The sequence below is a fragment of the Symphalangus syndactylus genome, chromosome 1, assembly GCF_028878055.3.
Source record: "Symphalangus syndactylus isolate Jambi chromosome 1, NHGRI_mSymSyn1-v2.1_pri, whole genome shotgun sequence".
In the NCBI taxonomy this organism is placed as follows: domain Eukaryota; kingdom Metazoa; phylum Chordata; class Mammalia; order Primates; family Hylobatidae; genus Symphalangus; species Symphalangus syndactylus.
In genome coordinates, this window is record NC_072423.2 from 100,398,282 (window position 1) to 100,453,216 (window position 54,935).

General features: G+C 59.9%; 4 protein-coding genes across 9 annotated transcripts; 3 read left to right on the forward strand and 1 right to left on the reverse strand.

Moving 5' to 3' along the window:
• Window positions 1–3,970: 3,970 nt before the first annotated feature.
• Window positions 3,971–4,987, forward strand: PHLDA2 (pleckstrin homology like domain family A member 2). The gene is made up of 2 exons (XM_055294523.2): window positions 3,971–4,509; window positions 4,737–4,987. Exon 1 carries the CDS (start codon window positions 4,041–4,043, stop codon window positions 4,497–4,499), a length of 459 nt encoding a protein of 152 aa, XP_055150498.1. The 5' UTR covers window positions 3,971–4,040; the 3' UTR covers window positions 4,500–4,509; window positions 4,737–4,987.
• A 3,024-nt stretch (window positions 4,988–8,011) lies between these two features.
• SLC22A18 (solute carrier family 22 member 18) lies at window positions 8,012–30,458 on the reverse strand. Of its 3 annotated transcripts, none has more exons than XM_063635918.1 (11): window positions 30,370–30,458; window positions 29,225–29,500; window positions 24,446–24,543; window positions 23,420–23,580; window positions 23,042–23,174; window positions 16,031–16,149; window positions 14,709–14,816; window positions 13,401–13,501; window positions 10,872–10,973; window positions 10,519–10,639; window positions 8,012–8,244 (listed from the first exon to the last, which is right to left on the reverse strand). In XM_063635918.1, the coding sequence occupies exons 2-11, from the start codon at window positions 29,366–29,368 to the stop codon at window positions 8,057–8,059; spliced, it is 1,275 nt and encodes a 424-aa protein (XP_063491988.1). In that variant the 5' UTR covers window positions 29,369–29,500; window positions 30,370–30,458; the 3' UTR covers window positions 8,012–8,056. The 3 variants fall into 3 exon arrangements, with proteins under 3 accessions (XP_063491988.1, XP_055150502.1, XP_063491992.1); XM_055294527.2 differs by having other exon boundaries at window positions 29,225–29,415; window positions 30,370–30,450; XM_063635922.1 differs by lacking the exon at window positions 10,872–10,973.
• A 2,638-nt stretch (window positions 30,459–33,096) lies between these two features.
• LOC129490717 (beckwith-Wiedemann syndrome chromosomal region 1 candidate gene B protein-like) lies at window positions 33,097–44,439 on the forward strand. Its single transcript, XM_055294531.1, is given in 3 exon segments — window positions 33,097–33,402; window positions 43,979–44,341; window positions 44,344–44,439. Coding segments are annotated over 3 exon segments (765 nt in total).
• A 2,355-nt stretch (window positions 44,440–46,794) lies between these two features.
• On the forward strand, window positions 46,795–49,406 carry CDKN1C (cyclin dependent kinase inhibitor 1C). Of its 4 annotated transcripts, none has more exons than XM_055271727.2 (4): window positions 46,795–46,985; window positions 47,153–47,943; window positions 48,486–48,621; window positions 48,704–48,713. In XM_055271727.2, the coding sequence occupies exons 2-3, from the start codon at window positions 47,163–47,165 to the stop codon at window positions 48,614–48,616; spliced, it is 912 nt and encodes a 303-aa protein (XP_055127702.1). In that variant the 5' UTR covers window positions 46,795–46,985; window positions 47,153–47,162; the 3' UTR covers window positions 48,617–48,621; window positions 48,704–48,713. The 4 variants fall into 4 exon arrangements, with proteins under 4 accessions (XP_055127702.1, XP_055127711.1, XP_055127721.1 ...); XM_055271736.2 differs by having other exon boundaries at window positions 46,812–46,985; window positions 47,153–47,417; window positions 48,709–49,406; XM_055271746.2 differs by lacking the exon at window positions 46,795–46,985 and having other exon boundaries at window positions 46,996–47,943.
• The last annotated feature ends 5,529 nt before the right edge of the window (window positions 49,407–54,935 follow it).

Genomic DNA, 54,935 nt, shown 5'->3' on the forward strand with positions numbered 1-54,935 from the left:
CCGGTGTCCTAGGCCAGATGTTTGGGCATTCAGACTGTACAATGCCTGCCCGGGGGTGGGGGCCCTTGGCTCAGGCTCCGCATGAATTGTGGATGTGGCCCCTCAGATAAATATTTGTAAACCCGGTTTGGACTGATGCTGCCTGACACCACCAACTCCAGGCAGAGCCCCCTCCCCATCCTGAGAAGCAGTCACAGAACATCAGGGCTGTTTCCTGCCCCGAGCCACAGGGTGCTGCAGAATTGGGGAAGCTGTGGATGTGGCCCCACTGGCCGCTGTGAAACCTGGGTGAGTCACCACCTCTCTGAAACCCCCATCCCGTGTTCCCTGCAAACTCAAGAAAGCAGTCTCAACAGGGAGAAATGACTGCACAGAACGAGCGCGGGGCAGTGCCACGCAGACTGTCCTGCCGGTGCCTGGCCCTGGCATCTCTCCGGCTGGTGGTTCCTCCGCCTCCAGCACGTGAGTGGTCCAGAACCCTTGTAGAAGCAGGTCCCATGGGGTGCGGCCGAATCCACGCCAGGTTCCAATCTCTGTACTGTGCTGGAGAAGCTCCCAGGCTCTTGGCTATCAAATGGCTTTAGGAGGGGCATTCCTCAAAAGACTCTCATGTGGAGTCCCTGTGTCGGCACTCTGCTGCCTCAACATCCCTCCCCCATATCCCAGGAAGTGAGTGTCACAGTCCTCATCCTCCAGAGGGGACCCTCAGGCAGGCCTGCTCTGGCGGATAAGGATAGGGTCCCTCCTTGGAAAGGTGACCTTGACAAGTCGCTGCACCTCTCTGAGCCACCCTTTCTGCATCTGCAGCATAGGGCCAGTGCTTCTCCTGGGGGCAACGCTCAGCCCCAGGTGGGACCAGGTGAGGCGGTGAGGCTCAGGCCTCAGGCAAGGGAGGCTGAGGGGGTGCTGGCAGACGGTGGGTGGCTCAGAGGGGCAGAGGGCAGTGTGAGTTAGTGGTGGTGGTAAAGCCCCTCGGGTGGATGGTGGACGCAGAAAGGGTGGGGCAGCCCCTGTGTGCAAGTACCTGCCAAGTGGGCATGGTGTCCTCCAAGCCCCTCTCACCTCCTAAGGCCGTGGTTTATTTTTGCCCATGTCCATAAAGACACCCTGGGGGCTCCTGAAGTCACCTGCTGGTCCAGGGCTGGTCAGGCTTGGGAGTCGGCTCCCTCCAGCCCCCACATTGGCAACCAGGTTCAGGCTGGTTTGGCCAAGCAGGGGCCCAGGGTGTCTAGCAGCTGCTGGGGAGGCCAGGGCCACTACGACTGAGCCCCTGGGGCAGGGACTGTGGGCAGAGAAGCTGCCTGGGGAGGCCTGGCCTCCAGGGCTCAGACCTGATTTCCAGCAATCCCCAAAGGGCCATCCACCCCCATACCCCCCAGGTCTTCACAGTGTCCATGAGGGGAATAGCAGAGAGGGGCTGAGTGGGCAGGAAATCCCCTAGGGAGGCCAGGAGGGCTTCTAAATCTCGGCTGCACACCCTGCCCCCTGGCCTCCCAGCTCCTGCCCCACCTGCCAGAGCATCACCCCTGGGTTGCAAGTCCTGCCTCCAGGGGAGTGAGTTTCCCAGCCTCCCTTGAGAGGGCCACTGGGGTACAGGCAAAGAGAGGAGCTGGGCGGGGCCGAGGGAGCACACCTCACCTGGCCTCACCTGGTTTCTAAACCCTCTTCCTCCCCCTCATTTCTCTCAGCCTCTTATCTGCTCCTGCCTGTCCTCTGTCCCTTCCCCAAGGCCCTCTCCATCCTGAACCAGTTTCCTCTTCTGTGGAACAGGGGCTGGAATGCCCACTTTGGGGAGTTCTCTGGGTTAGGTGGAGGCTGGGCACAGTGGTGGCACACAGGCACCACTGGCCCTTCAAGGTCTCCTTGGAATCTTCGAGGGAACGCCCTCCCCACAGAGTCCACCAAGCTGTGCTCCTGGCCTCCAGTACCCCCGACCCCTATCCCCTTCCTCATGTACCTGCTGTGTCCCTGGGGGTTAGAGGGATTCCTCTCCCCTCCTCTGGGGTCCCAGCACCAGCCAGACCTGCAGGCACACAGTAGGTGCTTAAGCAACGCCAAGTGTTGGGGGATTTGCCTGGAGCCGAAGTTCCATTGGCTGGCCCCTCAATGGGGTAGGCAGGCTGGTGGGCCCGGGAGTGTTCCAGGCACCTGTGGGCTCGTGCAGTGACAGAGCGCTCTGCCCCTGGCCACTTCTCCTGGTCTCCCACTGCCCAGAGGTGCCTCTTGCCCAGGTCCCACTGCCCGGCAGCCCAGGGCCCTCTGGAAGCAAAAGAAGGGACACTGGAGTCCGCATCCTTTCTGCAGCCTCTCCGGGCCAATGCTCGAATCCCCTCTCCCCACCAAAGGCTGATATCCCCTCACCCACCCACCCTACCTGCTGCTCCCTCACCCCACAGGATCCCAGCCCTGCTGCAAGGACAGGTGTCAGGTAGGGGGCAGTGTTGACCTTCCGGCCCCAGGCAGGTGTCTCACTCCCAGGCCAGAACCCTGGCACAGCCCAACCCTGCCCTCTGCCGGCACTGCCCCTCCACACCACGCCTCTGCCCACTGCCAGGTCCTCTGGCCACACCGGTGAGACCACCGGGCAGCTGCTACCTGCATGCCATTCACAGAACCTGGTCTGGGGCGCTCCTCTTAGCCAGACGTCTCTTTATCCTTTGCAGTGACCCTGAAGGGCAGGTGGAGGCAGGGCTGGTCCCAGGTCTGGGTTTTACGCTCTGCTGCCACTGTCTTGACATTTTAAATACATTTTGAATCAGGGGACTCTCGTTTTCATTTTGCGTGGGCCCCGTCATTGAGGCCAATTCCCACCCCAGAGTTGGGACTTCCTGCTGTGACCACCCCAGGGCGCAGCTGGGGGGGCAGGGGCGCGGGAAGGTGGGAGACGTGGAGTAGCCGGGGTCCCTGGGGTCCTCTCGGCCGGCTCCACCCCCACCCCTGGGAACCCGGGAAGAGCCCGCTTTCGCTTCCTGTCTATTAAACCCTTTAAAGGAAGAGGGTAAATAAAACCGCCCGTCTGCCCAGCTGGAAAGCGATGACTCAGCCGCCCCCGCCGACCCTCGCCCCCAGGCTGATCCCAGAGAGCCGGCGTCGCCGCCCAGCCCGGACCCCTCAGCTCCTGGGACCTCTCTCTGGTCCGGGTCGTGGGGGCGCGGTCGGAGCAGTCAGTTCCCCGGTTCGGGACACTACGAGGGCACAGGGAGGAGAACGGGCTTCCTCTTCCCCTCCCATTTACTGAGCTCTAGGGGTTGTTGGTCTAGCCCTTTCCACGTGTTCCCTAATCCAGCAAAGGTTACTGTTCCCATTTCACAGAAGCGAAAATCGAGGCTAAGAGAGGAGGTCGTTCCGGGCGCAGCCCGTGGGTGGCAAGATGGGAGCTCGGTCCGCTAGGGCAGGGCCACTTTCGGAGAGGGTCTCTGGGCGGCCCTGGGAAGGGCCCCCGAACAGGACGGAACGGCCAGGGCTCGGGAGCAAGGAAGGAGGCCTCGACCCTCCTTCTGCCCCGGGAGCCCGAGAGCGGCAGGGCTGGACTTGGGGCGCCCGGAGGGTGAAGGTCTGGTCCCGGCTGTCTCCCCACGGTGGGCCGGCCGCGGGCCCGCGGGTGCTTCCCGGGGCTCCCCGGCGTGAGTCACCGCGGGCAGGGCTGGCTGCAGCGCATTCTTCCGCGGGGCCGGCCTGCGAGACGGTGCGGGCGAGCGCCCGGGCGGGGCGGGACCTCGAGTCACCCCACGGGGCTGGACAGCTGGGGCATGGGGGGCAAGAGGAGCGCGGGCTTCTGAGATGGGAGAGGACGGCCGGGGACCCACCAGAGCGCGGACGCGACATGCGGACCCGGACGTCTGGGCTTCGGGAGGGTATGGCCCGGGGCGCGCGGGGCTCAGACGGGCGGGGTGGCCCGAGGGCCGGGGCGGGACGGGGAGGGGCGGGGCGGGGAGGGGCAGCTATAAAGGCCGCGCCGGGGCCACGAGGAGCAGAGCCGGCGTCGTCACCGCCCGCGTTGTCTTCCGCATTGCCGCTCCCAGTCCCGCGCCCGGCACGACATGAAGTCCCCCGACGAGGTGCTACGCGAGGGCGAGCTGGAGAAGCGCAGCGACAGCCTCTTCCAGCTATGGAAGAAGAAGCGCGGCGTGCTCACCTCCGACCGCCTGAGCCTGTTCCCTGCCAGCCCCCGCGCCCGCCCCAAGGAGCTGCGCTTCCACTCCATCCTCAAGGTGGACTGCGTGGAGCGCACGGGCAAGTACGTGTACTTCACCATCGTCACCACCGACCACAAGGAGATCGACTTCCGCTGCGCGGGCGAGAGCTGCTGGAACGCGGCCATCGCGCTGGCGCTCATCGATTTCCAGAACCGCCGCGCCCTGCAGGACTTTCGCAGCCGCCAGGAACGCAACGCACCCGCCGCGCTCGCCGCACCCGCCGAGGCCGCCGTGGCCGCCGCACCCGCCGAGCTCTCGGAGCCCACCAGGCCATCCCCGCAGCCCAAACCCCGCACGCCATGAGCCCGCCGCGGTGAGTGCCTGTCCGCGCCCCGGCGAGCCCTGCGCCCTAACAGCCCGGACGGGGCCTCTGGGAAAAACCACTTCAACCTCAGACGGCTGGGCGGGGGCGCTGCACCTCCTTGGGGGACCCGGCGCCCCGCAATCGCGCTGGCCCCCTCGCGTCAGGGTCTCGGGGCCCCTCAGGCTGGACCCCGACCGGCCCTGGCACAGCTCTCTGACCCAGTCCTTTCCCCACAGGGCCATACGCTGGACGAGTCGGACAGAGGCTAGGACGTGGCCGGCGCTCTCCAGCCCTGCAGCAGAAGAACTTCCCGTGCGCGCGGATCCTCGCTCCGTTGCACGGGCGCCTTAAGTTATTGGACTATCTAATATCTATGTATTTATTTCGCTGGTTCTTTGTAGTCACATATTTTATAGTCTTAATATCTTGTTTTTGCATCACTGTGCCCATTGCAAATAAATCACTTGGCCAGTTTGCTTTTCTACCATCCGGCTGTGGCTCAGTGAGACTCCTGCTGGGAGGGTGGAGGCCCAGGAATGGGCGGGCAGGACACCATCATCCAGTCCTGCTGGGCTGGTGTGAAAGGCGCTGGAAACCGGCTTTGAATGAATAAATGAATCGTGTCATCTGCTGGGCCTGGTCCACACCCTCTTTTCCAAGCAGCCTCCCCAGAGGCCAGGAAGTGCCCTGGGGCTTGACCCTGGCTACCTTCTGCTCCTTGGTGTGTCCTCAGGAATTGAGCCTGGGGAGGACAAGGGCCCTAGGTCCGAGCTGCTGCTGCCTGTGGTGGGGGGACCTTCCCCAGCAGCACTTCCTGCCCACAAACCACCGGCGCAGCCAGACCAGAGGGAATCCCTCAGGCCCTCTGGCTGCCCGCCGCCAGCCGCTCCTGGCCAGTGCCGGCAGTGTGGGGCGGGCAGGGTTGCCTTTGCTTCTGGGGGAACAGGAGAGAGTTCTGGGCTGTCTCCGATGGTGGGGGCAGGAGGCAGAGGTCTCTGCATGTCCAGGTGCTGGCCCAGGACATTGGGGTGGAGAGGCCTGAGTGCAGCAAATCCCTGCCCCTCTTTCTGAGATAGCTGACCAGGGCTTTCTGCCCTTGGGTCTGGCTGTGCTCTCCGAAAGACAGGGGTGGTCTGAGACAGTTAGGGTTCAAGAAGTGTGTCCCCCCACCCAGAAGGGCTCCTGGTGATGAACAAGCTGAGGAGGTGATAAGGGATACAGGCATGACTCCTCACCCCACAATGGGGCCTTCATTTCTGGAACCTTCGTGGTTGAAGGGATGCCAGTAGGGGAGGCAGAGAAATACCAGAATTGGACCCTAATCTCTGTTGCTAGGGGGCGGATGAAGCCTCGTAGCTGGTCTGGGGGCAGGGCGGGGAGGGTGCTATCCCTTCGCTGCATGACCTGCAGGAGTCTTGATGCTAGGTCCAGAAGAAACTATTTCCTGCAAGGAAGTTTCTCCCGATCGCAATTTGTGAAGCCCCTGTGCAAATGGGGAAAGGGCACCTGCAAAAAGCAGAAAAGAACAGCCAAGGACGCTGCCTGGATGGGCTCCTGGGCCTCCTGGCTGGCCCACCAGAGCCTCACCTGGATGGATATCCAAGGTCAAGAGGAGAGCTCTTGCCCCTGGGAGCTTCAAGCATAGGCATGATCTGGCCTGAGCTTTAGGCGAAAAGGGTGGATGGCCCTTGGCTCACAGGCCACTTCTTGTTTGAGGAATTTTGGAATTCCTCAAATTCTGAGGACAGTGGAATTCTAAGGTTTGGGAAGTCCATGTTTCAACAGCTTCTTTTAAAAGCAGCCCGAGGAGAGGAGGGGCGGCCTTCACGGTCTCGGGGGCAGCTACAGACCCTCGCTGAGGCTGTGGAAAGCCTGTTGTCTCCAGATGGGTCAATCGGTCTCAGCGGCTGGGCTGGCTTCCCAGTTCTCCTCCCCAGAGCCCAGGGCCAGGGGGTGGGGGTGAGGGGTTGGGAAGTGCTGTGGTCAGGAGGCTGGGAAGGCAACAGTACATGGCCTGGCCAGCAAATCAGCTACAGAAGGGACCCCCAGTTCCCAGGCCACGGATGGGTACTGGTCCATAGCCTGTTAGTAGCTGGGCCCGCACAGCAGGAGGTGAGCAGCGAGGCAAGCATGACCGCCTGAATTCCACCTCCCGCCAGATCAGCGGCAGCATTAGATTCTCACAGGAACGAGAACCCTATTGTGAACTGTGCACAACAGGGATCTAGGTTGAGCACTCCCCATGATAATCTAATACCAGATGATCTGGGGTGAAACAATTTCATCTTGCCCACCCACATCCGTGGAAAAAGTGTCTACCGTAAAACTGGTCCCTGGTGCAGAAAATGTTGGGGGCCACTGAGCTATAGGACAAAGAGGCTGAGAGAAGGGGACACCAGAGGAGTTCTGGGGTTTGGGTGGCTGGCAGTGTCTGGTGCAGTTCTGGGGTTCATGTGGCTGGCAGTGTCTGGTGCAGTTCTGGGGTTTGGGTGGCTGGCAGTGTCTGGTACGGTTCTGGGGTTCGGGTGGCTGGCAGTGCGTGGTGCAGTTCTGGGGATCGGGTGGCTGGCAGTGTCTGGTGCAGTTCTGGGGTTCGGGTGGCTGGCAGTGTCTGGTACGGTTCTGGGGTTCGGATGGCTGGCAGTGCGTGGTGCAGTTCTGGGGTTCGGGTGTCTGGCAGTGTTTGGTATAGTTCTGGGTTTCATGTGGCTGGCAGTGTGTGGTGCAGTTCTGGGGTTCATGTGGCTGGCAGTGTCTGGTGCAGTTCTGGGGTTCGGGTGGCTGGCAGCCTCCCTGGTACAGTTCTGGGACCAGGATTTGGGTTTGTGTGCTGGGCTGTTCAGTAGAGTGAGGGCATTTTTCCTTCCATCTAGGAAGGCCTAGGTTCCCTGATCTTTTTTGTTTTTTGAGATGGAGTCTCACTCTGTTGCCAGGCTGGAATGCAATGGTGGGATCTTGGCTCACTGCAACCTCTGCCTCCCAGGTTCAAGCGATTCTCCTGCCTCAGCCTCCCCAGTAGCTGGGACTATAGGCATACACCACCTCACCCAGCTAATTTAAAAAAAAATATTTTTAGTAGAGCCAGGATTTCACCATGTTGGCCAGGATGGTCTCGATCTCTTGACCTCATGATCCTCCCGCCTCAGCCTCCCAAAGTACTGGGATTACAAGCGTGAGCCACTGCGCCCAGCCAGGTTCCCTGATCTTTTAAAGCAACCTGTTTCTGCTCTTGGGCAGGCACACGGTGGGTAGGAGTTGGGCAGTGAGCTCCCCATTGCTTGGGATGTGAGCAAGAGCTGTTTTTGTGGCAGCAGGGGGAACTCCTCCATGGGTGGACTCAGGGCTGTACTAATAACAGTGAACCAATTTGGGTGGTTCTGTCCTCTCCAGAGCTTTGCCCAGCTGTAGGCGCCCTCCTCTAGGAAGCCCTCCAGCCCGAGGCCCCATCCCTCACTGAAGGATGCAGGCAGACCATGCGTGAGCCTGCAGAAACCAGGCCGGAAGAGGTCGGAGGGATTTAGTAGGAGTTTATTGCCAGTCTGTGTCTGGGCAGCGGTCACCGGACTTTGTCCTTCCTCTGGGGCATAGGTGTCCTCCAGAGGACCAGGAGGACAAGGGCATTGATAGCAACCTGCACGTGGCCGAAGACGGGGACGCCAAAGCTGCGGTAGAGGAGGCCACCGACCGTGGGTCCCAGAGTTCGGAGCAGTGGTTGTACAGAGGCGCAGAGGCCCAGCATGGTCCCTGGGGGGTGCGTGGGGGTAGTCAGGCCCTGAGCAGCTCCCTGGGCCGACTGCCCACTTCCTGGACACAGCCATGGCCTCCCACCTCTCCTGACCCACCCTGACTTCACGGCACAGTCTGCACCTTGCATAGTCTGCTGAAATACTCCCCGAAAACCCATCCTTTCCACCTGCCAGCTTCTAACCTCCAGTCCCCCACCCCCTGCCACCCACCCGGCCTTTGGAGCAAACACAGCTCTCTCCACCCACTGGCCTTTTCCCTGAGGACCTCTCAGCCATGCAGGGTGTTTCCCAGGGCATTGGGCTGAGTCTCTTCCCTGCTCCAGAAAGTTTCCAAGCACAGGAGGAGCCTGGGAATGGGGCCACAGGTCACCGCAGAAGGCCCCGCCCTGCCAGGCCTGCCAAGGGAGATGGCATCTGTGCCTGGGGCCCGGAACCTCCTGCCCAGGGTGTCAGGGAGCTGGCTTTCACGGCTCTTTCCCAGGGTGCCTGCCACTACCGAGGGCTGGTGATGCAGTGGGGAGGCTAAGCCTGGCCTGTGAGATACTGTTGGGGTTTGAGTTCAGAGTGGGCATGACACCCCCATCCCACAGCCCCTCCTCCAGCCGCCCCACCCTGCGGAGCTCCTACTACTCCATGGAACTCCCCCCACAGGGCTGGGGAGGGGCTTCGGGAGCCCATGCAGGGCCCCTCCACCTGCCCCTCCGGCCCCCCGAGCAAGACCGAGCAGCTTCCAAGGCTCCCCGGACATCCCCCACCTGCGCAGCAGCCTGCTCTGTCCCTGACACCGCATCTCCACACCCCTCTGGCCAGCTACCCCCAGCATGGACGGACACGTGGGCACTATCTGTGGCTGTTGTCAACACTCGGGCAACACGGGGGGCAGCACTCGCTAAGCGGGAGGACCCCCCAGGACTCCAGGTGGGAGGACACTCTCTGCCTCTGGTCCCGTGCCCAGAGGGTCTCTGGCTCCAGGGACTTCAGAGCCCAGGTCTCCTGGAGTTGGAAATCCCGGGGCTGGTCAGCTGTGATGAGGAGCTGGCCAGGCCCCACCTGGGCTCAGGGCTCAGCATGGAGGACTATTAAGAGCAGCCTCGACTGCTGCACCAGAGCAGCCTCTTCTGCAGACACAGGGTGCAGTTCCTGCCCCTTCTGTCTCTGGGTTTCCAAGCTGCTGCTGGGAACCAAGTGCTGGCTCCTTCCAGGCCAGGGGTGGTGTCTGCGCATGACATGGCCCAGTGGCCTGGGCCTGGTCTCCCTCAGCCTCCAGGGGCCTCTTCCCGGCCAGGCCCGGTCCTCATCTCCCCAGACCTTCTTCTCCTGTGCCCTCCTCCTGGCCTCTCCAAAGTGCTGCCCAACCTCCTCCAGGAAGCCCTCCTGGCTCAGCCTGCATCAACCCATGCACCATGGAGTCACAGTCCCGGAAGGCCTTGGAGGTTCCCAGGCAGCCCTGAGAAGAGGCCTGCCCTTTGCAGCCCAGCCACATCCGGGCCTCTAGACCTTGGTCCGCTGCCTCCCAGACAGGCAGGTGGATGGAGTGTCAGATGTGTGCCCTGAGCTTTCTGGCTCTGCTGCTCAGGTGGCCTGGAAGAATCTCCAGTACTCCAAAGGACTCAACCAGCCCACAGGAGCCCCCTGCACTGGCCAGTGTACCCACACTGTGCCTGGGGTGGGGCAGGAGCCTGGGTACTGTCGGGCCCAGGGCACCCCCCAGTCTGCATGAGGGGCTTTCTTAGGCCTCAAGAAAGAAAGCTGGGTCCGAAGTGGGGGCTGGGGGATCTATGTCTGGGGGACCTGTGTCCCCTGCAGTGGCCTAGGGGCTTCCTGGACTTAATTACTGGTGTGCATTCATTCACTCCCTCATTCATTCAGGAAGCTCCTGAGCACTTGTGTGGCCTCCCCTGTGCTGGGGGAGGGCCCAGAAGTCCCCGGGGCCTCCAGGCCTGGCAGGCAAAGCCCTCAGGTGCTTCTCAGGGCCAAGCCAACTGCCACCTGCGGGCAGCGCCCTCCCAGGCCCCTGGCCTGCCCCCAGCTGGCCTAGGTGGTAGGGCAGGAGTCTCATGCAGGACCCAGGCTCCCTGCCTTACTCATTCCACACAGACCCCAAGCCCCCACCCCACACACTCCACACAGACCCCAGGCCCCCCACTCCACCCACTCCACCCAACCCACACAGACCCCAGGCCTCCCACACTACCCACCCCATGCAGACCCTAGGCTGCCCACCCCATCCCCACTGGGTAGCGGGCTGCCCCACCCGCTGGCCACAGCTCACCTGTGTCCGAGGTGGAGACAGCCTTGGTCAGCATGCTGTCGGTGACCACGTTGAGGGTGCAGAGGCTGAACACCAGGCCGGGCACCAGGAGGCAGAAGTGGAAGACGCTGGACATCCAGGCCTGGGAGAGCAGGCAGGGGCCGAGCTGAGTGGGGGCCTCACGGGACCAGGCTCCTCTCTGGGGTCTTACCTGTCCCTCTCCACCCTGACTGCTGTCCCTGCTGAAGAGCTGGCCCTGGGTGGGTGTGGAGGGGTAGAGGAAGCCCCAGGGGCTCAAGCACAGAAGGCACTGCCCAAGTGGCCTTGCCCAGTGAGAGGGTCAGGTGAGTGGGCCCCAAGTGGGGAGCCCTCACCATGGCCAGGCCCACCACGATGAAGACCAGCACGCTGGCCCGGAGCAGCGCCTCCTCCGAGAAGTGGCTGCTCAGCTGCCCAATGACCAGGCCCTGGGTCACCTAGAACCAGAGAAGGTAGAAGTGGGTATAGGGGAGGTGAGGGAGGGGCGTCTGGACTGTGGCCAGCCCCCAAAGCAGGGGACCTCCAGACTGGCCTGTGGTGGCCGGGGCCTCTCTGCAGAGAAGGCCTCTCAGCATCTGCAAGCCCCAGGGTCTCTCCCTACTCCGCCAGCAGTGACTGCGTCAGGATGGGTCCGAGGTCCTTGAGGAGATGGGGCTCCTCTCCACAAGGGAGGAAGGAAAGGCCCACACCAGGGACACCAGGGATGGACTCGGTGGGACACGCTCGGCCGCAGGCTGCTCCCAGGCCAGGGCGAGGCTCCCTATCTGGTCATCTCAGCTCCTCCACTGAGCAGGGCGTGCTGGGCCAACACGCCTGGGAGTGCAGGGGTGGCCCCGGCTGGAGGAGCCCCTGGGCTCAGTATCTGCCCACAGGGCAGGCCCAGCCTGCAGCACCTCTGCAGGGGACCAGTCACTCTCCCAAATTCCTGCCAGGCAGAACAGAAACTGCTTCCAACAGGAACCATAAATGGTTTAAAAATCTTACTTTCACACTTGCTTTATCTTAGGGTTTTTTGGGATTTTAACACTTTTTTTTTTTTTTTTTTTGAGATGGCGTCTCGCTCTGTCGCCCAGGCTGGAGTGCAGTGGCGCGATCTCCACTCACTGCAAGCTCCGCCTCCTGGGTTCATGCCATTCTCCTGCCTCAGCCTCCTGAGTAGCTGGGACTACAGGCGCCCGCCACCACACCTGGCTAAATTTTTTTTTGTATTGTTGGTAGAGAAGGGGTTTCACCATGTTAGCCAGGATGGTCTCAATCTCCTGACCTCGGGATCTGCCCTCCTCGGCCTCCCAAAGTGCTGGGATTACAGGCATGAGCCACCGCGCTCGGCCTAACATGTTTTTTAAAGGAAGAGCTGGCAAGTTTCACTTCGTGCAATGCGTCTAAGAGGGGCTCACAGTGAGTGCCGTGAAGGACTTCAAATCCAGGACTCTGACACCAAGGCCAGAAGCCTATTTGTGTTGCGTCTCAGTTTGCCCATTAAGTTTAAAAAAGCTTGGACTTAGGAGCCCTGCAGATTGTGACATGAACCTGGAGCTAACAAGCCTGTCCCTGGCCGGACTTGGGGCCTGTGGGCTACTCTGCGGGCCCCCTCCTTCCCCTCCTCAGCCTCCTCTCCCGCTGCTCAGCCTGTGTCAGGGTCCCCAGGCCTCACTTTGCTCCTTCCCCATCCTTGGGCAGTTCACCAGGCCCAGCTCCTGCGAGGGTGCCCCGACGGTGTTGGTCACCACCCCAGCTCTGTCTGTCTCAGGCAGGGTCCCCACTGCAGCCATGGCAGGCCCAAGTGCCCCACAACACAGGCCAATGACTACAGTGTCCAGCCCAGCTGCAGGCTTCAGCCAGGGTCTGGCTAAGCGTCCTTCCTTGCAGTGAGCTGGGCGCAGCCTGTTCAGAACAGGCCCCATGGCACCAGCCCCGGATTATTACTATTATTGTTGCTGTTGTTGTTTTTCTGTTTATCTCTTTTTACCCTGCCAGGGTGGCCCCTCCTGGCCCAAAAAGCAGACACCCTCTCTGCCCATGCTGGGGGTCCAGCCCCTCCCAGGAGCAGCTATTTTAGCACTAGTCTGGTTCTGGGCCCAGAGGCTGAAGAGCAGATGGCTTGGACGTGCCAGGAATGCCACAAGCTTCCAGAGAGGCCTAGAGCCCCGCCCCCACCCTGGTGAGTCCCAGAATAGCCCCCGCCCCGTGCTCTGGCTGTCAGGCGGCCATCCTGGGTGGCAGCACATCATCACCTGTCCCCACCACCCCAGGGTCTGGTCCAAATGCCCAGAGGAGCTGGCGGTGGAGGTGTCTCGCCCTGGCCTGGGAGCTGAGCGGTTCTGGGGGGCTGGCAGACAGACACCTGCCGCATCACAGCTGCCAGGGTTTCAGGGCATCCTTCCATGAGAGCGTGGCCTCTGAGGGTTGGCATCTTATCCTACCATGACAGTGTGGCCTCTGAGGGCTGGTGTCTTGCTCCTATGGGACCTCCAAAGGGGCCCACACTGGTCTAAGCACTTTGCCATGTTAGGTCATCTCATCTGCCAAGGACCCTGCAAGGCGGGCACTTTGTCCTCATGGGACAGATTTGGAGAGTTTGGGAGACTTGCTCTGGTCACACAGCTGGTGGGCAGGTGAGCTGCCACAGATCCCAGCCAGCTGCCCATCAGAGGCCAGAGTCCACTGTCCTCACAGCATGCCCACCACTGCAGTTGGCTCTCCCTCCCTGGCCTGTATGCCTGGTTCCCTGTGGACCCTGACATGTGCCGGATGGGAGGCCAAGGGCTCCCCAGCCTCCACCGGGGAGAAGCCTCTACTCTCAGAGGCCTGCCCCACTGGAGACCCCTGCCGTGCCCCCCAGCAGGCCCTGTGTGCCCACTCACCATCTGGAGGAGCCCGAAGAAGGACATGAGGTAGCCAGCTTGGGCGGCCTCCAGCTGGAAGAAGTCCATGGAGATGATGGAGAACATGACCATGAAGAGCCCTGAGCCGGGGCAGGGAACAGGGGTGAGCACCCCCACACCCTGGCCTTGGCGCCCACCTCCCTCCCGCCTCAGCAGCCTGGCCAATCAGGGTGTCTGGGCCCTGGCCGGTGACTGGTTCAGGGAGGGGCCTGTGATGCCAGCCAGGCCAATGAGACCCTTCCCTGGGATTCTGCCGGATCCCTGGTGTGGAAAGTGCCTCTCATGCGGTTGCTAAGCTCTGGACTGTGAGCAGGAAGGTGCTGGAAGGGAGGGCCCTGGGGCTGACCACGTGGGAGGATTTGGCCCCAAGACCCACCATGGCTCTCTGTTATAAGAGCCCTCAAAGTCACGTCTGCAATCCCAGCACTTTGGGAGGCCGAGGAGGGAGGACTGATTGAGGCCAGGAGTTTGAGACCAGCCTGGAAAACATAGTGAGACCCTGTCTCTACAAACACTTAAATTAGCTGAGCATGGTGGCCCATGCCTGTAGTCCCAGCTGCTCGGGAGGCTGAGACAGGAGGATTGCTTGAGCCTGGGAGGTGGAGCCTGCAGTGAGCCGAGATCATGCCACTGCACTCCAGTCTGGTCAGTGGTCTCAAAAAAAAGGGACCTCAAAGGGCCTGTTACTGAGGTTAGTAACTTGGGTTCCAGTTTTGAGAGCCAACAGAGCTGGTCTAGGTGGGCTGGGTGGGACAGAGGCCGGGGTCAGTTGGAGTGCTGAGGGCCTGTTCTCCATCCTGCTTCCTGGCTTCCCAGTTAGAGGAGTCCAGGCGGGGCTTCTGTGGGACAAGGCTGCTCGTGGGCTTGTCCATGGCTCGCTATCCTATCTGTGGTCCGTGATGCCCTAGGGTCTGCTGAGAAGGCCCGGGGCAAGCATGCTTCAGAAGGCAGTGTTGACACTCAGACTTGCTGTCTCTGCATCTCAGGCTGTCTGAAGAGGACATGGGGCCACAGGGTATGAGGGTAAGAGCTGAGGAGCACGCAGGGATGTATGGCTGAGAGCCAGGCCCTCTGCCCGTGGGGACCCTCCCTGGGATCTGCAGGTGCACAGCGTGGAGGGGGCTGGAAGGAGGTGGGAAAGACCCTTTTCTGCCTTCCTCCCGCTCCTGCCTGCTCTACCACATTTGCGTGGACCTGTGGGGCACAGGTCAGAGGAAGGGCTGGGCCCTGGCCGCAGCTGGAACTCTGCCAGGCTCTGGCCGCTGTCGGGCAGTAGTTGGGACTCACCTGTGGGGAAGTTGGAGGCCACCTTGATCAGGAAGATCCTCGGGACATCTGGCAGCCGCAGCAGGGAGGCGATGGCCTTCAGGTCAAACACACTGGCCCGGGGGCCGCCTGGCATGGAGAGGCCAGTCAGGCCTGCAAAGGCCATTGTCCCAATGCCCACCCCTCGCCCGGCTGCAGGCCTCGCCACTCTGAGGCTCCTGTTGTGCCCGCCAGGGTAAAGCTTCCTTCCTTGGCTTCAGGGCCGCTCACTTGTGGGAGTGGGAGCTGGTGATGCTCCCAGCTCCCAGGTGGGCACTGCCCCTCAGCACACTTCTACTCATTCCTAGGGGCCCCCTGAATCCCCAGAGGCACTCAAGAAAAGCATCCTCTGCACGCAGGTAGACTGGCCTCAACCTGGGCATACAGTGGCAGAGGCCTGCGGCAGTCCCTGAACAAGGGACCAATAACTGCTTCCTATATGGTCCTGGCCTGGGGCCCGGGGCAGAGCATGACCAGGCCACCAGCCCAGAGGAAGACAAGGGCAATGCTGTACCACTCTCTGTGGCCACAAGTCACCGCCGTGGCCTGGCCCACTGGACACCTCTGAGTGCGAAGCCACAGGCCCCCAGCCCGGCTCACCGAGTTCTTCCTCCTTATTACCCCAGGGGCTCCTGCCTCTCTGGCTCTGCTGTGCTTGCCACAGGCCCATCTCCACCCGGCCCTCCCCCTGGACTTTCTAGGTTAATTCCATCACAGCCTCCTGTCCCAGGATGGTCCCAGGTGTGTCCCTCCGGCCCAGGCTGGGCTCTCAGTCCCTAGGCACCGAGGCATGGGCCCTGCCATGTGCCTGGCACAAAGGGGCTGGGTTCGGCAGGGGGCCAGCCTTGAGGGGACCCCCTCTGAGGAGCCTTGGCCTCTCCTCGTGGGACTAGCCTGACCATCCTCTGCCCTCCACCAATGAGTGCCCCTCAGGCAGCACCCTCGCCTCTCCCCGGACACTCAGAATCTCGGGAGCCTTGCTGGCCCACCCACCCCGTCGGGGGTCCCTCCTGGTCCTCCCCAGGCCTCTCTGGGCCTCCCCTCCTAGCGCCTTCCCTGTCTGGGCCTCCCTGCCTCTCTGGGCCTCCCTGCCTGCCGGAGCCCCACTTCCACCTCTTCATGACCACACCTCACTTGCCTCCTATGATGTCAGCAGCTGGGAGGGGTTCAAGGCAGGCAGGAGGGTGTGAGTAGCCCCCAGATTTCCCCTCAGGCCCCCCGTACCCCTTGGCTGGAGCATGCAGGCCTAGCCAATGCCTCCCATTGCCCCAGCATCTGGGCAGGGTGTACCGGGCGGGGCTTACCTGGCAGTGGAGTCTGGGAGTCAGTTTTGGCCCCTTTGGTGCTGGCGGGGATGCAGGTGAAGCTGAGGACAGCGCCCAGGAGGGTGGCCAGGGCAGCCAGGATGGCCGGGCACTGAATCCTGCGGGCAACAGCCTTGGCTGCACAGGGTGCGTTCCCAGGGCCCAGGCGCCCCAGCCACATCCCCCAACCTGCACCTTCGGTTGCACTAAAATAGCTTAAACCTGACCTCCCACATCCCCACAGTCTGTGACCTAAAGAGTGGGGACTGAGACCCTCAGGGCACATTTATTAGGTGATGGATGAAGGAACGGGTGGGGCGCTCACCATCCCTGACCCTCGCCATGTCATGCGCCATACAGGCCCCGGCAGCCCCTGTGGGTAGCAGGTGTGGAAGCCAGGCTGGTTAGCACCTGGGGCAGGCGGCGGATCCTCCCAGGGATAGCAGCTCCCACGCTGGCCAAGGCCAGGAGAGGCTCCAAAGGGCAAGCCTGGTGTGCATGTCCCTGGGAGGGGCTCTCTGAGACCTGGGCACCTGTGCTGTGTCATGGGGATGGTCATGCTGCCTCCCCAGCGTGGGCAAGGGTGGGCCTGGCATTCAGCGGGCATTCAGAAACAGCCTCCTCTCCTGTCGGCTCCTCCCCGCTTTCTAGAGTGGGTGGGCATGCTGGGCTTGGAGAGGGCTTTGGGCTGGGATCCCAGAGCCTTGCAAAGCCCCGGATGTGCCCCTCAGGCTGCTTTGCCACCTTCCCACCTGCCTGGGCCACTACTAAGGCCTATGACTCTGGCTCCACCGTCAGCTTCCCTGCCATGAGTCCCCACCTGGAAACTTGGCCTGTGATTCCCCTGGAAGGAACCGGCAGGCCTTGTCACCTGGGAACACAGACACCTGGAGCTGGCTGTTTCGACTGTCACCATTGCCTCCTGGGGGCTGAGCAAGCCCCCTCCCCTCAGGGAGAGACAGGAGGAAATTGGGGCTTCCCACTGGGCCCGTCTGTAAGGCCGGACCGCCACAGCCTTCCTCTCAGCAGCTGAGCAAACTCCTATACAGCCTGAAGGGCCCTTGTTGGTGAGGCCCCAGCTCTCCTTCCCAGACAGCATGCCATCTGAGAAGGACTCACTTTACCAGCTGGCTAGAATCTGGCCCCTGAGGGCAGGTAGGCTGGGGTTGGACCCTGCACGGAGACTGCAGTGATCATTAGATGATCGGACAAATGTGTGAGCCGTTCACACAGGCAGCACAAGTTCTGCCCCAACCTCAACAGAGCCTCCAAATCTGCCCTGGTCAGGGCATCAGGGCACAGGCACCAGTAGGGGTCAGGGTCCTGGAAGACGCCCTTGTACCCGAAAACAAGGCCAGCCACAGGCCACCGTGTCCCCACCAAGGAGTTCAAAGAAAGGACTTTCCTCGCCCCTCTTCACCACAGCCACATGTGCACACACACATGCACACGTGCAAACTTGTACACACGCACTTACATGCACCCATTTGCCAGAGCAAGGAAGGGACTTGGTGCCACACTGACTAGGACAGTCAGTGGGGCCACCTCTGAGTCCAGACAGTCTGGGCATTGGCCACCCCTCACTTCTCAGGCAGGACCCCTGAGCTCACATCAGTCTGGGGTGGGCCGGCACATCCACCCCACCTGTGCTGCTGCCCCCGCCAATCCATCAGGGCAGCTCCTACCCCTGCAGCACCCACGGCCCAGGACGTCAGCTACTCAGGCTTTCTGGCTGCTGGGGTTCCGCACGAATGGGCCCTTCCTTTGGGAAAATGCCAGGGAAGGGGCAGGGCTGTATCAGGCCCCACAGCTTGTCCCTCCAGCCAGCAGGCACAGATGTATGGCGTGGGAGGGACACCTGGCCCCTGTGGCCAGCCCCAGAGAGAGGGGCCCTTTCTTTGGGACCCTGGCCTCAGAGGCCTGTGTGTCACAGCTCAGGGTCTGGCTGGCCAGGGGCAAAACCTGCCTTATTTGCCAGATGTCCCAGAAGTACACAGGAGCAGACGCGCCACTTCGATGGCTATTTTAGGAGGCTGGTGACAAGGAAGGCATGGTGGCAGGAAGCCAGGCCCTCGAGTGGTGGCGGGCGAACCAAAGGCGTGTGCTGCTGTGGGCAACAGGAAAGCCTGGGGCTGGGGGACCCTGGAGGGCCCCAGGAGGTAGGGAGTCAGGTCCCACAACTGTCCCAGGGGCCGCGGGTGGCTGCTGGGGGAGACGCAAGCTGTCCTTCCCCAGTCACAGCTCTCTCCTGCTCCCCACAAACGAACTGCCAGGAGGGAAACGGGAGTGGGAAGGAAATCCAGCACGCTAGCCCCAGCCCTGGGGCCTCTGCACACCAGACAGCCTGGGCATCCCCCAGGACCACTGACTCAAGGCACCCTTAGCACAGTGCAGTCAGCCCCTCCTGCTCAGCCCCCCTCAACCTCACCCCGACCTGCCAGACGCAGGGGCACGCTGGCTTCCCGGGGCGCATCCAACACTTTTATTAAGGGAGCCACGACCAGGAAGGTGGGGACAGGTTAATTTGTCTTTGTCTCTTCCTCCTTTTTCGGTTGAATGGATTACAGGACACATATCTGGACACATAGATGCTGTTGAAAGTACACTGGACAGGACTCAGAGACCCAGAGCCTCTGTCCCTTCTCTGCCGCTTACCTGCTAGGTGACCTCATTTCCTTATATGCAAATGAGGGCTGGGCTCATAGCTGCCGCTGCCCCTAACTCCACTGTTCTGGGGCCCCTCTGGACCTGCAGGGCGCAGCCCACCTGCATCCTGCCCACCAACCGCAGCCCACACCTGAGGCTGCCCAGACAGCAGGGCGTGGTGCTGGCTTTCAGCCGCATATCCAGGAACCTCTGCTGAAGTCTGGGCTTCTGTGTGTTCTATGGTGACAAGCCCTCATCATGCCTCACCTTACTCTGAGGCTCTGAGAGGGGACGCACAAGGTGACAGCATGTGCCCAGGTCATCCTGCTGCCAGGAGCAAACCCACAGGTGGGGCTGAGGCTAGATCAGCTGGGACCTGGCTTCATGGGACACCTAGCTCACAAGAGTATGGGGCAGGGGGCCATCCAGAGCATCCCTGGATGTCCAGCCCAGGGCTGAGAGAAGTCATCCATGTTCCACGATGCTGCAGTTAGAACCATGTCTGAAAATGAACATCTTGCCATGCCACTCCTGATGCAGCTGCCCTCTGGCTTCCAAGGTGCCCCAGAAGGTCCTAAAGGCCCCTCTGGCCTAACCCTTCCCAGTCCTCGTGTCTCCCCGTACCCGGTCCCCCCATTCCCCAAACACATAGCCCTCCAACCAAACCACAAGCTCCCTCCTGCCTCAAATGGGCTCTGAGACTGGAGTGACTCATGGGCCCAGCGGGAGGCCTGTCCAGCCTGCTGCTCAGCAGGGCTGTCCTGAGGGACAGCCGGGCCAGAACCATCTCAGCGGGGCCTGCTCCCTCCCCGCTGTGGGAAGAACAGAAAGAACCAGAGTGTCCTGGGCACTGTGAGGCACACAGACTAAGGCAGTGGCTGAGTCACCTGGCTGGGGTGGGGTTGGGCCTGGGTCCCCCATATCCTGCTGCCCCCTCAGCTGCCTGCCAGGCCCTGCCCTGCATCTACCTGCCCCTGAGAGCCTCTTCCCTGTACAGCAGGTGCCCTGTTACAAACACCCCTGCACTCCTCAGCCTACGCTTAGCGCTTGGGGTGCCCTGGGTCATATGGGGTGCTGCTCACCTTCCCCTCCCATCCCCTCCTCCCTCTCTGAGCTCCAGTGTCCCTGGCTCCTTGTTTTTTCTTGGCTGGGCAGGGATGTCCTGCCCATAGTGCCCTGGCACCCCCATGGCATGGGCATTGCCCTGGTGGCTGCCTGTCCACCCGGGGAAGGCAAACCCCACAGGGCTCCCTGCTGTCTGGCGCAGGATAGGATTCTATGGCCTCTCCCCATCCCTCCCCAGGCTGTGAGGGGCTGGGCTCAGAACATGAGTCACAGAACCACCCCCCACCTAGCGTGTGTGCAGTGACTCAGGTCCCGGGTCCCTCCTCAGGCCAGCCTGGCCTCTCAGCCCTGGGCTCTGGAGGCTGGGCCCAAACCAGTTATACCAGTGCCCGCCCCCGCAGCTTGTGGGTGCCAAGTCCACTTCCTCCTCCCACCTGCTGCCCAGGTGGGTGCGGATGAGGCAGGACTGGGGCCTTCCAGGGGAATGGGATACACAGGTGGGTGGGCAGGGAGGGAGAGCCCACGCACGTTGTGCCTCGGTTTCCATCAAGGAAGGGCAGGAAGGCTGTAAGGCGGAGGGTGTTCACAGCTGCACCAGACTCCTGCCCCAAGCTAGGCCAGGAGCCAGAGCAGGCTGCAGGCATCAGGGCAGCCGGACTGAGAGTGCCAGGGGGCTGGCTCTTGCCATGGGGCGCCAGGCCTTGGAGCCTGGTTGGCACCTGGCCCCACTGCCTTCGGTGAGCCCCCGAGGAGGGGGTGTGGGCCTCCCTCACCCTGTCTGGGTTGGACAAAGGCAGAGTACCAGCCACAAGGTCACCCCCACAGCCCTCCTGTGCCACCACCACTCTGGGCAGTCAGCTTTTGCCATAGGGCCCAAGCAGCACCCCATGTCTTGGGTGTGGTATGAGGAACCTGAGGGAGTCCCACACCGCCTGGGCCTTGGACGGGGACTGGGGAGCTCCATGGAGAGAGCCTCACCATCTCCTGGGCCTCGGTTACCCCTCCCATCAAAGGAAATGTCACAGCTGATCTGGTTATGAAACGTCAAGGTTGTAAAGCGCCTCAGATCTTGGGATGAATGGAGGCAGGGAAGCGAATGGAATGTTCTGGCAGGTGTGGGCAGAGGTAGAGGCCGTCTTGGCAGCTACTAGGAGGGAGAGGGACATGAGTGGCGTCTTCTGGGTCAGCAGCTGGGATGGGGGAAAGGGCAGGTGAGGACAGGAGGGGACCTGTGGCCTGGTAGACGGGCCTGCAGGAGGCGTGTGTGCTGAGGTGCTCCAGCACCATGGCCACGGCTCACTGCCTGAGCGAGCTCGGACCCTCCCAACATCCTTGTGCGCGAGTAAGGGCAGGGGAGGGCCCACTTCATAGGTGAGGAAGGCTGGCCAGAGAAGGAGGCGGCAGCAGGCGGCTGGGCCCTGAGCCGGCAGAGTCCCTGGGGGTGGACAGCACCCTGGGAGGGCGGCCACCAAGCTCGGCCACCTGCTGGGGCCCAGCGCTCCTCCCCGTGCCCTCCTCACGCCCTTCCTCACCCTGGCCACCCTGGAGAGACAGGCCCTGGGCAGTGCCAGCTCCCCACGCCTCACACCTGCCAGCCCCCTGGCCCCAGGGCAAGCCGTCCCTGCTGTCCCAGCACAGCTGCCCCATCCTCCAGGGACGCCCCACCACCAATGTGCTCGGCTCCCACGTCAGCCCTTCCCTCTCCCTGAGGCGCCTCCCCATGGCTCCTCCCACCCTGAGCATAGCCTCCTGGACCCCCCTCTGCCCCCATTTATAGCACAACTTCCCGACCCCCTCTCTTTTCTCCCCATTTCCCTTGACCCGTCTATTGCATGAGGCTTCTGCGGCCGGCACTGGCTTGGGGTTGCGGTGCCGGTCCAGAACTGGGATGGCCTCCCTGCTGTAGATCCTGGGCCACTGTGGCTTCCTTGGCCACCAGCGGTAGAGGCACAGGTCCCCGACCCCCACAAATCCTGTGGCCCTTGGCTCCCAGGACGTGCTCCCTCCTCGCCTCCCAGCCCCGAAACATGAAGTGCTGGGGGGTGCAGGGCTCTGAGCCATCCATACTTGAAGATGCACCCCATTTCTCCCCCTTATCTGGGTGCCTACTCAGTAGCTCCCTGGAGTGCCTGACAGGCACCCAGGCTGGGCCTGAACAAGACCCAAATCCCAGTGGTGCCCCAGGCTGCTTGGGCCTCTGTGCAAGGTCGCCAGGCTCCCCAGGGTCAGGCACAGCCTTGGCACTGCCATCTTGAGTTCACACCCACATCCCACCCACTGGCAAAACCCAGCCAGAATCTGCCCTCTACTTTCTCTCACCATGGTCTCCTCCGGTCCAGCCACTGTCCTCCCCCACCTCGGCCGGCACAACGGCTGTCCTACTGGTCTCCCTGCAGGGGTGCTCAGCCCCCATTCTCACCCCTGCTGTGCCACCCAAGGCACGCCAGCCTGGTGCCTGCCCCTTCTCCCTCCCTCCACCACATGGACCCCTGGCTTCCACACCCAGGGCCTCTGCACCGTGGTTTCTTTGCCTCCCTCTCCTGCTTCAGGCCTCGACTCAGACGCCACCTCCTCAGACAGGTCCTAGTGAGCCCATCCATTGAGCCTCCAGTTCTACTTTGTGACTTTTTGCTCCATGTAGCTGAGCCTGATGTTACGGGAATTCCTATCACATTCCCTTCATCCCAGGGACTCAGCCTGTGTTGTCTGCCACTGTATTCTAGAACCAGAGTCCTGGGGGCAATGTTTAGGTGTTCAAACTACCCACCCCATCCCACTCCACCTCCTGCTCACAGCCATCAGCAGGCATCAGTCCCCAGCCCAGGCTCCAATGAAAATGCTGGGAGAACGTTCAGGGCCTCAAACAAGGCCGGCAGCACAGCCCTAGAGACCTCCGGGGAGGGAGGTGTGCCCTGGGCACCATCCAACAGCTCAGCCCCGCTGCCACAGCATCCCAGTCCCAGGGTGCTTCTGTCCCCAGCAGGAGGCTGCTGGGAGGCCTCCCTCCTCTCAGGGCCTCAGTTGCCCCAGCGTCCCAGTGGAGCTGTGCGTGGACAGCTTGGCAGTCCAGTCGAGCCCCGGACAGCACTGAGACATTACCTAGCCCTATCCAAGGCCAGCCAGCCCAGGAGGCTCAGGCCTAGGCCTCGCGCATGGCGACACGTCCCCTGTAGCCACATCACGTGGCCACTCGGGCCCCACGAGCAAAAGGAGAAACCGAGGCCGAGAGGGGGCAGGGCGGGGCCGACCCAGCCGCAGGGGTCCTGACCCACAGCCTCCACCCCGGCCCCCACCACTCACCCGTACGTGGAGACCAGGGTCCCGCCCAGCAGGGAGCCGAGGATGACTCCGACGCCGAAGCAGAGGCCCAGCCGGCCCAGGGCCGCGGGCCGCTCCTCGGGTGCCGACAGGTCCGTGATGACCATCTGGGCGGCTGGGGACGGGGCCGGGGAGCTGAGCGGCGAAAGCCCCTCGGTGGGGCCCTCCCCCACCAACCTCCCCAAGCCCCTTCCACCCCTGACCTGCCCCTCCACAAGTCACGCCCCACGTCGCCCCCTACCCCAGTCCAGCCCTTAGGGCCAGACCCCGCCCGCACGCAGACCTCCCTGGCGGTGTCCCGGGTCCTCAACAGGCTGCCCCCGACCCGGCCCCACCTGGACTCCAGTCCCCCGGCCCTACCTGGCAGCGTGTGCATGAGCGCTCCGGGCAGGCGCGAGGCGAAGAGCAGGTAGACCCCGGGCAGGGCCGGGCTGGAGGCGGCCGTCAGGAGCAGGTAGAGCGCCAAGGCAGCCAGGAAGGAGAGCGTGAGCGCCGCTCGCGCTCCGCGCTGGTCTGCGAACCTGAGGGCCGAGGGGCGGGTCAGACCCTCACGGAGGCTGTCAGGGTCCCCTTCCCCCCGTCCAGGGGCTGCCCAAGCGGGCCTGACCAGGGAGGCTGGAGTGCGGATGGGGATGGACGGCGGGGGCGCCTGGGCGGCTGCTGGGAGGCCTCCCTCCTCTCAGGGCCTCAGTTTCCCCAGCGTCCCAGTGGGGCTGTGCGCAGACAGCTTCACTGAGCTGGGAGTCTGACCCAGGGCAAAGACCAACTCCGTGTAGAAATAAATGGTGGAATCCCAGGGGACCAAGGGATGGGCCCGCGTTTTACAGAAAGTGTTTCTCAGATTGGGTCTGAGAAAGCAGTGCCTTTCCCCCTTCTGTTCTGGGCCACTGGAAACGCTCCCAGAGACCGCTGCTGCTCTGCTGCCTGTGGAACCCTTCATTTCTGCCTACGGGTTGCTCTGAAGCGGCAACTCCCAATACGTGTCCCTTGCCCCCCTGTCCGCTGTGGCTTGTGGGAGGATGTCTTGGTCACGTCTCAAGCTCAGTGTTCACACAGCACTGAGACCCGGGGTGTATGGAGCCCCCAAAGTCCCTCCTGCCTGGTCTCTGCAGGCTTATGGGCTGGGTGGTTACAGTCACGAGGTGTTCACCAATCACACTCTCTCTCTGGCCACAGGCAGGATTAGTGGAAGGCGTGGGTGGGACACCTGGGAGCCTACCAGGGGCCAAAGTTCTTCTGCACCCCCATCTGCCTGTGACACGGGAGTGCCGTCATCCCAGGGGGGTCCGGTGTGCGGTCGGGGAACCTGGCCGGTCTGAGCCCATGGCGTCTGAGAGGGGACCTGGGTCACTGTGGGGAGAGCCCCTGTACACACACACACTGTACCTGCCAAACACCGGCCCGCCCAGCAGCTGCAGCACTCCGAAGGTGGTTTGCAGGTAGCCGAAGGCAATGGAATCCAGGCCCAGTTCCCGAGACAGGTACTGAAACACAGGAGGGAGCCCAGGGGGAGGGGCTGGGAAACACTACAGGGCCTGGAATCTGGGGTCCCCGGAAGGGCAGGGGGTGGGAGGAGACCGAGGGCCTGGGCTCTGTTGACTACACAGTATGACCATCGAGGGGCCCTTCCCAGGGGGACCCTGCTCCTCCTTTCCTAGGCGGGAGCCCATGGTGGCCTCTAGGGTCCTTCCCCTCTGGAGGCACGCCTCAGAGAGGGACCTGACCCCCACCATTTTGTCTTCATTCATTCAAAACTTTGTGGGGGAAGCCAGCAGCACTGTCTTGGCCAGCAACAGATTGTCCCAAGGCCCCCAAGTGACCTCCAAGAGGTGGCCCATTGCCCAACAGGGCATAGTCTGCTCTGTGAGGCCCCAGTCCTTCAGCCCCTCTGGAGGAGTAGGTCCATGACAGCATGTCTCCTATGGACACCCTTCTATCCTGCCCTAATTCTCTGTGATTTGGTCCTTCTGTGATTTGGGATTTCCCGCCCCTCCTCCCAGCGATGTCACTTACTATGGGCTTCATTGTGTACCCCCCAAATTCATATGTCTTAACCCCTAGAACTTCAAAATGTGACATTCTTAGGAAATGGGGTTAATCAGGTTACAGTGAGGACATGAGGGAGGGCCCTGATCTAATGTGACCGGTGTCCTCATTAGGAGGAGAATTTGGGACACAAACACACTCAGAGGGATGATGTTGTAAAAATCCATGGGGAGACAGAGTGATGTGGCCACAAGCCAAGGGATGTCTGGGCTCCCAGGGGCTGGAAGAGCTGGGAAGGATCCTCCCCCATGAGTTTCAGAGGGAGCCTTGATCTCAGACTTCTGGCCTCCCAAACTGTGAGACAATAGGCTTCTGTTGCTCTAAGCCCCCAGGGTTTTGGATACTTTGTTATGGCAGCCCCAGATGCGAATACACTGCCCCCTCCCCCTCCCCTGAACCTTTCCCTAAGCTCAGTCTTGGGGTCCCACTCCCCTTCTTTCCACTGTCCCCCTTGGTCCACAAGAATTCTCCCCAGAGCACTTCAGTCCCAAGGGCAGTCAGTAACCCCTCCATCCCCCAGCCCCAGACTCCTTCTTCCTTCAGCTCCATCCCTGCTCCCTCGAGAATGGGAAAGCCCTCTGTCTGCCAGATCTCTCCTTTGTTTGTGAGCTTGACCTGACAATCACCCCACATTCCCCTAGTAAACCTCTGCCTCCTCCATCCCTCCCCTCCCCAGCGCTGCTAGTGTGAGGATGCTGAGCTTCTTTTTTTTTCTTTTTCTCTCTTATTTTTTTTATTATACTTTAGTTCTAGGGTACATGTACACAACGTGCAGGTTTGTTACATATGTATTACATGTGCCATGTTGGTTTGCTTCACCCATTAACTCGTCATTTACATTAGGTATTTTCTTAATGCTATCCCTTCCCCTTCCCCCCGCCCCACGACAGGCCCCAGTGTGTGATGTTCCCTGCCCTGTGTCCAAGTGTTCTCATTGTTCAGTTCCCACCTATGAGTGAGAACATGTGGTGTTTGGTTTTCTGTCCTTGCGATAGTTTGCTGAGAATGACGGTTTCCAGCTTCATCCATGCACAAAGGACATGAACTCATCCTTTCTTATGGCTGCATAGTATTCTATGGTTTATATGTGCCACATTTTCTTAATCCAGTCTATCACTGATGGACATTTGGGTTGGTTCCAAGTCTTTGCTATTGTAGATAGTGCCGCGATAAACATACGTGTACATGTGTCTTTATAGCAGCATGATTTATAATCCTTTGGGTATATACCCAGTAATGGGATCGCTGGGTCAAATGATATTTCTAGTTCTAGATCCTTGAAGAATCGCCACATATCTTCCACAATGGTTGAACTAGTTTACAGTCCCACCAACAGTGTTAAAGTGTTCCTATTTCTCCATATCCTCTCCAGCATCTGTTGTTTCCTGACTTTTTAATGATCGCCATTCTAACTGGTGTGAGATGGTATCTTATTGTGGTTTTGATTTGCATTTCTCTGATGACCAGTGATGATGAGCATTTTTTCATGTGTCTGTTGGCTGCATAAAGGTCTTCTTTTGAGAAGTGTCTGTTCATAGAGGATGCTGAGTTTCTCATCCCTACACCTGCCCACCTGTCCTCACCTACCCAAGTCATCCTCCCTGCCTGTGTCACATCCCAACCTTTTGCCTCCTCAAGGGCATGGCTCCCAATGCTTCTCTCTCCGTTTCTCTGCACAGTCCCCTTCTGTGAGGGCACCCACTGGAGCAAGCTCCCAGTGCTCCTCTCTCCCCATTTCTCTGCACAATCCCCTTCTGGTGGGGGGGGCAATGGAGCAAGCTCACATCCTGTTACTTCTCTTGCTGTCTCTTGACCCTCCCCTACAGCTACTCCCACATATTTGTGGGCAGAGCTCTGAGCAGCTGCCTTACCTTGCAGCCTCCTCTCTTTCCATCTCTTTCCTTTTCTCCCAGCCCTTGGAGCAGGCCCCAGGGGACTATACTGTAAAGACACATGCACACGTATGTTTATCGCGGCACTATTTACAATAACAAAGACTTGGAACCAACCCAAATGTCCATCAATGACAAACTGGATTAAGAAAATGTGGCACATATAAACCATGGAATACTATGCAGCCATAAAAAAGGATAAGTTCATGTCCTTTGTACATGGATGAAGCTGGAAACCATCATTCTGAGCAAATTATCGCAAGGACAAAAAACCTCCTGCTGTCTCCCCTCTCCCTGAGGTCCCCATTGACCCCACACTGCTGCCTCCAGTGGTCTGCTCTGGCACGCCTCCCACTGGAGTGACAGTTGCCTTCATGGCTTCTTCCTTCCTCCACGATGGTCTGCTGCTCTGGGCTGTGCTGGGTCCTCTGCCCCTCCTCCGCCACCACTGCCAGTTCCCCCAGCTCATCTGACCTCCAGCCTCCCTGCCCTCTGGGTGAGCCCACCCCATGACCATCTCCATGCTGCAGGCCCCAGAGCCTCTGTGCTGAACTGCCTTGAGTCCAGCTCCCTTCGGCTCTCCACTGGGGTCTAAAATCGTCTCAAACTCAACCCGTCCCCAACTGGGCTCCCATCTTTCCCCAAAGACTGCCTCTCCTCCTGTCCGTGCCTCCTTCCTTATGGGCTCAGGCCCAGATCTTCAGTGCTCCCTGAGCCCTGCTTTCTCTCACACCCACTACAGTCCATTGACAACACATGCAAAATCCAGCCACCTCTCACCTCCTCCACAGCCATCACCAGCCCAGAGTTCTTTGAGCAGCAGGTGGGGTGTGGTCCCATTCTGGCCTCAACCTGTCCACTCTGGCCACTCTGGTCTCTCCACTGCCCCGGGGCCTCTCCTGCTTCCTTCCAGCCCTGCTCCAAGGTTGCCTTTTCTATGAGGAAGACCTCGCCCCCTTCCCACTGCAGCCCCTGTGTGTTTGGACCACCAGCTCCGAGGGTGTGGGCTGTTGAGGACTTTTACACTCTTCAGTATTTCAGGTTCTGACATCAGAGTCAGCTCCTGGGCACTCAGCACGGAGTTACTCCCCACGAGAGTCGGGGATGGGCGGCTGAAGCCACTCCACCCGTGCTCTGTGCCCAGCTGTGGGAAGGGTTCTGACTTCTCATTCAGTCTTCCCTGCACCAACCCTACAGGGAGGGACTGTTATTACTCATTTTATGATGAGAAAACCAAGGCTGCTGCCCAGCCTTCCCCACTGGTAGGGAGGAGATTCTGGGCTTGACTCAAGCCATTTAGCAGGAGTGGGCGGGGCTCCTGAGGCACGGCGGGGAGGGAGCCTTAGGCCCACCATTGGGCTGGGAGCCTCTGCCAGGCCCGGAATGGTGCCAAAGGCCCATCCCCACTCCCACCTAGATGCCCAGGTCCAGGCTCTGAGGGCTGAGAGGAGGAGGGCAGGTGTCTGAGCCCATGTGGGCTTCCCAGAAACAAACCCAGGAAGGGCCGAGGTTGGCCCTGACTCTGCCTGAGCTTCTCGGTGATGTGAGACTTTGTTCCCAAGACTCTCCAGACTTGGTGAATATAATTTAATCATTACTATCATAGCTTCCAGAGCCACACACTGTGCTGTAGACTACTGAATGATACACTAAACTAACATGAACTTGCCAATGAAATGTCTCCGCATTTGGCAACAGATATAATAAAATAAGACAGCATTCTATCTCCTGCATGAAAAGGCTTGAGATCAATTTGCCGCCACAGATCATTTAGTGGACAACAAGGACCCAAGAAGATGGAGGGGAGAGATAGAAGCTGCGGGCAGGTGCAAGGAGAGCCTCTCTGAGGGGTGATCTGCCCAGAGCCAGGCCAGATTGAACAGCCCTTGGGGCAGGGACTCCAGAGGGCAAAGGCTGCCGGGTGAGAGGCAGGAGGAACAGCGCTAGGAAGGTTTGAGGAGGTGCTGCCCCCAGGAGGGAAGTGGGGTGGCTCCGCATGGCTTCTCCCGGGGCTGGCACTGCAGCTGGAGCACAGGATGTGCTGACGAGGGTCCAGAGGCAGAGTCCTTAACTTACTCAGCTTAAGCGTGGCATGGGGTCCCAACTGGGAGGGGCCCTGGCAGCATGAAGCCCCCACCCCCACTGTCTGCGACAGCCCAGATGGAGGGCAGGAGGAACAGCAGGACAGCCATGGCTGGGGCTGCAGGGGCTGGGGTGTGTTACTCACTGGCATGACGGAGAACTGCATGAAGAGGCAGGTAAGTTCTATGGCGGCCAGCATGTAGGTGAGCAGGATGACCGAGGACCGGCCTAGAGTGCTCATCCTGCCGGGGGACTGGCCCTGGTCCCTGGGAGCCCAAGCTCCCTGCATCCTGGACAGGCGCAGCAGGGAGGCCCAGGAGAGATCCAAGCAGGAGGCTGGCGGAGCAGGGGGCAAAAGTCCAGTTGGTCTGGGCGGGGGTGCTGAGTCACTGGGTCCCACGCAGCACCCGCCTGGCCTTGCCTGCAAGAGAGGACAGCACTGCAGGACCCCCCCCGCCACGCCCCAGTGGAGCTCTCCTGCTACCTGGACCTTAGAGGACACACCAGGGGGGCCCCCCTCCTCCACTTTTGACAGCTCTGGTCTCCAGGCACACAGCCTCCATGGGAGGGGAGACAGGGACATGCTGCTCCTCCCCACCCCTGCAGGTGGGCCAGGCTCAGTGCCCGGTTGCCTGGCACAGGAAGGCGCCATGCCCCACTTTTAGAGGGAGGCAGAGGCTTGGAGTGGTGGCTGAGTCGTCCTCAAATCATCAGCGCCTTCTGTGGCCAGAGGGCTGATGTGGGTCCCTGTGCCTGGAGGTCCTCCATAGGCCCACAGTGGCCCTGTCCCCAACACAGTGCAGCTCTCAGGGAAGGTCTACCTTCCCCTGTGGCCAGCAGCCAGAGCTCCAAGGGGCTTCTGGAATGGTCTTGGAGTGCATAGGGGAGACACAGCTCAGCCTTCCCGGTTCCCCAGGCAGGGTAGCTCTGCCTCACCTCCCACAGGGAGTGCTGTCTGTCCCCACCCTTCCCCGCCCGGCCCCCAACTGGTGGGACCTGGATTTTGCGGCTGCAGAGGCCTTCCCCAAATTTTGCCACATTAACAGCTGACTGCACATCTGGGCCCCGAGGTACCGAACCCAGGCCGGTAGGGTAGGGCCGGGAGACCCACTGAGGGCCCGGGAGCTGCGCCCGGCGCCCTCCCCCATCCCGGGATGCGGGGAGGCTTGGGGGAGCAGGGCAGCCGCAGCAGGCACGTCAGGGGCACCTCACTGGGCAGAGGTGCGATGCTGCGCCGGAGTTCGGGGTTCGGGGCTCAGAGGCCGCCCTCGCCGGAGTGTGCTCGAGTACCTGCCTTTGCAGGGGCGGGCTTGGGCACGGGTGCCGGTGGGGTGAGCTGTCCCGGGTGACCTAGACACCGGTCCTTCCGGGGTGAGCCCCGACCCCGCCCTTTCAGGGGATGACTTGCAACAGGGACCGCCCCTCTGGGCCTGAGTTCCAGCCCTCGCGCTTTGCAATCGCCCGTTCCGGGAGCGCCCGTGCCACGGTCTCTGCGCTCTCACTGGCCGAGCCCGCCCCTCCCCTCGAAGGACCTGCCCCTGCCCCGCCCACCAGTGGGCCTGCCCCGTGCCCGGCTTCGCCCGCCCCAGCCCCCTCCAGCTTGAATCCTGCCCGGTGCCCGGGCTGCTGGAGGTGGACACTGTGACCCTCAGGCAGCACAGGTGTCCACTGTGGGCCCGAGGAGGGGCAGTGTGGGCAAGGGATGGGACCAGGAGGTAGAGGGAAGGAGAGAATGGAGGGGAGGCTGGTGGCGGGGAGAGGAATGGTGATGAGGGCTCAGGGGAAGAAGTCAGGGGAGGTGGTAGAGGGTGTCGTGTAGCCTGGCCCTGCCAAGGGTTTGCACAGAGCCCCAGAAGAGTGACCAAGAGACAGCTCTGGGCCCCTCTTCACTTCCCTCCCTAGACCCGGAGGCTGCTAGCAGCAGCTGAGAGCCTGCTTTTCCCCATTTCACCCTGCCTGCCACTTCTCCACCCTTGCAGGGGCCACCAGAGATGCAGGCACACAGGTAAACAGGCCTCATGCTGCCCTCCGCAGCAGGAGCTGCTGGAGCACACACACCCCACACTGAGCACGCTTGGCCCAAGCCCTGCTCTTGGCCTGGGCACCATTCTCCGTGCCCCTGACTGTCACTAAGTAGGGAGATGCTCATTCAGGACTCCTGCCCCACCTACCTGCCCAGGCAAGGGCTGGGCACAGGCTCAAATGTCAAAACCAATGTCCCCCTGCCATGTGTCAACCATCGTCAACAGAGCAGAAAACTGCAGGGGTGAGACAGGGTGGGACGGACATCGCAGAGGCGAGTGAGAGCCGGCCAAAGTCCTGGTGGGTAGGGGCCAGAGCCAGGTGGCCCAAGGCCAGCTGGCTAAGCCATTCCAAGTCATCGTGGGAGTGGTTCAGCAGCTACCCTTGGTTCAGCAGCTCAGGTATGTTGGGCATCAGAAAACAATACCCCAAAATGAAGGCCTCAGAAGCAGCTTCGGAAGAAAAAGTGTTTCTCTGACCTTCTCTTGCTCTGCTGTCTCTCAGGGCCATTCTTCCCCGAAGCTGGCCTTAGCAACTAGAATCCATTTTCCACAGGGCAGGTCATAGAAATCAGAACCCCCCACTTTCCCCACAGCCAGACATCAAGCCTAAAAATATTGCTCTAACTTTCCCTCCACCTTTGTGTTTAGAAACTGGCCATAAAGAAATTATCTGACCTCCTTGTTTGACTGTAGGGCATAAGACCCCATTCCAGGAGGGTCCTGCTCCATGCCCAGAAGGAAGGAATGCTGCTCTGAAAGTTCAAGAAACGTAGACCAACAGCCCTCGCTGCACTTCCCCTTGAGGTCCGGGAGCATTAGCTCAGGTCCCTTGGTCCATCTGTGTTCCCGCATGGATGGCCATACTTTGTTGAGCCTAAGCATCAAAAATGGCAATTTCCCCCATATCTTTTTTTTTTTTTTTTTTGAGATGGAGTCTTGCTCTGCCGCCCAGGCTGGAGTGCAGTGGCACGATCTCGGCTCACTGCAAGCTCCGCCTCCTGGGTTCACGCCATTCTCCTGCCTCAGCCTCTCCGAGTAGCTGCGACTACAGGCGCCTGCCACCATGCCCGGCTGATTTTTTTGTATTTTTAGTAGAGACGGAGTTTAACCATGTTAGCCAGGATGGTCTCGATCTCCTGATCTCGTGACCCGCCCCCCTCGGCCTCCCAAAGTGCTGGGATTACAGGCTTGAGCCACCACACCCGACCTGTTTCCCCCATATCTTTGGGTCTTTGTTCTGAAAACTCCCATTCACACACGTCAATAAATTTGGGGACCAAATGCCTTTTGTCCAATTAATCTGCCTTCTGCGAGTTGGTTTCTTAGCAAACCCACGGGTGCAGTGTACTGCTCAAGGAGATGTCAGCCCAAACAGTGCAAACGTGTTTGCATCTGGAGTGCATGTCCCCAGATCCTCTGCCAAGCTCGCTTTCAAGAATAGTCACTACTGGCCTCCCTGGGGACTTGGGGAGAGTGCAGTCAAGCCGAGAGCCCAGAGCCCAAAGCCGAGAGCCCAGAGCCCAAAGCTGAGAGCCCAGAGCCGAAAGCCGAGAGCCCAGGTCCAGCCAGAATTTCCTGGAAGGACTGCACAGAAAGGCCGGCTGTGTAAGGTGGGGGTGAGTGACAGGAGTCTCAGAGTGTCTCAGATTTGGGACTCCTGGGGGAGGATGGGCATCCACACGAACACTTACTCCATGGGGCAGGTGTGAAGGACTGTCCCCAGCAGGTTCCAGATGCCTCCTGGGTTCCCTGGGGAGGGCTTAGAGGGTGGAGCGGCAGGAGGAGATGGGATGAGTTATGAAACTGCCCAGAGGTGCACGAGGGAGGCTGAGGGTCCTCTGGCGCTGAGGTGTGGCGGAGGTGCTGGAAACTTACCACTGTCTTACTCCAGGTGAAGCAGGGCCTCAGGTAGCCAGGGAACTGGTTGAGCAGAGGAAATCGGATAGACCTTTTTTTTTTTTTTTTTTTTTTGTCATGAACAGATTCAGTGTGGATGGGGGAACTTCCTGGTTCTGAGGGAATGTGGGAAAATTGCCCTTTGGGCTGGGTGAAGAAAGAAGCAAGTGGAACCCTGGGACACCTGGACTTCCTCCTCCAGAGGAAGCCGCTTTGGTTGTGGGCCAGCAAGCCTGTGCGTCCCCAGCCCCAGGGCATTCACCACTTCAGAGAAGCATGGCGACAGTTCTGCTGGATGAGAGGATCCAGGCTGACTGGAGGAAGGAAGGGCTTTGTCTCATCTGGGCTCAGGTTTGGGAGAGAAGGCTTCTCAGAGGAGGTGATGCTTCAGCCAGTCTTAAAGGTGAGTATGGATTGGCTGGGTATGGGAAGGGCATCCTGGCTGAGAGAATAGCATAGATAATGGCTTAGAGGTGAGCCCAGGCTTGGAGTGTTCAGAAAGCTGAGCCACTGGAAGGGGCTGGGACCAAGGGTGTACAGTGGGGTGATGGGGCAGAAAGTGAGTCTAGAGAGAGGGGTGACCCTGGGAGGGCTGGGCAGGGATACAGCCAGATGTGCACTGAGAAGTATTGCTCTGACCGCCGCACCCTGGAGGCTGGGACCTCTGAGGGGTCTCCTGAATGAGAGGAGGCCAGCTTCAGAGCTGACCCCTGCCTACACCACTGCCTGGACATTTGAAATGGCTTTGGGCCTATCTTAACCCAACACACATTTATTAAGCACCTACTGTGTGCATGCCCCGTGCCAGCTGTTTGGGATGTCAGCTGGCAAAGCTGACTGCCCGTTGGTAGCTTGCATTATTAGAGTGCATGTGCAGGCTTCGGGGAGGTAGATGATCCCGGGTCACCACAATGCCTAAGGAAATGACTCACTGCCTACGAGCACTTGAGTTCTTCCTGTGTGTGCAGTGGACACCGCTGCAGAGTTCTGAGCCCCTTCTGTTCTCCAAGGAGCCTCTGGCTGATGTGCTGATGAGGGGCTGAGGGGAGGGGGCTGTGCAGGAGGTCTCTGCTGTGGTCCAGATGAGAGGTGGTGTGGACTTGGATGGGGCATGGGGGCATTTGAGGGGCAGGTTTGGAACCTCCCTGGAAGGTGGGCTGACAGGCTTCCTGCTGGTTGGGGCCTGGGCTGAGAGGGCCAACTGAGGGGGCCTCCAGGGCGAGGCTGCTGAGAAGGGGCGGCATGAGGGGAGGCAACCCTGTAGGTCCATCCACGGGAGGGGCCTGTGGGCCAGCAGAGAGGGCAGAGTGTGCAGTTTGCGGCTGTGGTCTGAGCTGGATGTGAGGTTGTCATTCACACTGAGGTCCTATTTAGAGCTCCCACCCTGGATGAGATGACCAGGAGTGGATGGGGCTAGAGAGGAGAGGGGCCAAGGGCCAAGGCTGGACCCCAGCATGAGGAGGAGGTGCCCAGGGTTCTGACCAGGGAAAGGGAGGGAAAAATAAAGGAGCTGGGCCTGGAGAGGAGAGGCAAGTAAGTGAGCGGAGGCCTGGGAGCTTCCTTGGGCCGAGAGGTGGAGTCACTGGTGGCTTTGGCAAGAGCGTCATGGGCATGGGGGCTGACCCTCGGGATTCAAGCAGGAGGAATGGGCTGGACACCCTTCCGAAGGGTTTTGCACCAAAAGGGAGCTGAGAAACGGGACTGTGGCTGGAGGGGAAGTGGGGCAAAGAGAGAGAACCTTTGTTTACAATTTTAAGATTTAAAAGAGTGATGCTGCAGAGGACAGAAGGGTGATCTGGAAGGAGCGGGGAGGGCTCTGGCCTTCACCATTACTCCATGGGTGAAGTGAATGTGTTATCCTTGAGGCTTCCTACTCTTACTCCTGTGATTCTCCAAGGACCTGTCTCAATAAAGCCAACAAGGTTTTGCCTGGGGCGGGACTAGAGCGGAGGCAGGGTTGGATGTGACTCCTGCCCGCCCGAACCTCGGTTCCCGCCCATCTTACACCTTCTCAGCCAGGTGAGGTGCGGTTGCAGACCTTGGTCAACGGGGGCTGCCTGGATCCCACAGTGGGATCTGTGTCTGACACTCTGTGGGGCTCTGTCCCAGCACCCCAGGATTTGTATGTGTTGTCTTGGGAATCACAGCCTTATGAGGGGCCTCCAGCCTGCTGTGGGCACTGGGTGCCTGGCCTTGGCTTCGTCTGGGAGGTGTCAGGTTAAGAGTATGGGAGGCTGGGTTCAAAGGTACTTCACTCCCTGACCTGGTATCCTTGGGCCCCAGGGGTCAGCCCTCAGCCCAAAGGGGCTAGGCTTGTCAGGTATCCCTGGGGAGGCCTGGTGGTGCCCACTCTGCTTCTCATCTGCTAGGCCCTGGCTCTGCAGGTGCCATGTGAGGAAGTGGGCTGTCAGATGCTGAGGAACCTTCTAGAACTGGACTCTGTGAATGCGCTTCTGGGATTGGAGTTTGGGCAGAGACTTCTAGGAGGAGGGGCAGGGGCTGGACCTCATCCAGGGCTGGTTCTTGCCGGGCTGGGCACTGGGCTCAGACACATCCCATGAGAGGTGTGTGGAATTGTGGCCTTTAGGGCCAGGGCCCCGGAGGAGGCTCTGCCAACAGGGGCTTCTCCACTGGCCTCTAGTGAACCAGGGACCCCAGACGGGCTTAGGGCCAAGGGCCCAGTCCCTGACACCAGTGTCCAAATGGAGGGAGGGCAGCAACCTGCTATGGGCTTTGGGGAGAGGCCCTGTGGTCCTGGATGGGCAAGCACCCTCCCCTCACTGGGCTCCACTGTGGGCCTGGACCTGGGGCTCCAACATGGTGGGCTGTGGTTCATATATTTGTGTTCACACTGGCCAACGGCCACAGCTGAAGGAGATAAAGGCCCAGACGGCAGCATGGGGGAGGCGTCCGGTGTGGGGCCTGAAGACTGGAGCCCTTGGGGCTTTTGGGGGACAGCGAGGGTGTAGTCTGGAGTAGCCCACATCCCCTTTCTCATACCACAGGCCAAGGGACCAGAGGAGATGGGTGGAGGAGCTGGGACCCTGCTCTAGGAAGCTCACTCATTGCTTGGGGGAGACCTGGTTTGCTTGGGACTGAGGAGTTTTGGGATGTAGGACTTTCCATGCCAAAATTGGGACAGCTCCGGACAAACTGGGTCACCCTCCCCTCATGGGACCCTGGAGGCCAGATGGACTTTCTCCGGTCCTTGACCTGGAGGCAGGAAGGGACGATGGTGGAGGTTGGGGAGGTAGCCAGGCAACGGCATAGGAACTGGGAACTCCGGGGTGGTGGGCCCAACCTGTGCACTCCCTTGAGGGATGCCTTGCCCAACCTCAGGACTCAGGAAGACGGAAGAAAAGCCCATGCAAATGACAGATGTCCATCCAGGGAGGCAGGGGGAGGAGCCAGAAGCTGGCGGTCCCAGCCTGGCAAGGGCTTTGGTGGGGTGTGTGTGCATGTGAAGGGCATCGTGGAATCAGGAAGAGATGTGCCTTAGAACGGGATCCTGAGAGAGCAGCCTCACACCTGCTCACCAGCCAGAACTGGGAAACTCAGGCAGGTTGGGTGGCATGGCCACCAGTGCCTCTGTCCCCCCACAGGCACCTGCCTGAGGGCCTGGAGCTTGGCTACTGCCCATCTCTTAGGTATACACGTCTCCCTCAACCGCAGCCTCCTTTGGTCCCAGTCCCTTGTCCCCCAGGAACAAAGGACAGCCCCAAGCTCTCACCATCCAACCCACATCCAGGGTCTCTTTATTTTATTTTTCATAAGACAAGGTCTTGCTCTGTTATCCAGGCTGGAGTGCAGTGGTGTGATCATAGCTCACTGCCACCATGAACTCCTGGGTTCAAGTGATCCTCCTGCCTCAGTCTCCCTAGTAGCTGGGACTGCAGATGAACACCACCACAGCCAGCTAATTAAAAAAAAAAATTTTTTTATAGAGACAAGATCTTGCTATGTCGCCTGGGCTGGTCTTGAACTCCTGGCCTCAAGTGATCTTCCCACTGGAATTACAGGCATGAGCCATAGTGCCCAGCCTCCAGGTCTTTTAGAACCTTCAGAATTCAGTAGGGAATCCAGAAAGAAGCAGGAAGGATTCCCAAGAAGCAAGAGGAGAAGTCACAAAACCCATGCAATTACTTCTGACCCTTGGAGGCCTCTCAGCTCTCACCTGTCCTCCCTACCCCTAGACTTGCTGGAAGCTTCAGGGAGCCTGGCTATTTGGTTTCCACTGGGGGCAGCCACACTGGCCTCTCAGTGAGGTGTAGCAGCCTCCCTTCCCTGCTCCGGGCACTCTGGACATGGCTGGGTGAGTTTCTAAAACTCTGGTGGTTCCCATCCCGGACCTCTGGTGACTCTGCTGTGTTCCTGGGGCAGCCAGCCCTGGGGCCCTGGCCCCTCAGCCCCCACTGGATCACGCCACATTTTGCAAACCAAAGAAGCATGAGAGATAGAGAGCTCCAGCTTCAAGCACTGCCTGCCCTGCACTCATCTTTGGATTGGTCTGTGCTTTTGTCCCCTGCCTGGAATGGTTCCCTTGCCTGTACATCCCTTCCCTTCCATCCTTGGATCTTGGCACAAGTCATTGCCCTGAAAATCCCCCGTCCCCTCCTTCATCATGCAACCTGGGCACCGCCCTACCTTGTATACTTATTTCTGCTTCTGCCTGCCCACCTGGAAGCCCCTGAAGGCACAGTCACCCCTGAGGTCCCAGGGAGATATTGCTGAATGGATGGACAGACAGGTGAGGCCATAAATCAGACACCCCTAGTCCAGGCCTCAATTTGACATTTGAGGAGGAGGCACTGCTCAGGCCACCAGGCCCGGGCCCAGGTGCCCAGACACCCTCAGCAACATCTGCCAGGCTGCCATGGCTAATATCCAAATACAGGGCCCTGTGAGGTGGCTCATGCTTGTAATCCCAGCACTTTGAGAGGCTAAGGCTGGCAGATCACTTGAGACCAGGAGTTTGAGACCAGCCTTAGCCAACAAGGCAAAACCCTGTCTCTACTAAAAATACAAAAAATTGGCTGGGTGTGATGGTGCATGCCTGTAATCCCAGCTACTTGAGAAGTTGAGGCATGAGAATCATGAACTTGGGAGGCAGATGCTGCAGTGAGCCAAGATTGTACCACTCCACTCCAGCCTGGGCAAAAGAGTGAGACTCTCTATCTCAATAAAACCCAAAAAACTACCCCCAAAACCAAAAACCCAAAAGCAAATATAAATAAGATGCCACATGAGCTCAATTCACCAACTGCTTCAAATTAAAACCTAGGGTAACCCAGGGAAGGGGGCAGTTGTAGATAGGGCTCAGCAGGGGGGCCCCAATCTTAAAATCCCCAGCAGTCAGCATGCGTGCCAGGGGCCTGTGCTTATGACAGGGCCCAGCACTCTGCAGCCAGCCCCACCAGGCTGGCATCTTCACCACTGACCAGGCCTTGCATGGGTCTGGAACTCTTGAGCCTCAGTTTCCCCATCTGTGAAATGGGGACAACGTTAATCCCCGCCTCACAGGATGCTTGTGAAGATTAGACAAGATCATTTGCACATAAAGTGCATGGCATGAGGCTGCCTGGCAGAGAGGGTGTGCTGCAGTGGCAGCTGGTACTGACCAGCAGCTAGGGGATGGGGCCACTGCTGTGTGCTAGGCATGTGTGCCTCAGTGCTCACTCAAGGCTGGCGTGAAGACTGATGCATCAGAGCCATAGTGACCTGTATCCCATGGACTGTCCTGAACTCTGACAAAGGTGGGGTTCACTGCCCAAACTGCCCAAACCTTTCATCCTAGGCTTGGCATGGTAGCTCATGCCTGTAATCCCAGCACTTTGGGAGGCTGAGGCAGGTGGATCATAAGGTCAGCAGTTTGAGACCAGCTTGGCCAACATGGTGAAACCCCATCTCTACTAAAAATACAAAAATTAGCCAGGTGTGGTGGCGGGCACCTGTAATCCCAGCTACTTGGGAGGCTGAGGCAGAATTGCTTGAACCTGGGAGGTGGAGGTTGCAGTGAGCCGAGATCGTGCCACTGCACTCCAGCCTGGGCGACAGGGCGAGACTCCATCTCAAAAAACAAACAAACAAACCAAACCCATTTCACCCTGCCTGCCTGTTTACATGACAGGGGTGTAGGTGCCTTTCCTCCCTGCCAGCCCACGTCTCTGGGTATAGAGTGAATGTCCAGTTTTCATTGTAGCACAGCTGGAGGGGTGGCCAGTGGCAGATCTCTGCCCTGCCTGCCCCTCTAGGTTGGAGGGAGAGGCTGATGATGGTGAGGGTAGTGGCATCCTCAAGAAGAAGGCCACTGTGCCAGGCACATACTGACTTGCCCTTTAAGCCTCACCAGAAGCTTTACAGATGAGAAAGAAGAGGCACAGAGAGGTTAAGCAACTTGCCCAAGGACACACAGCTAGTAAGAGGCAGATGCTCTGCCCAACTCCACAGCCTGTGTGTTTGCTGCTGGCCAGGCAGTGCCTGTCCCCTGTTCCCCATACTGTTCCCCTTGCTGGGCCAATGCTGAGGAGCAGGTCTGATAGCCTCCAAGGTGAAGCCAGCTCCTGAGCTGCAGCCCCAAGCCCTGCAGCCCTCTCCAGCCCCCTCCCCTGGGCCCATTCTCTGCTCACTCTCTGAGCTCGGCCTGTGTGCCACCACCTCCCTAACCACTTCCCCAGCTGCCCTGATTGCTGGCCCCCAGCTCCCAGCCAGAAGCAGGACTACGATTCCTTGTTGTTCCGAAGCAGCCAGGGCACAGTTGTGCTCAGGACTAAAGGGTGTGAGTGTCCATACGTGCCCAGGCAGTGACCACCGCAGTGGGCAGGTGCAGGCCCGACAGAGAGGCTGCAGCCTCGGGGCTGGCTGTCACCTAGGGGCTCCGGGCAGCAGCGCCAATGGCGGGAACGAAGGCAGAGGGCGCTGGGCTGCCGGCCGGGCCTGCGGGGGGACAGGGCAGGAAGAGGAAGAGGAGGAGCTGGGGATGAGGAGGGAAGGAAGGAGGAGGGAGGGGAGGAGGGGCAGGGGGAGCAGAGAGGAAATGGGGGAGGGGCGGCAGGGCGGGTACCCACCTCTCCGCAGAGCAGGCTCTTTGTCTCCTCTCCCCCACCCCCTGGAGACTGGGCGAGGCCCACGTGCTGTTTCCCACTGAGGTGCGAGTGACACTGCCCCACCCCCAGATCCGAGGGGTGTTGGGGTTTTGTGAAAAACGCGCTTTTGCCCGCTGCAGCCCGGACAGCCACACTGGGTAGAGCCCCCATCTTAGACTTGAGGGGACTCGGGGTCAGAGAGCAAGGCCCTGGCCCAAGTCACCCCCAGGTGTGAGGCATGAATGAGATGGGTGAGGGTCCTGGTGGCTGTGCCGTTTCGGGACGCCAGGGGGCAGCAGGCGCCCAGCTTCAGCCCTCAGGCTGCCAGGCTCCAGTGGGCGGGAGGCTGCTTGGCTTCTGGCTGCCCGTGGGGCTGGGGAAGGGGGCACGGGCAATCTCTTGGTTGAGCATCTACTCTGAGCAGCCCTCGCCTGTGGGGTGCAGCCACCTGGGAGTGTGTTAACCTGGGAGGCGGCCAGGGCAAGCCTGCCGTCACCTCCTGGCCTCTGCGCTGGGTCTGGCCAACTGCCCTGGCTTCAAAACTCGGCCAGGAGGAGGCGGAAAATGGGAGGGAGGAAGGAAGGAAGGAAAGAAGGAAGGAGTGAAGTGATGGGGGCTCCCCTCCTTCTCTGACCCTGGAGGTCAGTGGGGCGGGACCCCAGCCCAGGGCACGAGGTGGCTTCATTGTCTCTGACTTGCTGGGGGACCCTGGGCTGGTCACTCCACTTCTCTGGGCCTCAGTTTCCTGCACAGGAAAGTAATAAGATTCAGAGAGGTCACGCCATGTAGCAGGCACTTTTAACTGGCATCTGAAGTAAAGTCTCCCTCAAGGCCTGGGAAGCCCCTTCACCCCCGAGGGCCCAGTAGGGGTGAGGCTTCCTCAGTAACTGCAGGCCCCTCCTCCTGCAGTGGAGGAGGGAGTGGTGGGGTGCATCTGGGGGCCCTCATGCCACCTCTCTGGAGGCACCCCCACTCTCTGGCATTTCAAATAGGCCCTGAGCTTCTCTGAACACTGTGGCTTGGGTGTGGAAAGCAGTGTGGGAGGGAGTGGCTTGGAGAGGCCTTGGGGCCCTGGTGCACCCCGTGGGCAGGAGATGCTGGTCACAGGGGTCTCCCCCAGCTCCAGCAGGAAGTCAGGGGGCTTGGTGGGAAGGGAGATCTGCTCACACCAGATATGTTTTTCCTGCTGTTTCCCTGATAAAGTGAGCCATTGGGCCTGGGACCCCTGTGTCTGTGTCCTGTGGATTGGCAGGGAGAGGAGGAAAGGCCTGGTGGGCTCAGAGCTGGCTTCAGGGGTGTCTGACATAGGTCCCCACATGTCCTTGAGACCCTCCTCGGTACCTGCTTCCTAGCCCGGGAGCCCCCTTCCTAGCCCAGAAAGGTGCCATGTGGATCCCAGGATGACCAGTGGCCCTCGGTTTCCTGGGACATTCAGTGCCGAAACCAGCAGTCTCAGACAGGCTGGGATCAGGGGATCCCTCTCTTCCAGACCCCAAGGGAAGCAGCCCCTGGTCCCGTTCTGGAGCAGGGGTGACTGTTCCCTATTCCCACTGGGCCTCTCCTCAGGGCCTGCCCAGCTCCGCCCATCGGTTCCTGGGGAGTGAGGACCCCTGGCCCGAACCCCCAGCACAAGGCAGTCCCTGTAATCGGAGCTTGTGCCGCATGTGGCCGCGTCACCGGAGGGAGGCCGGCACCTGCAGAGGACGTGCCTGGCAGCCGCCCCAAGAACAGCCTGTCCTGGGGGGCGGGGCGAGCCTTGCGAGCGGGGAACTGGTGCGGGGGAGCTCTCCTGGCCCAGCATGGCCCCCCGCCAAGTGTGTGCTGAGCCGCCTGCTGCGGGAGGGGGGGCCTTGGGTTAATCTGTCACTCCCCATGCCCCTGGGGCCTCTGGGCTGGATGACTCCCCACCCCATCTTATGGATGGGAAGGTGGAGGCTCGGTGGAGGCTCAGTGGGGGCAGGGGTCTCTTGGGCCTTTGGGGGCAGAGCCAGTCAAGCTCCTGTCCAGGGCTGGTCTGAGGACCTGCTGCTGGGTGACGTGGTTTGAGGCCAAAGGGGTGGTGTTTCCAGAGTCAGGCATCCCTGGGCAGGGTTGTACCCTGCACAGATGCCCAGCCCTGGCTCTAGGGCTTGGGGTGGGAGATGTCAGGGGAGATTCCCAGGGCCCTTGACTTCTTTCTGTTCCTGCTTTCTTGTCCCCTCACAGAAGTCCTATGGAGGGGCTCAGGCTGGGTGAAAGGTAGGGCCAACCTCAAGTCTCAGTGATCTCAGGCAGGTGGCTTAACCTCTGGGAGCCTGAGTCCCCTCCCTTGCAAAATGGGCACGAACACACCTCCCTCTCAGGGGTCTTGGAAGGATTAAATGGGGCAACGAGCCCAGCCCTGGGTTAGGGCAGGGCCCTGAGCAGGCACAAGATGAAGCCAGCGAGTGTGGTCATCGTTTATAATATCCCTCTGGTCCTCTCCAAAGGGCACCACCTGGGAAGCAGCTGGGGAGGCAGCCGGGAAGGGCACAGACACCTCTTGCAGGGTCCCTGGGGTGCTGCGGGAGGGTGGTACTGCTGAGGGCAGGCTCCGGGCACCCAGAGACTCTATAGTGGGCCTTGGAGCAGCACAGATTCAGGTGGTGTCCACCCCTCACCTCCTACCCACCTTGACCCTGTGCCTGCATTCTCCAGCCCTTTGTGATTGATGGGTGATATGGGGCCCATGGCTCAATGGAACATTCTTTGAGGCCTTCGTTTGTTTGAAGACAAATAGCTCAGGGCCTCAGAACCCAGGGAACAGGCCCTAGGCAGGTTTCACCATGGGTCAGAGGGGAAAGAAGAGCTCCCAGCCTGTCCTTGGTCACTCCCTGATAGGGGCCATTGGCCCGCTGGCCGGGTGTCCTGTGTCCCAGAATTTGGGTTCCCTGGGGCTCTGGGTAGGGATTGGGCCTAACCTAGGACAGGCATTCTTAGCCTTGTGAAGCCACCTGCGGTACACATTCCTGATGGGGCCATGAACATGCCGACAAGGCAGCTGTACAGCTGCCACACCCGGGAAGGGGAGGCCTCGGGCATCCGGGGAGGCACTGGAGTGGAGGTCACCCGCCAGAAAGCACATGTGGCCAAGGACATGGCTTCCTGGGCCTACCCTGGTTCTGCTACTCAAGGGCCAGTGTGTTTGCCTCTGGAAGCCTCTGTCTCCTCAGCTGTAAAGTGGGCCTACGACATTGACCGACCACCCATGAGGTTGTGGTGAGGACTGGCCCATGGGTGGCCCCTGGGAAATAGCTGGTTTAACGATTCCAGCACGAAGATCCACCAGGACTGGGACCTAGGCTTCTCTGGCTTCTGGGTCTTTCCTAGCAGGAATGCACAGCAGTGAGGCCTGCAGGTTAATCCTGCCTTAACTGCTTGTGCAGCAAGTTTTTCTTTTTCTTCTTCTTCTTCTTCTACATATTTTTTTTTTAGAGGGTGTCTTGCTCTGTCGTCCAGGCTGGAGGTAGTGGCATGATCATAGCTCACTATAACCTCAACCTCCTGGGCTCAAGCAATCCTCCACCTCAGCCTCCCGAGTAGCTGGGACCACAGGCACGTGCCACCACACCCAGCTAATTTAAAAAATATTCGTAGAGATGGGGTTTCTCTATGTTGCCCAGGCTTCTCTGGAACTCCTGGGCTCAAGCGAGCCACCTGCCTTGGTCTCCCAAAGTACTGAGGGTATAGGTGTGAGCCATGGCTGCAGTAAGGTTTGAATCTTCTCAAGCCTTGGTTTCCTTGTCTGTAAAAGGCCAACTGAAATCTACCTATGCCTTCCCTATGTATTAGGGTATGTAACGCCCCACTGTGATGGACAAGCCTACATTTCTAGTGGGTTAAGATGCAATAAAAGTTTATTCTTTGTGCCCAACACAGGCAATGCGGTGTGCAGAGGGCGCTTGGTGGTTCTCTCCTGATGGCCTCGCAGAATCTGGAGCCTCCATCTGGCCAGCAGAGGGCGCAGAAGGACTGCCTGGGCAGCTCGGACGTGACCGCCTGGAAGTGGTGTACAGCGTTCCTGACAACGTTCCCGGCCAAAACGGGTCCCGCCGCCCACTTGTGTGCAAGATAGCTGGAAAATGTCTTTCTGTGTGCTCCGAGGAGAATGCAAAGGCTGGTGGATGTAGTGCCTTTCCTCTACTGCTCTCTCAGCTGGGGGCAAGAATGACAGGACGTGAACATGCACACAAGGGCCCAGAACTCACGACCCCCCACAGAGGCACCCCCACCCGGCCCCCGCCGCTCCTGCGCTTGCAGGATTTGGGGCACTGGCACAGCACAGCCCACCCCTTGGGACTAACACCCCCTCGGCAGTTCTGCTCTCTGCAGCAACATAGAGTACAAATATTGTTGCTTTTGTTTCTTTTTTTCCTTTGGATACATTTTTAATTACAAAAATAGAGCTTGATTGTTGCACCCAGACAGATGTTTGCTTGCTTCTGGGCCCATTGGGCCTCCTTTCAGAGCCTGGAACTCCTAGCCCCCAGCTCCCGGGATGCCTTCCTCCAGGTGTGTCCCTGGCTTGGGCTGGGGGGACACAGCCCCGCTCCTGGGATGTGCAGGTTTAAAAAGCTATTGGGTACCATCCTTGATGGAATTCAGAGTGACAGACTTAGAGCAGGTCACCTTTCGGCTTCTAACAAGGCCAAGACGGAGGAGTCCCCACAGCACTGGGTTTGACTCTGTAATTAAGCTGGTAAAGTGGAAAAATAAAAGTAGGAAACCTAAGTGGAAACCAAACCAGAAAGCCAGGCAGCCCGGGAGTTCCGAGCCCTGCTTCCTTCCAGCTGCATGGCCTCAGCGGCTGAGGCGGTCTCTGCTGCTCTTCTATAACACAGGATGATGGCAGCTACACCCTCTGAGGGGTGTCACCGGGGCCAATGAGTCCTGATGGTTGGAGTGTGGATATCGGGGGCCACTAGGACACTACCCACTCTGGCCCTTTGCTCCTAGTCTCTGGGGAGGTGGCGGCACAGGGGCATGGAGCAGACTAGACTTTGCCTCTTTCTGCCCCCAGGCCAGTTGATATGAGCCCTGCTTGAGGGGTTCGCAGGGCCTGGGGAGCCTTCTTCAGCTTCTCTTTGTTTTCCTAAGATGAAAATTGTGACATCTATGCTTGTTGCGGGAAATTTGTAAATTGTGCGCAGAGAAGAATATGAAATTGCACATAAATCGTGGCTTTTGGTTCCGCCATCAAGAGCCAAGAGTGGCCCTGGCCCCTCTCCTGGGTTAACGCCCTGTCCTGTCCAGTTCACCCCTCTCACTTCAGATCTCACTTCCCTGAGACCCAGAAGACCCACCCTGCTCTCCCAGCTGCATCTGCACACTGCCACAGCATTCAGTGGGGATGGGGGTGTCTTGGGACTCAGAGGCAGGCTGGTTAGGGTTCAGGGGACCTCACCTTCCCTCCCTCCCAGATGTCTCTCTGGCTGGCTCGCAGGCTCACCTGAGATAGGGGCTCAGAGCTCATGGGCTACTGGACCCTCCAACAGGTGTCTGACAGTCCCCCTCCCGACCTGGGAGGCTCCCGGTTTGAGGAGGGGGCTCCCTGCCTCACGGTAGGTGGACCAAAAGGGAGGCAGCAGGAAATAATGGTCTCTTTTGGTCTGGCCTGGCTGGGGTGAAGCACCGTGTGTGTGCGTGCGTGCGTGCGTGTGTGTGTGTGCGTGCCCGCACGACCAAGGTCTGTACCAGGAAGGGCTGCAGGCGAGGGAGGGGCATGGTCCTTCACAGCCCCTTCCCCTATGACCTCAGGCAGATCTTTCACTTTTACCCAGTACATCAGCTTCCAGCCAGCCTGGACAGGCAGATCCCGGGGCTGGAGTGGTCTGGCCCAAGGCTGAGAAGGGCTGGGACCCCCGAGAGTGACATGATGGGCTCGGCCTCTGTTCCATCTACTGGGCAGGGTGGGCCTCCGCAGATAGCGGCTTCAGACTCCAGCTCCAGGGGGCTGGTGGTAGTCTCTCAAGGTGTCCCACACATGGTCCCTTGGGGAAAGAGTGGAGCTGACCCCTGTCCCCCCTCCCGACTCGAGGGCCTTAGGGCCAGCAGGTGTGTGAGGGCTCCAGGCGCGCGGAGCCCTCGAAGGGACACCAGCCCAGCAGCAGCAGGCCGCGCGGGGGCAGCCGAAGACCCCATCCGGCGCAGGCCAGGGCCGAGCTGGCAGCGGCGGGTCCAGGCCCCGTCAGCTGGCGCAGGAGGCCCACGGGCAAGCGCGGGACGGAGCTGGGCGCCAGGGTCCGGACCGGGCCGGGGTCGAGTTGGGCCTGGCCGGACACCGGACCCGCCAGGAGCCGGCCCCTGCCGCGCTGGGCTGAGGCCCCCGCCTGCAGACAAAGGAGCCGGCGGGGGGCGGGAGCCGGGGGGTGGTGGGGGAGTGTTGCGGGGGGATGGGGCGAGGGGGCGGGGCGTCGCGGTGTCACGTTACCGCCCGCAGCGCCCTTTAACTCCCGCCCCCGCCCCGCTTACCGCCCCCTTCCCCTGCTACAGCGCGCTCGCCCCGCGGCCACCAATCAGCCGCGCGCCCCGGCCGCGCGCCCCGCCCCACCCCCGGTGGGTGTGCGCGCGGCCAATGGGCGGTGCGCGGGGGCCGGGCCGCGGCGGGGCGGGGCAGCGGGGCGGCCGCCAATCGCCGTGGTGTTGATGAAACTGAAAATACTACATTATGCTAATCGCGGCCGGGCCCGCGCGCACGGGGGTGGGGCCCGCGCGTATAAAGGGGGCGCAGGCGGGCTGGGCGTTCCACAGGCCAAGTGCGCTGTGCTCGAGGGGTGCCGGCCAGGCCTGAGCGAGCGAGCTAGCCAGCAGGCATCGAGGGGGCGCGGCTGCCGGCCGGACGAGACAGGCTAACTCGACGCAGGAGAGTCCACCACCGGACAGCCAGGTAGCCGTCGCGTCCCTCGCACACGCAGAGTCCGGCGGCGCGGGGTCTCCCTTGCGCTCGGCCTCCGCCCTCTCCTCCTCTCCTTTCCCCTGCTTCTCGCTGTCCTCTCCTCTCTCGCTGCCCGCGTTCGCGCAGCCCCGGGCCATTTCCGACGCGTCCCTCCGCAGCACATCCACGATGGAGCGTCTTGTCGCCCGTGGGACCTTCCCAGTACTTGTGCGCACCAGCGCCTGCCGCAGCCTCTTCGGGCCGGTGGACCACGAGGAGCTGAGCCGCGAGCTGCAGGCCCGCCTGGCGGAGCTGAACGCCGAGGATCAGAACCGCTGGGATTACGACTTCCAGCAGGACATGCCGCTGCGAGGCCCTGGACGCCTGCAGTGGACCGAAGTGGACAGCGACTCGGTGCCCGCGTTCTACCGCGAGACGGTGCAGGTGGGGCGCTGCCGCCTGCTGCTGGCGCCGCGGCCCGTCGCGGTCGCGGTGGCTGTCAGCCCGCCCCTCGAGCCGGCCGCTGAGCCCCTCGACGGCCTCGAGGAGGCGCCGGAGCAGCTGCCTAGTGTCCCGGTCCCGGCCCCGGCGTCCACCCCGCCCCCAGCCCCGGTCCTGGCTCCAGCCCCGGCCCCGGCTCCTGTCGCGGCTCCGGTCGCGGTCGCGGTCCTGGCCCCGGCCCCGGCCCCGGCCCCGGCCCCGGCTCCGGCCCCGGCCCCGGCTCCAGTCGCGGCCCCGGCCCCAGCCCCGGCCCCGGCCCCGGCCCCGGCCCCCGCCCCGGCTCCGGCCCCGGCCCCGGACGCGGCGCCTCAAGAGAGCGCCGAGCAGGGCGCGAACCAGGGGCAGCGCGGCCAGGAGCCTCTCGCTGACCAGCTGCACTCGGGGATTTCGGGACGTCCCGCGGCCGGCACCGCGGCCGCTAGCGCCAACGGCGCGGCGATCAAGAAGCTGTCCGGGCCTCTGATCTCCGGTGAGCCCCGCACGGCCCCGCCCCGGCCCGGCCCGGCCCCGCTTTGTCCGGCCGGCCGGTCCCCCCAGCCCTCGGGGGCCTCGCTGGGTTCCCGCCTCCTCCCGTGGCATTAAAGGGACCGCAGCGCTCAGGGCGCGGCTGCGCCCGTACCCCCCTCCCCGCCTCGTTGTTGTGCCCTCCAGCGGCTTTGCGCGGGCGGGGTGGGAGGCTGAATCCCGGCCGCGACCCCCTGGGAGCGCGGTCTTCGCCCCCGGCCGCGGGAGCCCCTCCCCGGGCGCGGCCGGGCGTCGTGAGCACGGCGTGGAGGGGGTTAAGCGCGGCGGCGGCCCCGGGGGGCTTGGCCGCGGGACAAGGGGAAATGCTTACACAGCACATTGCGCGGCGACGTAAACAAAGCTGACCCGCCGCGGACCTCGGCGCGGGCGGGGACGGCGCCCCCACCCCGGCCGGCCCGCGCCCCGCGCCCCGCGCCCTCTCCCGGCCCCCTCTCGGGTCTCCGGGCCGGCCCCGCCCTGACCGGCCGCGCGCGCTGTCGCCCGCAGATTTCTTCGCCAAGCGCAAGAGATCAGCGCCTGAGAAGTCGTCGGGCGATGTCCCCGCGCCGTGTCCCTCTCCAAGCGCCGCCCCTGGCGTGGGCTCGGTGGAGCAGACCCCGCGCAAGAGGCTGCGGTGAGCCAAGTGAGTACAGCGCACCTGGGGGGCGCGGAGGGCCGACCCGCGGGGTCCCCGCCGGTTTTGCTGACCGCCCCTCTCCCCGCAGTTTAGAGCCCAAAGAGCCCCGAGGGAACCTGCCGGGGCAGCGGACGTTGGAAGGGCGCTGGGCCTCGGCTGGGACCGTTCATGTAGCAGCAACCGGCGGCGGCTGCCGCAGAGCAGCGTTCGGTTTTGTTTTTAAATTTTGAAAACTGTGCAATGTATTAATAACGTCTTTTTATATCTAAATGTATTCTGCACGAGAAGGTACACTGGTCCCAAGGTGTAAAGCTTTAAGAGTCATTTATATAAAATGTTTAATCTCTGCTGAAACTCAGTGCAAAAAAAAGAAAAAAGAAAAAAAAAAGGAAAAAATAAAAAAACCATGTATATTTGTACAAAAAGTTTTTAAAGTTATACTAACTTATATTTTCTATTTATGTCCAGGCGTGGACCGCTCTGCCACGCAATAGCTCGGTTATTGGTTATGCCAAAGGCACTATCCATCTCCCACATCTGGTTATTGACAAGTGTAACTTTATTTTCATCGCGGACTCTGGGGAAAGAGGTCACTCACAAGCTGTAGCTGCCATACATGCCCATCTAGCTTGCAGTCTCTTCGCGCTTTCGCTGTCTCTCTTATTATTACTGTGTTTATCTTAAACTTGAAGACAAATCTGTTAAAATGGTTCCTGAGCCGTCTGTACCACTGCCCCGGCCCCTCGTCCGCCGGGTTCTAAATAAAGAGGCCGAAAAATGCTGCAACTCCAGTCTGTTTGTGCTTGTGCCTGCCTCCAGCTCCCTTCTGCACCCCCCAAAAGCTGGAGAGCTGGAACGCAGGAGAGAGCAGGCCAAAGTGGGCATCCCCAGTCCATCCAAATGGGGAAGCCTCTCTTCTGGCTGGGCCTGGCCCACACCCACCTGCTCCAGTCCCCTTATCTCAGGAGGGGTGGCCGGCCTGCACTGCACCCTGCATTTATCACCTCCCACCTGCGGGGCTGCAGAAAGACAAGCCTGGGCTTCATGTAGCCCCAGCAGGCAGGGAGCACAGCCCGTGACTTGCTGCCCAGACCCAGGCTTGTTTCAAGGAAACCACCGCAACCCCTCTGCTGATGGGCTCAAGCCCCTGCTAGTTTGAGGATGCGCTGGGGTGGAGGGTGGGGAGCAGGGCTCCACCAAGATACACCCAGTCCCCCAGACTTCTTCAGGCCTTGCACCAGGGTCTCCTGTTTTTGTGGGCCAGGGTCTCCCTAGGTCTTGCCACAAGACACTTAAAAGTGTTCAAGGTCTAATCACACCTGCAGTGGAGGAGGGGCAGCCTCGAAGCCTCTGAGGGGAGGCAGAAATGGGAGCACAAGGAGGAGGTGCCCTGGAACCAGGAGGGCATGGGGAGGAGTGGCTTCTGATAACCAGGCTTTGGTGGAAGAAGTCGAGGCTGAGTGCACCCACGCTGTCCGTCCTACTAGCCCCTAGTTTCAAAGCGCTCCCTCTTAGTAAAACAGACGTTTATTTTTTTTTAATAGCTGACCTATAAACCTCTGAAAATTATGGCTTACAATGGAAAGGGTGATGTAAAATAGCAGAAACAGAATGGCTAGCAGTATTTTTGCTGGTGCCTTGGGCTAGGAGAAGAAAAGAACTGGTGGACCCTTACGGGGCCCTACATGACAGTTGCTGACTTCCTCCCCCCACCTCCACCGGGGTCAGGGACAAAGTGGGACTCCACTTGAGATGGTCGAGATGTATTTAGACATATAATTAACTGAGCCTCCTCCAGCTGCCTGGAAGGGCTGGGCGAGGAGAGTGATGGGCCTGGCCTCGAGGCCCAGCTGGGGCCAGACTGGGAAATGCCCCCTCGGGACCTGAGAGTGGCAGGTCCCGCTGCTTCGATTCAGCAACAGAGACCATCAGCTGACGGTAATGAGGGACCAGACCCATGTAGACCTGGCTTCGGCCTTCAAACCTCTCCCCTAGGGGAGAAACCTCCGCATTCACCTGTGTGAGCAGGACAAAGCCCTTTCCCTTCTGAGATAAAGGAGGGTGGCAGTGCCTTCTGCCTTGGGCTGGGAGGAGGCTGGACCGGGTGCCTGGCAGGCAGTTAGTGGGTGCACAGCTTAACCTGAGTTAACTGTTTTTGGTGACCGATCTGCTGGGGTGTGGCCTCATGATCCACAGCTGCGTCTGTTGCCAGGCCTCTTGCTGCAGCTGAGGCCAGCAGGGCTCCTACCTTGCTTAGCTTCTCACAGTCCTGGCCCCTGGGCACAGGACATGTGATTGCCCAGCACCCTCTTGTCACTCAAGGGTAGCTTTCTCAAAAGCAGTGTGAGGGCTTCGTGGGGATGTGAAGGTGAGGCCCAGTGCCATTTCTCAGGAGGAGTTTCTCCCCAGGGCAGGAGCTGGCTGCAGGGACCCACAGGCCACCAGCCTCCATGGGCTGCTAGTCACACGTGGGACTCTGGGCACATGTGACCCAGGCAAGCTGGCATTTCCCTCTGGGGGCCTCAGTTTCCCCATCTGGGCTGAGAAATGTCCAGGGTTTTTTCCAGCACTGTGTTCTGTGATTCTCATGGGGGGACAGCCATGGAAATAATACCTGATGGCACTGTTTGCAAAGCTCTCTTCTCACCCGTGCTGTTGGGAAAGAGCAGATACGAGCGTGCGTCCCGGCCCCCAGGCCTCATCCAAGCTGAAAACACAGGCACCGGCTGGCGGCCAGAGCACTCATGGGTCTGCCGTGTGGGAGTCATGCTCCAGCTCCCCTGGGGATCCACGATCGTCATATGAGCGATGACACCAGGACCGCCAGGCACATAGCAATGGCTTTTCTCTGTGCCAGGCACGTGCTAAGCAGGATCAGCTTCAACCAGGTCCCACCGTGTTCCTTGTTAGAAGAGGAAACTGAGGCATGGAGTAATCCGCCTGAGGTCACACTCCTGACCTTGGCAGGGCAGAGAGATGTTGGGCTGAGGTGCTCTGGGGCCAGGCCTGGAAACCATTGCACTATCCTGTCCCATGGACTGGGCTGGGAAGACAGGCAGTTGCTCTGTTAACTTACAGACAGTCCAGATGAAGGTGATGAGGGAGAAGGGTGGATGTGTTGGAGCCAGAGGATCAGGGTGAGGCAGGAGAGATAAGGCAGGGGAGGCTGCTGGTGCCAGGGGTCCTTGGTGGGCCTGGCCTGCTGGTGCATGTGAGGCCGGCACACGGGCGTACATATGGTTCAGTGTAAGGGTGTCTTTTGGGTGTGCCTGCTGGGCCTCCCCCTTCCCTGCCCTGTCTTTCTGGTCTCCTGTACCTCCCCGGGCCTGATGGACTGGTGCCAAAGGTTGGATTTTGTCAGCCAGCAGTGGGGAGCCCAGGAGGGACTGAAGCCAGGAGTGGTAGAAGTATCTCAGCTGCTGGGTGAGGAAAGAGGGGCGCCAGCAAGAGGGAAGGGGGTGAGGGGACCAGAAGGACACTGTGGCCATCCAGGCAGAGGGCAGAGGCACTGGGTTGGGTGGACATTCCAAGAGGCTCCAGCATGCCAGCCCCTCTTCCAGGCACCAGAGACTTAGCAATGAATAGAGAGACAGCAGTCCCTGCTGCAGGCGCTTTCTCCACTGGGAGAGGTGACATCAGAAAACCCCTCCAATGGGCTGTGGTGCATACAAAGGTGGTTAGTGTTAGGCAGGGACAGAGCTGAGCTGAGCACCAGCCTAGCCTTTAAAACAGGAGGGGCTAGGAAGCCCCTTCTCCAGCTCCCAGCAGGTAACACAGCAGGTAATGGTGTCTGAAGAGCACTGTTTTATTGTTAGTTATTTTTTGATTCAATATTATTAACTGAAGTCCGTAGGTTACATGAGGGTCCGTTCTCAGTGCTGTACATTCTATGGGTTTGGACAAATGCTTACTGTCCTGTATCCACCATTACAGTATCGTACAAGGTAGTTTCACTGCCCTAAAAATCCTCTGTGCCCCACCTATTCATCCCTCCCTCCTCCCTAACTCCTGCAACCACTGATCCTTTTACTGTCTTTGTAGTTTTGCCTTTTCTATAATGTCATAGATTTGTACTCATACAGCATCAGCCTTTTAGGATTGACTTCTTTGACTTAATAATACTTAAGGTTCTTCCATGTCTTTCCATGAGTTGAGCTCATTTCTTTTTAGCACTGAATAGTATTCTGCTGACCGGATGCACCACAGTTTGTTTACCCACTCACCTCCTGAAGGCTTCCAGGTTTGGGCAATTATGAATAAAGCTGCTGTCAACATCCACGTGCAAGTTTTTGTGTGGATGCAAGTTTTCAACTCATTTGGGCAAATACCAAGGGGTACAATTGCTGGATGGTGTGTGATGGATCATATGTGAAGGGTATATTTAGTTTTGTAAGAAACCACCAAACCGTCTTCCAAAGTGGCTGCACCATTTGTGTTCCCACCGCAGCTCCTGTTGAAGGGCAGCGTTGAGAGTTCCTGTTTCTCATCTGTGGACCACACCCACCATCAATTTCAGATGAATTAAAAAACAGAAACCCTACTACAATGTGGACACAACAAGGACAAGGCATAATTCCAAACGAACACTGATGACCGTGGCTTGATCTCAGGGACCCGGCTGGTTCGGCCTGGCTCAGGATGAAGAGCCTGGGCCCTTGGCATTCTTCATCCAGCTGGCCCTGTAATGAACCGCATGTTGTCCAAATATCTGCCTCCCCCACTGCAGGAAGATTCTGCATTTCCCGCATGTCAGTATCAGACATGGCCATGTAACTTGCTCTGGGCAGTGAAATGTGACCCACTTGGCATGTACCATTGCTGAATGGAGCCTGTCAAAGCCAGCGTCCTGCCATTTCATCCCTCTGCTGTGAGACAAGTGAGACCTCAGACAGGGGCTGCTCCTTCCAAAAGAGAAAATGGAGCACAACCCCAGCCCTCCAGTGAAGGGACTGTCCTGGTGAGTGAGAAATCCTCCATGCTTGATGTACACCGCCAAGAGCTTTGGGCCTGTTTGTTATGCAGCATAAGGTAAGCTGGCAGAGACAGGTTCTTTGAAGACCCAACTCACTGTTAGAGGTTTATGGGAATGACAGCAAGGGCCTGGTGGCATTTCGAGTTGTTCTGATTACTTGGACACATGTCCAGAAATGATGCAGAGACTCATCCCTGAAAGCTGTGTTCAGTGTCCTGCTGGTGTTGGTCCAGCTTGTCCCATTTGCAGGCTGGAGGCCAGGTGTTTCCAGTTGGTAGTGACGGGTCCTGAGTTCTCTCTTGGTTACCATCTATCCTGCTATAGTGTAGTTTTGTGTGTGTGCCTTAACAAGTGTCTAGTAAGTCATCTTTTTTTTCTTTGATGAAGGAATAAAATGATTGTGATTTGGGGAAGGGTCAAAGTCTCAGAGATGGAGCTGGCTGCCCACACTCTAGCATTCTTAAGAAATCCTGGCTGGGTGCGGACGCTCACGCCTGTAATCCAAGCACTTTGGGAGGCTGAGGTGGGAGGATCACTTGAGCCCAGGAGTTTGAGACCAGCTTGGGGCAATATAGCGAGACTCCATCTGTACAAAAATTTTAAAATTTAGCCAGGCTTGGTGGTGTGTGTGCACCTGTGGTCCCAGCTACTTGGGGGGCTGAGGTGGGAGGATCACTTGAGTTTGGGAAGCAGAGATTACAGTGAGCCATGATCAATTGTGCCACTGTACTCCAGTCTGGGCGACAGTGCGAGCGAGACCCTGTCTCAAAAAAAAAAAATGGCTGGGCGCGGTGGCTCACGCCTGTAATCCCAGCACTTTGAGAGGCTGAGGCAGTCAGATCACGAGGTCAGGAGATCAAGACCATCCTGGCTAACACGGTGAAACCCTGTCTCTCCTAAAAATACAAAAAATTAGCCGGACGTGGTGGTACATGCCTGTAATCCCAGCTACTTGGGAGGCTAAGGCAGGAGAATCGCTTGAACCCGGGAGGCAGAGGTTGCAGTGAGCCAAGATGGCACCACTGCACTCCTGCCTGGGCAATGGAGCAAGACTCCGTCTCAAAAAAAAAACAAAATCTCAGTTGCTTATTCTGGAAATTAAAAATTGTGTTATTTAAGCCTTGGAGTGGTTGTTTCAGGGGCAGCTGAGATATTGATTATATCACCAAGATCTGCTCCATGGGCAAGCCCCTTGGGATAAAAAATGAAAATGGCCTCTGATGACCTAGTGGCGTCAGGAAGAAATGCTCTGATCTTAGCTGTTACTTGAAAGCCCTCAGGGGCAGGACTTTTTGGCAGGGCTTGCCTGCTCCAGTGTCAGACAGCTGTGTGTACTCACCATTCCCTT

Excerpts from the sequence above, each read along its gene's own strand:
- PHLDA2 (XM_055294523.2), top strand. The coding sequence starts at position 4,041 with ATGAAGTCCCCCGACGAGGTGCTACGCGAGGGCGAGCTGGAGAAGCGC.
- SLC22A18 (XM_063635918.1), bottom strand. The coding sequence starts at position 29,368 with ATGCAGGGAGCTTGGGCTCCCAGGGACCAGGGCCAGTCCCCCGGCAGG. Across the intron at positions 23,175-23,419 it reads GCTCATGCACACGCTGCCAG|CCGCCCAGATGGTCATCACG; the intron begins GTAGGGCCGGGG and ends CCCCGTCCCCAG. Across the intron at positions 10,974-13,400 it reads TCTTCGGGCTCCTCCAGATG|GTGACCCAGGGCCTGGTCAT; the intron begins GTGAGTGGGCAC and ends CTCTGGTTCTAG.
- CDKN1C (XM_055271727.2), top strand. The coding sequence starts at position 47,163 with ATGGAGCGTCTTGTCGCCCGTGGGACCTTCCCAGTACTTGTGCGCACC. Across the intron at positions 47,944-48,485 it reads GTCCGGGCCTCTGATCTCCG|ATTTCTTCGCCAAGCGCAAG; the intron begins GTGAGCCCCGCA and ends TGTCGCCCGCAG.